The sequence below is a fragment of the Heliconius melpomene genome, chromosome 19, assembly GCF_056956725.1.
Source record: "Heliconius melpomene rosina isolate 202511_hmr_F chromosome 19, ASM5695672v1, whole genome shotgun sequence".
NCBI classification, from domain to species: Eukaryota; Metazoa; Arthropoda; class Insecta; order Lepidoptera; family Nymphalidae; genus Heliconius; species Heliconius melpomene.
The window spans coordinates 3545207-3617295 of record NC_140407.1 but is presented as its reverse complement, the minus strand read 5'-3'; the positions used below and the strand labels follow the sequence as shown (position 1 = coordinate 3617295).

Here is a 72089-nt window from a genome sequence, read left to right as displayed (position 1 = left end):
GAGCTTGTTAAAGGTCGTATACCTACTTGTGGTATTTAATGTGGTTTTGTGTACTTTGATATTTAATATTAATAATGTAGACGGCATTCTGGCTAGTTTTATGTTATTATTTTTTTATACGAGCTTTGTCAAATGATATAGACGAAATTAGTTTAAGTTCTTCTGTTGTCTGTAAATAATCATTTTAATACTAAAAATATAAAAAAATAAAAGGAAATTACAAACAAAATTTGCACTTGAAAAAGAAATTGTTAATATTTTTTCTATGTTATACTACTTGTGACCTGAATGTTTTTATTAGGTTAATCGGCAAGGTTGGGTATTACGAACATAAGATACAAGATAAGTTGGTAGCTCCTATAGCTTAGACACTGACCTTCTATTGACTTTACTTTCTTATCCTTACTTTATTATGTATTAAACATAGTATTCAAATAACGTTTCATTTTCAGCCTTTTCAGTTCATTTGGGAGTTTTTTATACGAAATAATATGAAAATTAGTGCGATCTAATCTAAATATCCTTAATTTTTTTTTTCATTTAAAAATGAACAACAACATTGGATTACTACTTTCTATTTAACAATTTTAGTTGCACATTTATTAAAATTTATATTGAGAGAGAAATATCACTAACTTCTTACCGTTTGTATAAAAAGAAAATATGGAAATTATAGTACCTAAATTTAAATTACAAATGCTATATGTAGACTGACACTGTCGCATCTGGTTACGTACAGTCTTGTCTGTCCGCTTACCATTATCCAATTGACATAGATTTACGATGGGAAACAGTTTACATTTCAATACACGAACTATGCAAATGTCTAAGATCGCGCACAAACGCTGAGATAGCCTTCGTTGAATTCAAAAGTTCAATTAGCATTGAAAGAAAATTGATATTTTGTGACCTAAATTTAAATATGGTTTGCTAAGTTTGGGACTGACTTTGAATTTTAATAATTCAATTCATATTTTTAAAATATTTTTTTATGTTATTACGCGTGTCGTGCAGGAAAGAGAGGGGTAGAGAAAACCCAGAAATATATTGAAACCACATTTTGCCTAAATGATAAACAAAAATGTTTTGATTAAAACCACCACAAATGGAAATTTTATCTGCGACTACCATGTTTTGCAATCAGATAGGTACGTAGGACCCAACTGCGCCATGTTCGCTGATGTTTATTGAAACATAACCGAAATATTTCTATACAAATATGTTATAATAACTTTTGGCGTAATTTATGTTTTATATATATTCTAAGCAATTCTGCTTGCGTTGGTTGAAGTATTTTTCAACTCCTACTAATAAAATAATTCACTTAAATTAATTATCTCATTTTCTTATGTTAATTCAATAAAAGAAGTAATAATTGAAATTTGCTTATACATTATTAATTACTATGTATTTTTTGTATTATAGTGACAATGACTTAGAATCAACAACGGAGCAAGTAATAAAGGAAGTCAACGCAGATATGGCGCTCAAAGCCAGTGTTTTCATTGGCATGGACACAAGGTAACATTAATAATACACATTGCCCTTATACAGTACAGTTGACGAGTAGTGGCCCCAGAGAAGTTTGCTGTAGAGCAGGGGTTCCCAAACTTTACTTGCTCAAGGAGCACTTTTATATCAATATTGCTAGCAGAGACCACTCTGTAGGTATAATCAATATAAACTGTGATAATTAATCGCGCTCAACGCCTCACCGCATTTAAATTTAAATTGTTCGCGGACCACTGGTTGGGAATCACTGCTGTAGAGATTGGATTTTTGGATTGTTTTTGCTTATGATTATTTTCTTCCCGAGTGAACAATACGCAAAAGTTCAGAAGACTTACTTCCGGACGGCCACGACTCGCAGACCATACTGTACATTTACAAAACAATGTATACAGCCCTAATATGCATATACATTTTATAATTATGCTAGTATGAAATTGTAAACTAGCGTGCCTTCATTCTCAACATTTAGTACAATATTCAATGAGATTTTTTAATTTGTGACCTTAAACTTGTTCAAGGACACAGATTTATCATTTTATACAGGTTTTAAGTTAGTATAAATGATGGCTTTTGATGTACAGACTGAAACTTAATTTTAAGTTGATGTGTCGAAGTCGAGTCGAGTATGCATCAAATTCGATGTAATTAAATTTTAAATTCATACTTTACTATTCATACACTTCATATACTTATTACTTTATAAACGAGTTGTATGTCAAGAAGCCTTTTTATGTATATATTTTTAGCAAAATGCATACTTATAGCAGTTAAGGCAAAGAAAACTTAATAAAAAACTTAATGAAAGAAGCCGAATTTATGAGACATTGTCTTGATGTCATTTTCTTGATTTGTTTTATTACAAGTGAGGTGATATGATAATAACAAGTAATTCATTCCACTGAGTGGTAATCAAATCTATAACCGTCATCTGCGCCACGACGGTCTTTTTATATTATAAAAGAAAATATCTATTATATTTTTCTTATCAGATATACAAGTCCCCGCTTAGCAGCAGCAGCGGTCCACGGGGTGATGGCGTTGAAGGGCACCGCCAAGGAGTTTGGTATTGTCACCACTCCCATATTACATTACTGTGTTAAATGTCGCAATGATAACACTTATGGAATACCCACTGAGGAAGGTAATTAATGGTTTCAATGTTTCTTAAAATTTTACTACACTCAACTTTTAATCTTTTATTTACTGTTTTATTGTTTGGTTAGATTTGAAAAAGTGAAGAATTCTAATTACTTTACTGTTAGTATTAGAATAATATTATAAACCCTATTTGTATTGTTCTAAATAATAATATATATGTTTTGTTTCTCTCTGTTGTTTCTCTCTATTTATTTATTAATAAAAGATCGTGTGTCGTACCCTCAAAATAAAAGTGACCTTTGTGAGAAATCATCAACCACCATTGAATCTTAGAATAGAGTTTTGTGACACTTTTTTAATGTTATATAAAAATACACAATATTTACAAATATATATTTTTATTTTAGGTTACTACGATAAAATCGTCGGTGCTTTCAAGAATATTCGTCAAAAATTACCAGTATATGGTAAATACAATACAACGTTATACGTGGACGGCGCGAATGGCGTTGGCGGGAAGAAATTGAATATTATCAAAAAAACTTTAGATGGCGAACTAGATTTAGTTCTATACAATTTGGGTGGTAATGGTGGAAAGTTAAATTTAAATGTAAGTGCCTTGCATAATAATTATAATTATTTGTGAATATTTTTTTAAGGAACATCTAGACGTATGATTCATATTAGTAATGTAGACTTAACACGAAGATTGTGGGCTCAATGACTACTCGAGGGAAAGTGGATTACGGAGTGACATAACACTAGGTTCCCTCCGCCTACACTGCTATATGCGGGATACAATGTGATACTGTGAATAAAAATAGTTGATGATTTTTACTTCTTTATGATGATAATAAAAAGTACAGACCATTACACTGAACTCGATAAATATTAATAACAATCATATTTAATTATACATTTTTGATGGTACAAATGGTGAACAAACACTACTACACTAGGAGTGGCATTCGGGCATTCTGTGTTGTCTATAGTCACAGTCATATAATTATAAAAGGGCTACTTTTAACAACGATTGTAGATTATTAAATATTTATTTTAGTGCGGAGCAGATTTCGTGAAGGTGTCGCAAAAACCACCAGTGGGCGTGGAACAGGTGCCTTTCCAAAGAGTGGCGTCGCTAGATGGCGATGGCGATCGTATTGTGTATTACTATTTGGATGATAAGTAAGTTTTATACATAACAATAAATTAATAATTAATAATCAAGAGGAACTTTACACATTTTCCTTATAGCAGGATAGGCAGAAGGAATTTAGTGTTGAAACACTTCATTACCTACTTTCGGATCTATTTCTGTTTGGAGTATCGGAACAGAAAAATAATGCATTCACTCAAGTGAAAATCGAACCCACAACCGGCGCCGTCTACTATCTGTCTATCTATAATACGCTGCGTCACGGTAGCCAGAAATAATAATTATAACAATTCATTACAGCAAAAAAATGAACCTCTTAGACGGTGATCGTATAGCGACTCTACTAGCCAGTTACATAACGCGAGAGTTACGCGCAACTGGCGCTGAGTTACGCGTCGGTCTAGTGCAGACCGCGTACGCCAATGGAGCTTCTACTAAATATATAACTGATCATTTGGTAAGTATTTATTTCTTATACTTATATGGTATTGTTGTTATAAAAAAAAAAACAATTTGGAACTATTTTTTTATATAGAAAATTAAAATGTAAAAGTAATCAATAAATAATAAAAAAATATATATTATAAAATAATGAATTTGAATTTCAACTTGTAAGTTACAGTTGTGTTCATATAATTTGGAGATATTGTGTTGAACAGCGAAACTCAACGCCGTACTTCATCGAACCAAATAAGCTAAAAACTTTTATTATAAATATAAAGAAGACATTAATATTTCAACTCATTTTAACGCTTATCTATATAATGAATGTTATTTTTCCAGAAAATTCCAGTGAGCTGCGTCAAAACAGGCGTTAAACATTTACATCACGCAGCTTTGGCCTACGATATCGGTATTTACTTTGAAGCTAACGGACACGGTACTGTAATATATAGTAAAGAAGCAAAGAATACTATTAGGAAAATTGCTCAAGAAGGGTAAGATATCATATTATTGTTTTAACTGTATCGCTCAGATAGCAGGGTCGGCACAGGGAACCTAGTGTTGTGTTAAAACACTCCGTTTTCGTATTTGATTTTTCGAGACATTGTGTGTTGAGTTGCGGAATTGAATGGCCAACTTTGTTTTACTATGAAAAGAAAATGAAAATATTAAATAATTCACGCTCTGGCACTGCGTCATGATGGTCACTAGATTTCATATTATTGCTTATGAAAACGATTGTAAGATGTAAAATTTATAGGATTTTATTATATTTGTTTGTGTAAACATGGTTCTTTTAATCTCTGCAGCGTTAAACATTGTGATGTTATAATTGTGTGTAATTTCACTTGGACTACCCTTAAATAAAAATTATAATAAAAAATTAAAACATTCATATCATATCATAAAATATATACGTCAATAGTGGTTTTTTAATCAATTTTGGGCAATTTTGTTATCATGGTTAAATTATTTTTGTGTTATAAACGACACTCGATATTTTTTTATACATACTTATTTTCGATAATGATAATTATTTTATGATAATATGTTTTTCTAAAAACAGAATACATAGGTACCGTAATTTATTTTTAAAAAAGTTAAAAAATTTATATGGATCATATAAAATCATCTCTTTGTTAGAGTTTCCAAGAAAGATTGTAATATAAAATTTTGCTTCTCAAAGATATTCATTTAAAAATTTTTAAATGTCAAACATTCATTTGACGATATTATATTTTAAATATTATATATATATATATATATTATAAAAATTTGAACTTAAGAAATTTGAACCCGCGTTGAAAACCGACCAAGTATTCTAATCACTGAGCCATACGTTCTCTTTAATATTTCAGCGAGGCAGAACAACGTAAATCCGCAGAACTGTTACTGAATTTCATAGACATGACAAATGAAACGGTCGGCGACGCCATTTCCGATTTATTCCTAGTGGAGACGGTGTTGTGTGCGCGCGGCGAAGACGTCACACAATGGATGACGTCATACAATGATCTACCTTGTCGACAACTTAAAGTAACCGTGCAGGTAATTCTTTTTTATGTTTATGTACTGGATAATCGAGAAATGATTAAGCGCAAAATGGCTTGGAAGTGGCACAGCGTGCGTTGCGTAAAAGCGATGGTTCTGTGTTCGATTCCCACTCAAATAAATAAGTGTTACAGTGAAGTCTCGATCCACGAGTTCCTGGTTTTGTGTCAACATAACGCACTAAACAACAAATGGAATTAATAAATAAAAAATAAATATATTTCCCATTCCAGGACCGCAACGCAATATCAACAGCTGACGCAGAACGTCAATGCACGGCCCCCGAAGGTCTTCAAACGAGGATCGACGAGCTGGTCTCCAAGTATACAAATGGCAGATCATTCGTCAGACCCTCGGGCACTGAAGACGTTATCAGGGTGTACGCTGAAGGAGATACTCAGGAGGTGAGGGATTGTTAAATTTTGATTTGATTCAACGTGAAGCTGATTTATTTATTTTATTTCTTACATTAATCAATGACTTAATAATAATATAACTTTTCGCTTTTTATTTTTTTTTTCTTATTCTTATTACAGGCGGCTGATACATTAGCAGCTGAAGTTGCACAGGCAGTGTTCGACCTAGCAGGTGGAGTCGGTGACAGACCTGAGTTGCCAGCATAAATAATTAAATAAATAAAGATCTGAAATAAAATATCCATTAATTATTATTGATTGGCAGTGTACTTTTTTGTTTTCATATGTATTTTTATTTAAAGACAGAATAGATTGTCAAAGCACAGAATAACCATAAAAAAAATTATATAATGTTTGTTTGTTAAGTATCAGTTAAATATCATTTTATTTATATGGTGCATGTGTTTATAATCTAATTTCTGAAAAGTATTTAGAAATGATTCTATTCTGTAATTCTTTTTAAGTAAAAAAAAACATATTAAAGCTACATTTATTAATACCTAATAATAATATAATAGTAATAAATATTCATTTTTATTAAAATAAAAGGTTATTTTCAGCGCAAATTATTTTGATATTCTGCATAGATTCGTTACAATTTTTTCTCAAAATGATGGTAAATGTAGCTTTATTTCCACCGTCCGTATCGAACCTAGTAAATTCTAGAGAGCACTAAAATGAATGAGAACACAAATAGAATTATAAATTATCATGAAAATTTATCAATCGTTAGTTATTAATTTAAAAAACAATCGTAAAAAATAAAAAAAAAACTTTGTTTTCATACATAATGATAATGGATAAAATACGTTAAATAATCTTTCAAAGATAAAATAATGACCGATAACGGTATATATAATAGATGGTAGCTCTAAGATTTACGAATTTGTAAGCATGTACAATTTTTTGATTTTTTATCATTTAGCTAAAAAAATACATAAATGACGGCAAATTAGCATGCATAAAAAATTGTCTTATTGAAATAATTTATAATTATATAGGTTTCTTAGCTTCTAGTAAAATATCTTTTTTTTTCACTATTATAACTTATTTATTTTTATTTACAATATTAGAAAAAAATATATAAATTATAAAATGCTTGTAAGTTGTAACAAACTTTTGGTATACAAATTATATTGTCTTTTAATTATTAATACTAGTTTTATGATATAATTGTTTTTTGTTTATTTTTATTTTTAATTTTGAACATTTTGTGTAGTTTGAAATTATTAGTTGTAAACACAAAACTAATTTAATAAATTTAAATGGCATCTCTAATTAGAGACTAGTCTTTAGATATTATAAACAGTACAACGCTAAACTAGTCGCTAAATTTTGCAAAATTAATGTTTTTATGTCCACTTTAAAAAACATCAAGTTTCATTTAGTTAATATGAAAATAAATATGTTCAAATATTACCTTCACTGCGTAAAGTTATAGCTCTCTAAAAATGATTAATTATTTTAAGTCAACTTCAGTAGTATAATATTTAAAACAACCAGTACAATTTCCGCCAATTTTAATAATTACTGCTTTTCTAGTTACAATCAACAAAATAACACAAATAAATTAAAAATAAGGTTATTTAGTTGGCCCAATTCATAAAAAATCTGCTTCACGTTGTATCCCGCACATAGCAGGGTAGGCGGAGGAAAAAATATTTAATTTCCTTGAGTGGGGATTAAACCCACTACCAATCGCGTTCACATGCACACTTTGTCCCCTGCGCCACGACTGGCCTCAAAAAATTAATAAATTACGTTTTTTACTGTTATATCTTAATTTGTACTGTACTGACTGGCTTATGTATAAATAGATTAAATTAAAATTATTGATTAATTGTGAATTTTAATAATAATTATTTAATGAATAATTAAGTCCATTATTTTATTAAAGATTACAGAAATTAAACAGTCAAAATAATATTTTATAAGGTTATTGGGAACATATCATTTTTCTGTTTAAAATTAGTAAAACATATTTTTAGGTGGTCATTAGTATGTTATTTTAATCTGTTAAAAATTTTGTGAAAGTTAGTTATTAAGTTTCAATTATTTATTTTATTTGATTTACACTGCCACATTTTAAAACGATTTTTTAATCATATAATAGTATTATCCAATTATTTGCTTTTAATCTTCCATTGTATAATTAATAAAATAATATATAATTTTAAGTTTAACTTTGTATATCATTTTGTTATATAAGAAGCTTAAATACACCAATGGCTACCAAAGGAAAAGAATGTCAGAATATTTGAAAATATTTTATATTGTTTTGATTTTTTTTAAATACAGATTTAAATGTTATTGTATTTTTTTACTTTAGATTTACTTCTAAATTGTATTATTGCAATGGATATGTCCTATAATTCCAAAATGCATTTATTTTGGTTAATATTAGTCATTTAGTTGTCATATAGTGTCAAGACACTCCGTTCTCTAAGCTTCGCCCACTTTCCGATATATTGCGTGTTGGGTGGTGGAACTTAATTTCACGCTGTGTCTATATTTTTTAGTAAAAATAGGGCATCGAACCCACAACTGTCACGTTTATAATCAATCGCTGCGTCACGACGGCCTCTACTGTCAAGATTAGAACTAAATATACTGATATCTAAATACTTAATCTTTTCACGTTTTCGTGTGAATCTTATCGAAAAAGATAAAATAGTTTTTAAAATAATAAATTTGTTTGTATGTAATACTTCTGCACATATTTCAATGTTTTATACGTTAAAATTACATTACAAAAAACGAAAAAGCATCAATATTTTTTATAATTCTCTCTGTATTATGTATAGGTGCTAAAAAGCCTTGTTGTTGTGAAAATTAAGCTATCGATATATTTTTGAAATTATATTTAATATTTACTTGTGTTGTCAAATATTGGTTAAATGTAGCTGTGTTCAAAGTAATTATTTTATGCTATTATGTTAATAAATCAAATTAATATAACTAAATCAGTTATTTTTATTTTCTTGAAATAATCCACATTAGTTACCTACTTTCTATGTGACTATTATTGAACATAAATCTTAGAAGAGTTAATTAATAGAATGTCTCAAATTTTAATTAAAAAGCAAAAGACTACAGTACTAAATTATCGTAATAACTTATATGGCCTTCAATTCTGTTTTTACCTTCACTAATTTTATTATTTTACGCTTCAAATATAGTTACATCACTTTATATTCCACTTTCCGCTCATTAGAAAATTAGTACTTATTGTAGAGGTGAAATCAACATTTTGCCCATTGGGACCACAACATTTTATCATATTGTCATACAAATTAAATGGCATCAACCGATTTAGTCTTTTACCATCAGACTGCTAATATTAAATAAGTTTTTATAAATAGAAATAAGGACTACTACTAATAAACAAAATTATTAATTAAGAGGTAAATCTCTTCTAACAAGTGTCAAATAACATAATATACAGGTAAATAATAAAAGCCAGCATTGGTAACAAATTTAAAGATTTTATTAACAAATTCAATAGGTACTACGCTTTTATACAAACTTAATACTATCAAAATATATCTTATTGTAGCAAAATACGAACATGCATAATTACAAATTTCAAAGATGACTGTAAAATTTTATATTTATTAATTATAGAGATCAGGCATTTTATAGCTTACCTAATAATATTGATAAAAGTGATTACAAGTTAAATTGTGAAGAATTTAGAAGTGAATTGGAATGTTGTCAATATAATTATAGAAGATATTTAAATTTTAAAAGTGAAGAATCATGACAAAACATGCTAAGTTAAAAATTACCAAAATGTTTAGAAGTTTAGCAGAAAATTTATTAAAGAAAATTCAAACATAAGAATATAGTAACAATTATAAACTATAGTCCATTACATTTTTTTTTCGAAAAGAAATAAATAAATTTGTAATGTTATTTGAAAACTTAAACTAAACTGTGATGGTTCATATAGTCTATATTTAAAATTTGATCAGAAGACAAACTTTGTTTTCTTCTTCACAAAAATATCGCTTGATTAGTTGTCATATTAACATTGTATGTTTTCATTTGGGTCACAATATATACCGCATAAGGGCAGAAATAGGCATTTATCATTTTCATGCATCGAGACATTGCGAAAATGGGAATAAAACTCATAACATATATAAATAATTAAAATCAAATGTTGCTGCTAGTTATATATAATTATAAATATACTATTGGAAGATATGAATAGCACTATTGGTTTATTAACAGCCCATTATAACTTACAAACAAACTATTTACAATAAAAGATTACAATACTTCATTGTTACTATGGTTTATATAAGGCTATGGTACAATTTGTTATCAATTATTTTGATATTACACCTAGGAAATATGTATATTTGGTTGTCTATATTAATTTGAATAAATATTTCAATTGATACTATAATAAAGAGTGTATATAAGGCAACTATTTTCATTGTGTCAAAGCTAATACTATATTCAATATTGCTTTTAAATGGAAATTTCTTGCTATATAACTTATTCAAATTTAAATTGGATTGTCTTGACATTTTTCATAATAATAATGATTGTTTTTACATTATTATTTTTTATAATATAGTTACCAATCAATTAAAATTTATTTAAGTCATAATTGATTAAAATTTAAAACAACAGCAGTGAACATAAAATTTGCCATATAAATAACTTATTGACAATAACATTTAAAAGGCACAAATTCATTTGCACTAGATGTTTCATTAGTTTCCAAGAGATCAACAAAATAGCTTTTTTTTTGTTAGTTTTAAAATTACATAATTACAAACCTATTATGCAAACTTTGATTTTCATTCCAGGGATGTTACAGAAGTAACTAATATAGATATAAAAAGAATATTAAATGATTTTCATGTTCAGTTATGAATATCAAATATTATTTTATACTATTTATTACTTTCAGATAAGTTCAGTTATGAATATTAGATATTTATGAAATTTATTTAGTGTTTTTTTTTTCAAATTGAAGTTAACCAAAACTTTTATATTAGTTTCAGCTATGGTTACAAATATTGGATATTCTGATATGATTAAAGAGCTCCATAACATCCCCACTCCATGTTATAAACAAATTCAAAGTGTGCAGACCTTTACACAATCCTAACCTATGCATTTGTAGCTTCTTCAAATTTGTGGTAACTACTACTATATTTAGTATTTTGTTTAAATTCCTTATGGTTACTTCTTGTTATACAAGTACTGGCCCTAAATATGGTGCTTGATCACAATAAAAACAGTCTGGCACATTGGTTTCTTGTAATTCAACAACATTAGTACTGATTTCATTAGCTACATAATAATAACTACACCTTCTTGGACCTATTTCTTTTATAAGTGTATCATAAGGTGGCGATAAGATATCAAAAAATGCTGCTGGCATTTCTAAAGCTTCTATTTCATGATAATTAGATAATACTGGTGTTAACATACAGGTATCAGAATTAGCTCTGCAAATGGTATCCTGTTCTATTTTAGCGAAAAATCTTCTACGTTTGTGAATACCGTGAGCAAGTCGCGCTGCTTCATGTTTCGCACGAACAGTAAAATCTAAAGTACTTACTATTTCGTTTAGAGGATACTCGGAGAAGCTTCTGATACGGACCGCCCCTGAAATTACTTTTAACAGTCCGTACATATGTGGGTGATCGTGTAAAGGCATGACAAATCCAGGTTTCAAAACGAATACGCTCATGTTAACTATGTGGTTTTGAAATACTTCTATGTATGTACAAGGCGCTTTGTTTGGTCGTCTCCACGTCGCTGGGTTACTCAGGTTTTGGTCAAAGCCTAAGTCGTCAGCTCTTAATCTATCCATTTTCTTTTTTAAGTCATACAAGTTGGCCGTGAAGTTGTTTTTGAATCTTTCGTCGAAAGTGTGTAGTGCTTGCCGGTAGGTCGATATGATTGGTGGGATGTTAACAATTTCCATGTTAGATTTGGCTACATTACGGTTATCCATATGAATGTTACTAGACCTAATCCACGATATGTTATTCTTTGATAAAACTATTGGAATCAATCGGCACGATAACAAAGCGAAACTGTCGACAAACGTCATTTTTCTTTTCTATAATCTTGTTGCTTTCATTTGATTCTGTCATATGTTCAGATACTCGTACTTACACGTTTTATTTGTCTTTTTTCCTATAAAAAATATTTTTACCTATTTTTTAAAGAACAACTTGCATATATGTATACATATATGTTTTTAAAATGATGTACTTTTTAAATATATTCCAGTACACAGAAACTAAACATTTTTGCATAAAATATTATTTTTCTAAACTCATCAATAGATGGCACTGGCTTCAATTATTTACAATAGATTTTATAAACCAAACAAAGATAAAATATAACAAAATTGGATTTGAAATAATTTTATCTTAATAATATATCAAAAATTCGAAATTTTAGATTGATTTAGTTTTATGTGAAACTCAAAACTACAAAATATACAATAATTACACAAATATTTGCACTTAATGAGTTAACAATAAAATTATAAAACCAGATTCCGAATACAATACACAGTAAAACAAACTCACGTTACGGTTAAGTTCGTTTCGAATGATAGAACACTAAATACGAAATAAAACAATTGTTTCTCTCGAGAATTGTTTAGAGTTTAAATCGATTAAACGCCCACAGAATCCAATAAAATCAATATAAAGGCGTTAAGTAGGCAGTTACAGTAAATATATTTGGAGGTCAGTTTTAACGTGTGGTCTATAAAAATAGTAGCCCACGGGTGGTGAGTTGTAAACCACTTAAATAAATAAGTTGCTCAACGTAACGGTTAAATTCCATTTTATTGTTGTAGACTGTAGAGTTACACTGTTTTATCGTAATGTTATAAACTTACAAATTAACTGTTCTAAACATAGATAAATTTATCAACAGGTACCTCCCGGCAACGAATAAGACAGCGAACTATTTTACATGGAAATCGATTTATATTGTTTCACTATAATCGATTTTTATTTATCTGTTGCTTAATTTTCTTGTATCTACCTACATTGGTGTTTTGTGGTGCTGTTTTTAATGAATTAAATGCAAATGAATTTTTGATATTAGGTCATGGTTTTTTTTTAATGTGACTTAAATTAAGTACTATAATTAATAATTTGGGGTGCGGGGGCATAATTTGTAAACATTAAGTAAGTATTATCGATTTAATTACTTAACATTTACTACTTTTAAAGATTCTTTAGATAGCCTCAGATGCAATGCCTAATCGAATGCTTTTATATGCATAGGTACATTCTGTTAATTATTTACTTCTCTTCTACGAAGTGCGCTAAGGGTGTACCGTGAAGCTACTGTGTTCTGGCGTTCGTCTGTTTGTTTGTCAGGTGCGTGGGTGGGCTTCGAGGAACCACTGGAAACGCTGTATTGCAGGTAGGTAAAGGATATATTAAATGGTTTATGAATATGTATACCTACTCATGGGCGTACGAAATTTTGTAAGCATGTTGAGTGGCGGAATTCAACGCCGCGCTCTGCCTCGACACCAGATCGAAGATATAAATATATATATATATTAAATAAAAATTTCATTGGGGATCGAACCCACAATCAGTGGATTTTGCAGTACACGACTGGCGAAAAGTAAAATAAAAAAAAACGTCCATTAAAATTTACACAAGAGAGAGCATAAGATAAGTATGTATCTATTTATAGAAATAGTAATAGGTATCCTGATATTGATTGGTCTATTATTGAAAAACAATTAATATTCACTCACATTAATTCTAAAGTCCCAGCACAATGTTTACAATAACGTGGGCTCGGCGCGTCATTTTTAAAAGCTATCATCAAACCATTTTCATCGGAGTTTATTTAAAATAAATTATTTTTGTTCGACACGACATGTGCAATTACATGTATTAGCTCAGGTTACGCGATGGTGGGGTTTATGCAACAAGAAACAATTATGGGAATATTAATAAAATAAACTCAACCTCCTCTCTTTCCTGCTGTAAGCGAGATACAGCGTGAAATGCGTGCAGAGTGATTTTGATTTATTTATTTACATACTCCTATCAAACGCACTTGACTATATTCTCTGCTTCGCTTACTATGCGAGTAATTACTGCTCTTATTATTTTATTACCTTCACATTCATCCCGCACATAGAAGCAGAAGGAATCTTCAATGTAGTGTTAAGACACTCCGTTACCCACTTTCCGCCTAATTCCGAGTGCATTTTTCACATACAGCTAGGAAATGAACCCACAGCCGTCTCATTTACAGTCAGGCGCTGTGCTTCTAAATACTATCAAAATTTTAAAATTCTTTATTAAAATCTATAATAATATTAAAGTCTTTCACCTCACTTATTACATAAAACTATTCTGTTAAGAATAGCGTTTAGAAAACGAGAGTCCTATTAATATTTAACATTAGTAAAGTTAATCTAAAATTTTTCAAGACGTTCTACTTTTCTGTGCGTTGGCTTACCAGCTGAAATTATGAAAGTATATAAAATTTCATAAGAAGGAGGTCAGACGATAGAAATAAATTTTCACAATATACTGAAGGAAGGAAAGTAAAAAAAATATTTTTCTATAATCAGTAGCCAATATATTTTCATTTCTTCGATCTGATTAGGACCTTTTCAGTGGGTTCCTCCATTTTATACACTGTCTTCTGCCAACTTAGTAGTAAGACCTTAGTTAGGTCAGGAGGTTAAAAAAAGTTTTTAAGTCCCTTTCATTTTCAAATATAATTACTGTTATTGCAAATAATATTTTCGATGAGCAGTGTGTCTTGCCGGTTCCTTTTTAGTAAAACTGAACAGAAAGCTAGTAGAAACTCCCTTGACTGTTATCTGCTACTGACATCTTTATGTAACTCGAACAATTAAATTATTATAGATTATTATGATAGAAGATTAATTAAAGAATATTTTGATTTTGATTTAAAATTATCTTTTCTCTTTTTTTAAAGGTAACTCAACAAGTCTTGTTCGTGACAGTCGGTTTCAAAAATAAATTAATCGTAAGTAGGTAACCTATTAATTTATAAAGAGAATATTCAAAATTTTACTCAACATGTTGTCTGAAGCTACTTGCTGGATGAGCCTCAATAGAGTTAGGTTTATTATCAGGAAGAAATACGCGAGTGTTATGTAAACGGCTTTATAGGGCTGTCACAATGCTATTTCAGTTTAAATAAAGTTAGATTTTAAACTCAACGCAGTTGATATAGTGGTTAATATGTCAACGTATGGCTAATTTTGTTCTTAAGCAGACCAATAAAGAGAAGGTACTTTTTTTGTCTGTTCGTCCGTTTGTCTTTGCGTTTGTTCACGCTAATCTCAGGAACGGCTTAACACATTTATTTGCGGTTTTCATTATTGAAATTTGGCATGCTTACATTTAGTGTTATTACAATTACATTAATTAGTAACTATTATGAAATTATAGCGGGCGCAGCCGCGAGCGGATTGCTAGTTTAGACAAAAACTTAAAAAATATTAAAAAAATAAGGTACGCAAATTCTTCAGAGACAACCCTAGCATCAATAGAAATAGTCGACTATTCGCGAATGGCATCAAACAGAGCGGCTATTATTCCGACTACAAAGACTAGAATGACTCGAAAATTGTATATCAAAGCATTCAAATAAACACAATGAAACCCAACATGTTAAAAGTTTGCCAGTTACAAGTACGTGGGCGTTTATACGTATCGCTATATGATTGCGTTTTGATAGGTTACTTTTAGTGTGGGTATCTCACGTTAAATATAAAAAAACCGGTCAAGTGCGTGTCGGATTTGCTCATAAGAGTTCCGTAGTAGCAAGCCTAGTCTAGCACTTAAAAATCGGTAGGCCTTAGGCCTTCAAGCCTAAATACCATAGTGATTTATAGAATAATATGGCCAACAATAGAGAGACAGACCTTAATCATCTATGAGAATTTATTTTTAACCATTTGCCTACGGAATCCTACAAAAAATTATAAACATATGTACTCGTATGCTATTTACGTAATGTTTTTAAACGTAGTGTAGGTCCAAGTCGAAAGAGAATCGCATAAATATTCTTCCATCTTTAGTGTACAGTTTAAAAAATAAAACGATTTAATAATCTAATGTTAACACATGAAGAAGAGAGATGAATAAATAAACATAAAAATCAGCAATCAAAATAATAAATCTATAAAATCATTATTAAAAAAAAAACATTCCAAACAACATTATTAAAATACCACAGACAGTTTATTGAACACAATCACACATTTCATTTGATTTCAAAGAAGAGAAGAAAAAAATATTAAATAATCATTTCTTCAAAAAAAATTTTAAGATCATAATATCAAAAGCAACAAAGCTAATTGATACGGATATTTCACAATACAACACTAGTGGCGACTACCTGACAGACGGACAGACATCAAGGCGTTTCCGCTTGTGTGTTTACCTTAGCCGTTTATACGCTTGCGCTACTAAGAACACTACATTACGCGATTGGGTTGTACCGAGTACGTAAAATGTAGTGTGCTGGAATAATAAAATATATATAGGTACCTGTGGTGCAATGTAATGTAATGACACTTTTAGTGTCTATATTTTGAACCTATGCAATTCTCTGAGTGAAATTCGAATTTCTTAATTAATTGTAGATAAAACTGTACATGCGGTGTGAAGTCCGCCACAGCGGAGAACGAAGTGTTTATATAATATATTTTCTAGGTATTTTTACCTCTACGCATACTAACAGTTAGTCACTTATGCTATAATAATATATTTTCTTATTCTCATATAATTTTGTTATAACAGAATAAAAAAATAAAGATACCTACTCATTCTCAATTTTATACCCGGAAGTTAAAAATTATAACTACCTCACTATGATCATTAAACAAGACCACGAAACCTTGTACACTTTTGAAAATTAAGACACTAACCTATTATTAGAATAGTTTCAATATTCTAAATATTTAATACTTGGTGTTGAGTCTTGAAATATTATATTTTAATTTTTTTGGTCTATGTCATACATAGATTTAAGTTTTAAAAAGTTTAAAAACATACTTTTATCGTAAACTAACGTTATTTTGTGTATTTTCTATATTTTCGTGTAATATTATACAAATTAATATTTATTTCTATTCAACCGGAAATGTTTAGATACATTGATTTTCACCATACACATCGAATTCGTTGCTCAGAATGGTAACTTTTGATAATTTTTGTTTATGCTCTACAACTATGATACGCAAAAAGTCACATAGCGCTTCTCATATTTGAAAATGATATTAAATATTAATTTAATAGATCTATGTGTTGTAAATATAACCGAGAAAATTTTTAATTTCCCTACTCAACATGCAATGCCTCTAGAATTCATCGGAAAGTGGGGAACGGAGAGTCTTAACACTAGGTTCCCTCTGCCTACCCTGCTATGCGAGGGATATACCGTGCAGCTGATTTAATTTAATTTTAATTTTAACTGTCGCGTCAAATACTAGCAATGATATCTATATCAGAATTTATATATAGGGCTCTAGCCCTATATATAAATTCTGAGCTCTCCAGTTCTCCACTCTAAATGTAAAAACTAATAAAATAGCCCAAACTACTCACGTGCATACCCGTAACATAAACATTGTCTTAGTTGGAGCGACAAAAAAATTTCAAAATAAAATTAATAGCGAACGTGGAGCTGCGGCGTTCTAGGAAACTAGTTAATTACGCGTTGTAAACTATAAACTAATAAAATGTAATATTACGCTCACTTGTTTATAATGCTTGGAGTTTGGTGAACGCGTCGCGGAAGGGGTTGGTCGTTCTACAAATTATGAGTATACAAATAGATAAAGATGGATATTTTAGTGTTTTTTAGGGTTTCTTATCTCAGTAGAAAGAAACGGAACCCTTTTGTTGTCCGTCTGTCTGTATGGCTGTCCAAATCTATATTATATTCACGGTTGACCTACAATTATGACATTTCCTAAGAAGTCAGAATTTACAGGAAAGGAAAAAATTCAAAAATTTAAATTTCTTTTTATCTTATGTGAAAAATCCGTAACAAGCCTATATTTGTTCAATTCATAGAAAATGAGTAGGTATATACCGACACTGATAAAATTAGGATTGTCAACTTTTACTTCTCGTTGATCTACGATCCTGAAATGATGCGAAACCCTCGGTAAGCGAGCGTGTGTTATTATGTAATCCTACCAGAGTAGTCATACGTACTTATTTATTTTACTGTCCCCCAAACGTTATTTGAATATGTACAACCATTGCTAAATAAACTATTTACAATTATTTACGATACTTAAACAGGGATATGTTCGAAACATCGATTACCATAAATATTTATCGCACTCAAAACAACAGCTATATAGAATTCCACAAACTACACATTTGAACGTGTTAACGTATTGCAGATAATAACGCGAGTTAATAAGTAAAATGAGGGTGATTAAAATAGTATTTGTTTTCATTGAGTCCAGTCATTCGCTGCCACATTTACATTCGGTAGCGTAAACTCTGCTTCCCTCACCTTACTGGCTCGGAAGTGTTGATGGTGTGTTTGAATGTGACAGTAGCTGTGTAGTGTTAGTAATGGTAGCTAGAAAATGGTTTTTAATTAAATTATTATTTAATTTATTAGACATTGTTGAAATACGACAGTACATACTGTAAACACCAGTGGTTGTAGGTTTGATCCCCACTCGAGCAAATGAAATATTTTTTAAATTTGTATTTTAATTTCTTCCTTCTGGTGTTGAGGCAAAACACGGCGTTAAGTTCCGCCACTCAACACGCAATGTTCCTAGAATTCGGCGGTAAATCGTGAACACTAGGTTCCCTTTACCTACCCTGCTCTGTGCAGGATATAACGTGAAGCTGAAAACAAAACTAAAATAATTAGATCGGCAAGTAAACTCGCATAACTTACCTAATCTAATCTAAAACGCACTCCTCATTTCAAGAAGCGAAGCGGTTCGTCTATGGGTAGTTTTATTTTTATTCGAACACGTGTGGAGTTGGCGGTTAAATCGGTACGCTTTGTGGTCATCTAATTGACTTCACCTCAGAACCGTGTATTGGAAGTGGTATACCAAAGGTACTAAATATTAGATTATATTTTTAGTAATAGTTATTTGTTGATTGGAGAATAGTCATTTAAGAATAAAGACAATACATATTAATCGAACACATATAAAAATTTATTATTTGGCATCTATTTATAATTTGTTACTAAATAAAATTGATTTTAAATGGTGAAACAACATATTTTCAAGATTTAGTATCAGTTATTAGTATTTTTTCTTAATGTACATACTAATTTAAAGATTAGTAGTAATTTTATACAATGATATTTCTGTACTTTTCTGTTCTGTGGACAGTACGTTATGAATGCATTGTTAGATATCTAATTGCCATCAGTTTGATTGAGTCATTGGAGTAAAATTAGACGATTGTTTCACAGCTTCCTGCGTTACTCTTTCAACCCAATTTTCGAGAAAAGATTTATTCTTCTTATTTAGCATAATATTGTATTGTCTAAATTTAATAATTAACTTCTTTTATCAGATCAGGACTTTCAGGGCTGTTATCCCACTGTTGGTATGGCGTAGGTTGAAAAGAACTTTCTGATCACTTTGCTATATGGGGAACAAGGACAAAGTATAATAAATTTAAAAATAGAAACTTTTGTTATAATTTTTTTAACTTAGTAAAGTTTATGGGTCTGAGTTTAAATTTTATCCGACTAATAGATATAATAAATGTGAAAATTTGCGAGGGTGGATAACATACATACATATGTGTTATTATTGTAAAGTAATTATACAAAATATTTACATAAGTTGTAGCCCATAGACTAATAAAAATGATAGAATCAAACGGGCGAAGCCGCGTTTCGATCGCCAGTAACCTATTAAATTTTAAAAAAAATTAAATCTAAAAATAACGTTAATTAAACGCACATAATACGCGGTATTCGACGCAATCTCCGCTGGTTTTATGAAATCACTTGCTAATAAAATCTAATCATCGCTATTTCTTGACTACAGTGGGTTTGTTCCTATTTGATCTGATTGTCAAAATATTATTTTAATCTGTATTTAATACAACAGAGTATATAAAATATCTAAGAGAGAAAAACAAATGTAAATACGTATGATACACATTAACAATCAAAGATAAATAAAAATAGTCGGAAGAAATTATTTTAATTATTATGAAAACTAACTTTGGGCAAAATAAGATAGTGTTTGACGTAAGCGAATTGATTTTCTTAAATGTTTTAATTATCTTTTGTTTTTATTATCTTTTATATATTGAGTATATATATAAATTTATCATAGTGATAATAGAAAAGTTTTAATTAGAATAGTTAATTTTTAGCGGGTAATTGCAGCACACAACGTAAGATTTGTTTACTTGTCTAGTACATCTGTGCTATCCCAATTTAATGGTGATTCCAGTTGACGTACGAGTATATCAACATTATAATCTACTAAGCTTGGGACTTCCTCGTTTAACTACAAATTCAGAAAAAATAATCTTGTTTTATGTCGTTTCTTTATCTTCATGATATATTTTAGAGGGAACCTAATTTTAAGACACTCTGTTCCACATGGAATGCTCAATTTACGAGTTGTAATTCGTAATTTTTATTTTCCTTGCTCTAGTAACGAAACAAACCACGGCGTTGAGCTCCGCCACTCAACACGCAATGCCTCTAGAATTCGGCAGAAAGTAGGGAACGGAGTGTCTTAGCACTAGGTTACTTACCTCTGCCTACCCTGCAGTGTGAGGAATACAGCGTGAAGCTGATTTTTTATTTTTTCGTAAAAGAAACAAAAAATAGTAATTCATTATTCTAGTTCATTATACGCAATCAAGAATTGCTCTGTTATTTTTTTATCACCGAAATAGTAACCTGAAGATCGTTTAAAATACAATTTGTTTTTTTCCCGTCCACATGCACACGTGTGCAATGTTTATTTGTGCGGGAATGTGTGTGTGTCACTAAAAAGTTTTTATTGTTTTACGACACATATACGTTCCCGCTGCGGCCGCTCATAATTGTTAGTAATTAAAATCTGTGTATTATCTGCTCTGGCTACGTTTATTTGTACATTAATCATCCAAAAAACTTCTGAATGCATTAACATGTTTTTCTGGATTTCGTATAGTTTATGTTGCTTTACGATTTTTCAAGTATAGCAGGGTAAAGAAATTATTATAAGGAATCTATTATCACAATTTTTCGAGAGTGGCAACTCGATGTCATTTTCTCTACCAGAGTGAGGAAATAAAAGAAATAAAAAAAAAACGAACCCTAAACCATAGATAGCATTCGTAGCCAGGATGCTGTATCTATACACCATATTTTTTTAATTACAAATAATTTTACTTGTCTTCCACAGTTTTGCAAAACATGTTGAACATTCAAGCTTGGTAATGAATTATTTCGTTATTCACGTCCCACTCATAGGAGTCACCTACAAACTTGCTGATAGCTTTGATTTCACTCAACATTTTACCAGATCCATGGAGATATTTCCCCCAGGAGAGATCCAACCCACTATCATCATTACAGTAGACTCTGTTCCAGTGTACCACGACGGCATCTATAACAAACACATTATAAGTAATTTAGGATAATTTAATTCGGTTTTCATTAACCTACTTCGTTGTAATATAAAAGCTAGCAGTTGATAGGCAAGTTTATAACGCAATGTTTATACGCGCTGTGAAAGTGAAATATTATTTGTTTTGTTTTTCGTTTATTGCGCTCACCGCTGCGCTGTCTTCCGTCGCTACTGAAGCATTGTTCGTGTTATTATAAGACGGTAATAGTTTAAATCTAATTATATATAGCTTTCTGTTTCTGTATATATAATAGTTTGTATTGTCACGGTTTTAGTTAAAGAATAAGTTCAAATATTTAAAAGTACATAAATATCTTAGAGTTCGAGAGGTGATACCTGAGTTACCGTAAGTTCGCATATTCTAGCACCTAAAAGAACCATTCACGGCTAATTCCAATACCATAAGGGAACTCAGGGTGTCTCCAACATATAACAACAGAAGTATATCTTCTGTTCCAATAGTCCGGAAACAGAAAAATTACAAGAGCCATCCAAGGCCATGTGCACCTTCAGTATAGTCTAAGAAAATATGTAGGTATACGAGTATTTGGCGGACAAGTTTTCAGTTCTGCAGTTGACAGAAAGGCGGCTCTGGAGGAGTTTACAAAGAGATCTGCAAAAGTCTCCAATCCGAAAGCTCGATAAAAAATTCTTTGTGTCTTTATTATTATTATTATAGAGTTAATTTTACATCCGTTGTAATTGTTTAACATTTCAAAATACACATAATTCAAGCATTTTCTAGAAACATACAATTTCAGTTTAGAATGAAATATCAAAAACTCAAAAAGAATAAACGTTCGGACATTGACACGCTAATGTTTTGTTTGTACAATTAAAAAAATAGATTTATTTAGAGCGTCGTGTCTAAAGTCTAACCAAGGTACTGGTGCTTATTACTATACTAGCGGCCCGCCCGCGGCTTCGCCTGCGTGAACTACGTTATTATTAATTTCTGTCTTCATGAGTACCTACATCCTATAGGTACGTGACGTCCATGCAAAATTTGAAACTCCTAGCATTTGTAGTAACGAAGTTTCATACAAACTTTCAACCCCAAAAACAACTCCTTAGAAGTCGAATATTACAAAATCCCGTCTTAGCGAGCACCTACGTCCTATAAGTAACTCCTATGCAAAATTTCAGATTCCTAGCATATGTAGTTTCTGAGATTTCGTGATGAGTGAGTGACCTTTCGATTTTATATATATAGATGAGATTTTTCGATATAATTACCCAATTTCTTGGTAGATACTTAATACTTATATTTATTTATATATAATCTATGATTTAACCGACTGCACATATACGGATTTCATATAGGTATTTGAATTCTACATGTAAAACATTTAAATTACAATCAAAAAGTGCATTTTTGGGGCCTTTTTTCCGATACTCGTGTATATTTATGATACGTACCCCTCATTTGTTTACAAAATTAAATAAATATTAAACGAATATTATCTAAATAGTAAATAAGGAACTTTTAACAAGAACTGTCAAAACAAAAATTTAAAAGGTGAAAAATCAAAACATTTTCCAAGCTACTTGAAGCCATCATTTCTTCTATTTGTTTATATTTATTTTCCTAAACGATCTTATTGTGTGGTCGGTACATTGACGGATAAATAACCAATGTGTCGATCATAGTTAAAAAATCCTGTAACACAATTATGCTATATTCTAGCCCATTTTACCTAAATCAGCTTCACGCTTAGGTAGGTTAGATAGGTAGGCAGAGGGAACCTACTGTTAAGATACTCCATTTTCCACTTTCCGCCGATTTTTTCGAGGCATTGCGTGTTGAGTGGCGGAACTCAGTACCGGGTTATTGCCACGGTGCCAGAGTGAAGAAATAAAAAGTTTAAGAAATAATAATTCATTCGCTTTCATTCAAGAGGGGCTTGAACCCACAACCGTCGCGCTTCAGTTGAACCCTTGTGCTCCTCCGCTACGACGCGACGGCCCCAATTTATGACCGCCTTTATTTTACTTATTAAAGTAAAAATATATCATAATTCTTTATATGTACCGATTATCAATAGTATAAAGTATTATTTATATATACTAATATTACAAAGCTGAAGATTTTCATGAAATCCTCCTCAGATAATCCAGCGCCCCTGTAGTTGCAAGTAACTCGTGCACTTTGAATGTGTCATGTGTTTATTTGATAATTCCATTTCGGCGAGGCCGGATGTAAATAACTAGTAATGCGTACTCTGCGTAATTAGGTATTTGTAATCTGGGAAGACATATTTAAAATATAGATTTCAATTTCAATTTGAAATTTAACTAACAAGAACTGATGCTATTTAAAGTCTAATATTAATATAAACTAGATTAAAAGCGCTTAAAATATCAACGCTATCCTAGCTATCCTCATTTACATATAGGTAATTTACTTCGTAAAATAAATAATTTGTACTAAGTAAATGAAAAACTTCTTCAATAGAATACATCTAGGTAGGTTCTTATACAAAGAAACATAATGTGAGTAGTTAGTCTTTGCGGTCACGTCGGCGTGCTCGATCGGAGGACCAAATAAAAAAGCTCAGCTAGAACATACTTCGTTTCAGCACTAACTCTAATATATGTTTTATACAGTGTGTTTTATTTTTTTAATTCGTATTTTTTCGTATAGTTTAGTTTATTTACATAATAATTATACTACGTATGTATAGCCGCGGCATAACGTGTGACTGTAAACGTGACGGTTATGGGTTCCCATTCAGGGAAATGAATTATTTTTATTTTCCGCTTTGTTAAAATGAATATAATTGTAATCTAAAAGGAAATTATTTAAATGAAAGTAAATAATTTTTATACTATTTATCAACGAAAACAAAAATTATTACTTTTATTAAATTGTAGCATTATTTTTTATAAAAATATATAATTACATAAAATAATACACACTGTATACAAAGCTTAGCCAATAGCCAATAAATCGTCCGGTCAGGTGTGAGGGGTCGCCCGGTGCCGGGAGGGGACTGGGGGGAGGACAATCGCGCCCTAATGAGTCTCTAATAATAATTATCCACCTACACTTTCTGCTTTGAAGCGACGATTTTTTTATAAGGGTTGTCATATATTTTAAATTGTGGATTTTTTTAAACATTTTTTTTACATTTTCTAGGTTAACGCTGTAACTCGCTTATAGTAGGATGAACCTAATGTTAAGACACTCCGTTCCCACTTTCAGTTCAATTTTCGGGACTCTTTTGTTGTCTTTTCCTGTACCAAAGAAAACAATGAATTCGCCCGAGTGAAAATAGAACTCACAACCGTCGCATTTACTGTCACACCCAGTCCAGCCGCGACCTCGAAATGTATATAAAAAAATAAAACAAATCACTATTCTTCATATATCACAAATATAAGAACATTATAAATCGACTGACATTATACAGCGATGTATCTCGTCACAACCCTATTCGCCAATAATAGGAAATTTGTTTTCCGGTTCGGTAGCGGGCTCCAATTACGGTATTAACGAATTATTTCCACTTTTTTTTTCTCTCCGCCCCGCCCGTGCCCGTAATGTCGGTTTCCGCCTATTGAATCTCTTTTGATTAGCCGTCTTTCCCGTTTGACTCCAAATTGATTTTATTCTGTCACGTCCGAAGCTTCTTTTAAGGCTTTCGCGCGTTCCTGAAATGGTCTTTTTTGTTAGATGATTTTCAACTAGGTATATTGTATTATTAGATTATATAGTATAAATGAAAATATTTTTCTTTAAGTTTTTTTTTTAATAATAAATTTAATTAAAAAGCAAAAAACGCTTTATTCCCCGCGTAGCAGAGTACGGGGAACCTAGTGTTAAGATATTCCGTTCCCCGCTTTTGATCCAGTATTTGAAGCGCAGGTGGCGAGTAAAGAATGTTTTTTTATAATAAAAAGTTTTTTTAAATAATTGTTTTTCCACAGATTATGTAACATTATGGTCTTAGCTAGCTGTACGTATGTTTCACCATTAACCCGAATGGAAACTAAATGTGCCTCTAAAAGACCACTTGAGTTTCGCTTGCCCAATTCAACGCCACTCTTATCGTACAGTTCTTTGTAAAAGTGTCTACGTTACGGTCTCTTTGTAAGTAAATGTTAAAAATCACCTTCACGCTGTATCCCGCACATCAGGGTAGGCGGTGGGAACATAGTGTTAAGACACTCGAGTGTTATTTATACTTGATTTCAAAAAAATATCATTAATTATATAAATTGCGCCATCATGGCGTAATGGGACAGCGTCTGACGGTAAACGCTACATTTGTTGTCTTGATTTCTCAGGGGAATGCTTTTTTTTACACATAGCACGGTAGGTGGAGGAAATTTGGGTACCGAGTGTTAAGACACTTCCGTTCCTCATTTTCCGCCGAAGTCTTGAGGCATTGCATGTTATGCCGCCCTTTGCCTAGCTACCAATGAGATAAAAATATTAAATATTTTATTCCCCTTGCTGAAAATTGAACCCACATACCTCTGTGCTACGACGGCCTTAAATGGTTATATTTAAATTTCCCGATCTGTTGAGGCAGAGCGCGGCGTTGAGCTCTGAACTCTTAAAATGTTGAATCCATAGGAAGGAGTGCCTGAAAGTTATGAGTGCTTGCACCATTTCTTATATAGTTTCTCGGCGGTTTCAAATTCAAATACCGAAAAGACATATCAGTTAAATTTCTATTCATCAATATAAAAAATCTTTTAACATTTAACCGAACGATTGTACATTGCTGATTCTTTTGGCAACAGCAGAGGAGCTCGTACTTATAAGTTTTTCCGCCGCACTCACGTTGTCGTTATCGTAAATCATTCAAAATCGGACCAGCCAACGATTACGCTCCATTTGGATCACTTGTTCCGACCAATAAAATGTAGAGTTTGTTTGTCTATACATATTATAATATAACCAATATTTAATTTATTTGTAATTTTAACTGGTCTTTCAAATATTCATATGATATGTCCTTATATTTATTGTAATTTTCAGTTAACGTATTTAACTATTTACAAACATAATTATAAATTTTATTCCGTTTTTCACGAGACCGTTTTAGAGAATTTTCTTGGTCATTACGTGGGAACCTAATGTGATGACGGAGAAAACAGAATTATAATTAAAATATTTCAGCATTACTTTTAATGGACATCAAACACACACATCATTATATTATAAATATATGTGTTTTTTTACATATAAAACATTTTCGTTTGGACATCTAGCACCTAAGGTGCATCTCTTCATAAACCTACAGAATAAAGTTAAATATGTAGATATCATAAAGCCGTTCATTTTTTTTTTATCAATATGAAAGTTAACATACTGTAGACAAAAAGATTATACTATATGGAATTATGGAATACTGGATTAAATAACGCTTGAAAATAGCTACCGAATTTTTTCCTTAAGAAAAATTAGGTTATGAAAGTCGAGCATATCATAGTGACATACAAACAACTGTATATTTGATAAGAGAAGCATCTATTTCGCCGACTCCTGCGCATCGTCACGCAGATAATGAAACATAAATAACAGGTAGAGTGGCTCTTCACGCAACTTATGACTGGAGTGCGTATTCTATTTGACAGGCGATAGGGATGGGAAATGTATAACTTTTATAATTATGTTCGTAAAAAGAGAAACTTAATTTATAAATTTTATTTAAAATATATTTACAAAATATTATTATTTTTATCTATAATGTATGCTATATATATTATATTCGCTTTCAGGAAAAAAAAAACAATATAAATGGAAAGAAATGTAGAATCAATCACATTCTGTTTTTCTTTCAAAGAAAACAAAGGTATCATAAATATCTTGCTTTACCTGGAAAGACAAGCGCATGCACTTATAAATATTGTATTTAAATTTATCGACATACTTGATATATTAATAACAATTTACAACACTAAAACAGTAACCCTTAAGTGGTGTGGTATAACCCATTGGTGGTTATCTGGTAGTGCTTGTTCCTTGTCTGTTTACATCTTAGTTGTAATAACTGGCTTCTTACATGACATGCTTCACTTATAGAGATTGTATGGAAAAGTGGAAGCAAAAATCATAAAAAATATTTCTGGATTTTGTCTTTTCTTCAGAGGCCGGCGTAGCGCACGGGTGCAAGCGTGTGCTGTAAGCGCGACTGGTTGTAGATTCGATTTCAACTCAAGGAAATGTTATATTGAATGTTTTAATTTCTTCGCTCTTTTAATTCCTGATAACATCCACCACTCAAGACTCCAGATTTCGGCGGAAAGTGAGAGCCGAAAGTAGGTACGATTTTTCTTGGCATTAGCCAATCCAATCCATGGATGACATCAATGATTATAATCGTGTGTAGGTCTTTAACTGCTATACGTACGGAAAAAGCGTGAAACTGAAAAAAAGGAAACCCCTAAAAACGCTCATCCCGTTCGACAGAACTAGTCTGACAAGACTAAAAAATATCTCGACGGTTTTCTTACAAAAATATTGTATAAATATTTAATTTATGTTATGACCTCTATATATTTACTAAATATTAGTTAATTATAACAAACAGCCATAATTATCTAAATGATGATATATCTAAAACGTATTTAACTAAAATATATTTTATAGAGGCGGCACGACTCACGAGTGTTCTGAAACCATCGCTATTAGAGTCCGGTTTTATAGCTCTTACCTATTTGCGTTACGCAAGTAATGCCAAATTATACAATTGTACTCGAGACCACTTGAGTGTTTCTTATCTTATGACATTTCATACTAGCGTTTTGGTATGGCACTAGGGGGAAATATTTCCTGGCTATCAGGCAAAACGCGGAGTTAAGTTCCGCCATTCAAGACTGAATGCCTCAAAATTCGACAGACTGTCGTGAACGGAAGTATCTTAATCCCAGGTTCCCACTACCTATTTAAAACAATAAATTTTTTTTGGTAATATAACACTTATAATTTAATTAAGTTAAGACCATTGTAGCGCAATGAGACACCGTCTACCTTTATACGCGATGGTCGTAGGATAGATGCGAAAGAAACAAAAATAATTTGAGTCACCAAGAAAAAAAATGTATGAATAAAATAAAAACATATAAATTAAATATTTATTGAGTGTGGCAATGCCTTAAGTCTAGACTCAAACAGTTAGTGATAGGAAATGGAAAATTGGCTGAACGTTCTCGTTAATGGATGCAAATTAGAGATCATCGAGTGAGAGCCAACTACATATACTATATGTATGTATTTAATATAGTTAATTGTATTTTATGATTAACTTTATTTTTTATATGAGAAATACAAACTTTTATATGCATATAAGTACATAAAGTAATTATACAATACGAATGTACAAATGATGACTGTCTGTAAATGCGACGAATGTGTGGGTTCGATACCCATTTGGGGCATTAAATTATTTTCATAGGGGACGGGGACCCCGTAAGACCATGAGAAAAAGTGGCGTTGAACTCCGTCACTCGACATGTAATGTTTTATATTCTGGCGGAAGCTGGACTAATGAAGCTGCATAAGACTGTTGATGTTAAATATCGTGGGGGACGGCCTGAGAGCATTTGATATACACTCGACTATATAGAAACAGAGAGTATTGACACTAGAATTTCTCTATCCACTTATAGTAATATTCAATAATTCTTTATTATATCATTGAAAATATATAAATATAAATTAATTGTAAGTACAGTCTTAGAACATGTTCTAAAACTCTTAATGTTAAATATCGTGGGAGACGTATTCAAAGCATCTTTGTTATACACTCGACTGTGAAGGAACTTCTTGAACTAGGCCCTTATCTGTCGATTTGAAATATAATACTTATAAGTAAGTGAAACTGTTAACGAACGTTTAAATGACCATTGAATCTGTAGGTCCAGAAAATATTCGATTATTTTTATTTTCGCTACATAAAATTGCCATTAAATTATTTTTCTTTAGCAGCAATTTATATATCGCAAATTAATGAAAATAGACAAATTAGATCAGTTGTTATTGAAATTGAACAAAACAGTACAGATCGAACGCTCGAAAAAACTCACTGTTCCCGAGATATTTGTAAATATAATATAGCCTTTTTAATAGTCTAATTTTGCGATATCTAGTGGAAAATATACTTCAATGGGTTAAATCAGTAATAAATATAATAATATATAATAACAGTAAAAGATGTTGTCCATTTATGAAATGGATTGACGTAATAGATATCAAGTGGTACAGATAACGTAAGATGAGTAAATTAGTCGTTCAGTATAGATGATGGGACTTGTGGAGATAGTGCCTGAGTGGTGTCAATATGTTTTAACTTCTGTCGTATATGCATCTGTAAAGGTTTTGTGGCATAATTCTAGTTCTAGTATTTATATACGAAAAGTGTAGAACGGAGTGTCTTGACACTAGGTTCTTAAATTTCCTCTCATAGATATAGCGTGAAATTAAAAAAAATATCCATTCTTCAATCGCATATGTATATGTATAGTATGGTGTAGTAGATGCATAGGAAAGATGTCTAAGATGACCTGAAAAATTTAAATGGGTCTCGGCTGTCTTTTCTATTTTACTAAGAATTTTTTATTTTGTGGATGTTGATCATAAAATTACTTCAATATATATAATAGAAGGAAATTCTTTTTTTAGTTTTTAGTCAGTCAAGGTAAAACCATGAAAAAGCCATGGAAAAAGTGTATAATAATGCTAAAATTATTAAAAATAAAATCAAAATTATTAATATTTTACAGGTGATTCTTACTTATAAATTAAAAATATAGAATATTCTAAATTGTACTTACAAAGTCGAACAATTCGTATATAAATAAAATAAATAATATAATAATAAATAAATATATTAAAATAAGAAAAGTTTAAAACATAAATCTTTTCAAATATTTACAATACATCCCCATAAAATGAATGTAACCGATACTATGGGCAAAATTTGACGTTAAATAGCTCTTAAAAGCACAACCGAGACCAAGTGATTGTCGAGACTTGTGGGGAGGCAAATCTGTGTACACAACTATAAAGTCATCCATCACAACGATTCATATAGACTAGGAGCATATTTAATATTTAACCATCTTTAAAGGATAAGAGGTTTTTTTTAGCTTGAATTCACGCTTTTACGGATCCTAGAAGTTTGCATATTCAGTATTGCTATAAGCATGTAGTGTACACTTTTACGCTAGAGACTTGTAGAGATTTCTCTATATGAGATTAATGATAATTATTGCCATATTTTGAAAAGTGTTAATTAAATAACGTAAGATACTTATTCTAGTAAGCTTGCAGTAAGCTTAAAGTAAATATATTTTAACTCCATGTATTAAATACTATATAATATTCAAATATATTCGCCTACAAGTTGTCTATCGATAAATGAAGTTTAAACACTTAAGTTTCTTGTTTAACATTATGAAATTCAGCCTTTTCCTAAAGAATACAAAAAAGAATGGTAGACTCCTAGACTATATCTATCAACTTTGTTGATTTGGCTCCCACTTTATTTTGCAATATAACACTTTAATGTGCTTACTCTCCTTTTATGTCTTTTAAATGCTTATTTTCATAATTTATATATATTTTTAATATTTAATAAATTCTTTAATTGTCAATGTATAAAATGATAGTAGAATCACGTTATATTCTTGTTGCTATTTTGAAATTTGTGGTATTTGTTTAGTCTATAGTGCATTTAATAATTAAACATTACGTAGGTTATAGCTTCTTGCTATATTCCACATGAACCAGGTTAGGCAGAGGGCGCCTAGTAATAAGACACCGCTCTCCACTCTCCGCTGAACTCTGGAGGCATTACGTGTTCAATGGTATAGTGTGAATGCTTGATTTATAAAATAATAAAAAATAAGAAAGTTTAATTATAAAAAGTTGTTTATTTTTTTTATTATTATTTTATACTAGCGGACGCGCGCAGCTTCGCTTGCGTATTTAGGGATGAATTCTAATAACCCATGAAACATGTATTCCATGAAATATTTTTAAGAGTCTAAATTTCCAATTTTATAAAAATCGATGGCGATTTAAGAATTTTTCCATACAAACTTTGAACCCCTATTTTACCCCTTTAGGGTTAAAATTTTTCAAAATCCCTTCTTAGTGGATGTCAGATTACAAAAGTAAACATGTGTCCAAATTCCACGTTTCTACGCACAGCGGTTACGGCTGTGCGTGCGTCTTACCTCAGTCAATGAGGACAAGTCCTTTTATATATATAGATTACTCTCTTTGCATAAAATAATAACATAAATATATTTTTTCTCTTTATACCATATTATTCGCCGATGTCAAAAAGCTTTTTTTAAATAGCTTTAGTTTAAATGGGTATAAAAAGTTTTAAAATGTTTTTTGCTTCTATATCATTGCATTTAACCCCATATGCGTGTTTATTGATCTTAACTTTAGTGTCAGGTTACTTGGTAGAAAAAATATGCGCGACATTGACAAAGCTGTGCTTCTCAAAGTGTTAATATTTAATTGATCTATTAAAAATTTTGGTTTATGAATAACATATAATCTTATAAAGTGTATATAAAAATGTTAATATAGATTTTTTCGTAATAAGGTTAAAGATTACCCATCCCCAAATATCTTTTTTTTTAATTGTTATGTTAATCTATAATATAATAAATTTTATATTTACTTACAAAAGATACCTTAGACTAATAAGAATTTTCGTTCATACTACGTCACTTATCCTCACACCAATAAGTTAGTTTTTTCCTAAATATTTGAATAACAGGAAAGAAAATAAAAATACTATTTTTTCCTTTAATAACCTTAATTTTTAATAACGCAAGAGTCTATTCTGTTCTACTTCCGCCATACACACCCCAATAAATTAATTAGAGCTGTAAACTCTTTAATCCCCAACACGTACATAAACTATTACCATCGTATAGCATCCTCTATATATCTAATTATAATTTAATAAACAATTTTCATCTATAATCTGCCGCCATCATTTTATTAGAAAATTCGGCACACCGTTTACGCGTTACACTAAAAATTAATGTAAACAAACAACTATTTTGGAACTTTTTAAAATATAAATGAGCCTCATTGAGGACGGTGCGTTCAATGAGATTGAAAAAAAAACTATGTAAAAATAGTGTTAATGGACTCACGGAACCATTTTACGAGGTATTACTCGGAGGAAGTGCCTTACAACCTTTTTATCTGGATGTTTTACGACTAAAGAGGTTTTATATCCATAATTACTCGTTTTTAATGTTAGTAAAGGAGAACGGACAATTCGATACAAGTGCATGTGTATGTGTTGAAAATAGTGAATTTAGTTGTTTGAATTTTTTACAACCCTCTGGTTTGTGGAATATTGGCTGAAGCGGTAAAATAGGATAATTAAAATTATATTTGCATAAAATTTAACAACTCAGTAAATGTCTTTTATAAGAATTAACACCTACGTGCTCTTTATTTTAGTGAAAAACAGTTTAATTACTAATAAAAGAAATTGAAAAATAAAACAAGGCAACTTTTTTAGTTGCTATAAAAGAATTAGTAGAGTGTGAAAAAAATTGCATCCTTCTCTGGTTGAAATTATAAGTTTTGATATAAAATAAAAACTGTTAGTGTAAGGCAATGCGAGTTTTTCAATTAATAAAATTATAATAAGGAGTACTTAGAACTAAAAACTATTTATTTTTTATATAATTAAATTAAATACAAAATATTAAGTTTGTTTTAAAAAACTACTTAGTTCTTAACCATTAATTTAAGTATTAATTTAAACATACCAAAGTCATATGAAATAACATGAATATTTCATTCATAATATTTCCGATTGTTACCGTTAAGACCACCAACCTACAAACTGAGACGCCACAGGGCGCTATAAGTGACCATGGGGTGGCCGACGCCGTCTCTCACTACCCGTACTATGTACACTTCCTTTTAGACTTTCACTTCACTTCACTTCACTTCACTTTCTTCAATCGAGAAGCTTGTGAGAATAAGAAAGAAATTAATATCATGTATAATAGCTAATTAATGTGGGATTTTAAAATGAATGTTTAAGTTTTGTTTAACTTAGAAATTACAGTATAAGTTTATGTTCTTCAAAATGCCTATTTTCAATTTTTACTATATTCCAATAGTCGATTTCGACAAGATTGTAAGCGGTGTTTCAAAGTTCTTCACTTCAATTTCTTCAATCGAGAAGCTTGTGAGAATATGAACGAAAAGTAATATCATGTTTAATAGCTAATTAATGTGGAATTTTAAAATTAATGTTTAAGTTTTCTTTAAGTTAGAAATTACAGTATAACTTTTTGTTTTTCAAAACGACTATTTTTATATATTTATATTCCAATAGTCGATTTCGACAAGAATCAATTATAAGCGATATTTCAATTTCGTAGTAGGGGTCAATCACTTGCGTAAATATGGTTTGATTTTTTTCACGTCGCGACTCCTTTTAAGCTGTTTTGCCTATTCGTTAAGTGGCGTGGCGAATTCTGTACTAATTTGTTTTTTCAGATGACTTTTTTTGTACTTTTTTTGTTTAAAGGGGTAAAGTTAAAAGGTTTGCTGATGATGACCAGACTCTATTAGCATGTATAGACGATTTATGGGTTTTAGATATCTTGGCTAGGCACTTCAAATTTGCTCAATTGAAAGGAGGCTTCAGAGAGTTGCAAATATTTATTTATATTAGTCTAGTGGGAAAGTATTGATAGTAAATTGGTATTCATTATTTTTGTATAATAAATATTATAATTTGCGAGAAATGTAAAGATTTTTAATGGGCAAGGAGTTATCGTTTTCGAAGATTTAATTATCTTTTCCCAGTGGCATAGCTCTAAGCTAGAAATTTACAATTATGTTCTATTCCCACTGAAAGGTCTTCTTTTTTTATTTTGGCTTATAAAAACAAAATAAAAAAAGTCCTCGGAGTTGGAACAGGACCCATATACCTACCTACCGTATGATTTTATATCTTCACGCTGTATCCCGCATGTAGCAGGGTAGCTATCTACCCTAGGAAACCTAGTGTCGTGACACTCCTCCCACTTTTTGTCCCTCACCGTATCTACTTTCCGCCTAATTTTCGAGACATTGGCAGAATTCAACTTGGTCTTGTCATCAAAACGAAGAAATAAAAACAATTGATGGCGCCAAATGATTACAAATAAAGAGAACACTCAATTAACAAAACCAAGAAAAAAAAATCGATTAGCATATTAATAATGAACACATTTGCAGTACATTAAAAATCGATGTGAACTGAGATATTAGTAACAAATGTGCATCGTAAAGTGAATGATGGGAAGCGCCATCACGACTTGCGAGAGTAATCTAGACCGTTGCAATTTGTATTATTAGCATATACAGTTGATGTATTGTTGTGGGGGGTTTTATTTTTTTATGTTAGACATGTTTAGGCTTTATTTCTAAGCACAGCTAACACAGATTATACATATTAAAAGCTCTACTATTGCTATTAAAATTAAATAATAAATTGTTTAATTAAATAACTTATTTTTTAATTACTTTTATATACCTAAATTAAATTAATAGAATATTGATATTCCATACTTGTTTTTTAATAACATTGTATACTGTCAAGTTATGATAGTTATCGACGTTTTTCTAACTAAGACTTAAAAAAATTGTAACGTTATTAAAACTAAAGGTGTTTTATGTAAAATAGACAAAAATTGTCAGATAAAAATAAGCTAGTTTTATTAAATAAATTAAGCTTTAGTTCCTGATTGAACCCATAACTCTATAGTGAGCTCAGCCAGGATAATTACAAAATTATTAAAAATATATTATTATAACATTATTTCGAATATATGTAGTACAATTTTTTATTTAGTTACCTATAAATGAGCATCTTACTAACTACTAACAGTAATTATTAACTAAATTAGTATTGTATTTAAACTAAGCACGAATGAGACAGTTAAACGCTGTTAACCCATCCCGTAGTGATGCGTATTTGTTTACCTGACGACATTTCCGGCGCACGTGCTTGTAACTTGATGCATTGGGTGCTAATGCAGTACTGGCGGTGAAGGGTTTTGTGGTTTGGTATATCGATATTGTATTGTAAAGATTTATTTGATATAATTAAGACTTTTTAAAATATTGTATTGTTTTTATTAGACATAATATGTATAAATGCATTATAATTGTAGTTTATAAAAATCAAAAAAATACCTCTAGCCAAGTTGTAGAATAAGATGGGTGCGAAAAGAAAGAGAAAGAAGAAAATAGGAGATAAAATACAAAAGAAGAGCAAGCATCATTAAAAATTATCAAGTCATCTTCTTTTTCTATCTTCTTATAACCTTAATAGAACATTTAAATAAAATCTCTAATTTCAAGAAAGTACATACTAGGTATGAACAATTTTCATGACTGTCGTATAAAGTGTGTTACCTATGTCTATTAAATAAAGATATAGATAAAGATATAGATAAAGATATAATATTTAGACAGTGCATAAAACCGTAAAATTCTGATGTAAATTTAATGGAAAATTAAGTACATTTAATTGAAAATGTAATTTTTAAAGTTTTAATTAATTTATATATATGCATCTATTTAAAAAAACATATTAAAAGCGAAACAAATTATTTACTACATAAAACAAATATATCGATATAAAACCATCGATATTCATTACCGTCCAACCCTAACAGCGAGAGGATGAGCGGTAATGCAGTTAACTGTTGACTGTAATGGGCCGATATCTGTAATTGTCGACTAATTCCTCCTCACGCGAGGAAGTCAACTTTGGTTACGTACTTTGATGACTGATTTCAATTATGTAATAGAGATTTGTTAATACGATTACTGAAAGTATTTTATTTAAATTAAAATGTTTTTTTTATTAAAATATATTATAATCACATTATTTGCATTTTGTACTAATTGTAGATGAGTTAAAATATATAAAAGTCAAGACTTAATAAAAAGAAAATACATAAAAAATATGTCATAATCTTTCTCAAATCATTAATACAGAATCATTATTACTTTTCTTTCTTCTCGCTGTACCCCGTACATAGCAGAGTAGGCAGAAGGAACCAGAGAACCACTCTATTCCCCAATAACACTTCCGTTCCAAACTTCATTCAAGTTTAGTCCCATAGACAAAAAATGAGCACAATCAAACAAAATAAAAATATAATTCAATAGAAAATGTTCCACCATAAAATATTAAAAGAAAATATAGCATTTTGAAGTAAAAGAGCAATTTGCAGTTGACACGCGTCCGCGTCGAGTGCAGGCGAAGCGTCACTCGGTCGGGTCTTAGGAAATTCTTCGCGCGGAAACGGCGCTCGACATTTTCATAATGTCGCCTTACGACGTATTCATATGATAATCAGCGAGAACACCGCTATTTTATATGGATGTCACTTTAATATATATTTTTTTCTTCTCGGCGTTGAGTTATACCACTCAACACGCAATGCCTCCAGAATTCGGCAGAAATTAGGAAACGGATTGTCTTAACACTAGGTTCCATCTGCCTACCCCCCTGTGTGCGGGATACAGTGTGAAGCTGATTTAATTTAATTTATTTTGTATTTTCTCAGTAACTTAAAAACATGTTATTATTGATTTTTATCTTAATTTCATTCGTAATCTTCGTTTAGTTTCATTCTTTAATCCTTAGAGACATTGAATAGCGGAATTGAACCCTGTATCATTACTTGATAATATATATCTACAGATTGGATAAATTAATATTAGTAAATTATTCAAATCCATTAAAAAAAGTCACCGATAACGGTATATAAGGTATTTTTTCAAAATCATTTTTAATATACAGGGTGGAATTGTCAGCGCCACTTTAAATGAAACCACAGTTTTAACTACTCTATAAAAGCCTAATATAATTCGGAAAAAAAATTATTCTCAAAAATGAAAAAGTTTTTTTTTCAAACAAAATAAATAATAAAATTATCGTTTTAAAATAAAACGCCATTTGTAAAGTATAACATAGGCACGCACACACTTACCTGTCAAAGCGGCAACGTCGCATACGTATGTGTGCGTGACACGAAATACAGGTATGGATAAAAATCGTGAAATGTAAAAAAAATCCTACTTCCAAACCGTTGAGGTACCTTGATTATTTTTTTTTATTCTGGGTTTGAAATATTTTACCCTATATGCAGTTTCAGTAAAAGAAGCGCTGCCTCTTCCACCCCCTGTATAAGTATATTGAGTTATTAAAATAAATATTATTTTTCATCTATATGATGTGACATTGTGATTTTTTTATTTTCGATATGGATGTAATTTTGAAAAAAAAGTAATTCCTGCTATAAAAGCTGCTTCCACAGTCGCCAACAGCCCGCACATGCAATTTGCAAGGCGGTGATTTCGCGAGCATTCTTCACTTTCCCGGACCGAGGTCGCAAATTACTGATCGACTCTTACGTCTCTGAGGGTGCAAAGTTTAATTTATTTAAAAAGCACCAACTTCTTATTCGAGTTCTTAGATTTGTGTCCAATTTTATGAAAATACAGTTAAAGTTTATTTGAATTACATATAAACTTTTTAAAAGATTTTAAGATTAAAAGTAAAAGACATTTTTATAACGGCGTATCTTAACACTAGGTTCCCTCTTCCTATCCTGCTACATGCGGGATACCTATAGCGTGAAGCGAAAAATAACATGTTTATATTGTTTGTATCCAATAAACAATATTAAAATTATTGTTTTACCTACAACGTTTACTTCGGAGACGTCGAATTCTAAAAATATTTATCTTAATTATTAAATTACAATATGTTTATACCTTGAAGAAAGACATTTTTCCTTATGTGAATATTATAAATGATAATCAATTATCCCCATAGTATCCCGCATGAAGCAGAGTAGGCGACACTTCCATTGCCTCCTTTCCGCCGAATTCTGGAGGCATTGCGTGTTAAGTGGCGGAACTTAACGCCGCGCTTTGCCTCGATACCACAGCGAAGAAATGGAAATATCAAATATTTCATTTCCCAGAGTAGGCATCGAACCCACACCTTGTCCTGTTTGGACTGGCTTCTGGCTTGTCCACTCGGTATATAATTGTACGGTAGGTCCCTATTAATGTTTCAGTGACAAAAATGTATTAATTACTCTACTATTAGACCATGCTATAGGTAAATAGTAGGAGGTATTATGGATATCGTGCGTCAGTTAACGTACACAAATTAACACTCATTTTTTATATATTTATTTATTAAATTTATTTATTAAATTTTCAATAGTTTACTTCTTTTTTTTTATTATCTTCACTTTGAATTAATTAAAACATTACTCTCTACCTACCTTTTGTGTTGTAAGTTTAAGTTTGTGAACACAGATAAAGGTAAAACCTTTATCTGTGTCGAACTTTTTTTTTTAATTATAGAATGAAATTGTACACAGCAAATATTGAATTTATAGGGAAGTTGAAAGTGGACTCAATTAGAATTTGATGAATAATATTATAAAGAAAACGAAAGTCACTAAAATGAAACAAAGAAATATCAACGGTATTGCACCTTTATTAAACTTCGAATTTTTTTTGTACTATTTACAAACGTGCCAACTACAAACATCTTAGAACAACGAAACATATTTACACACTAAAATTAATATTAAAATTAACAATTAATAAACGATTGGTAAAACTTGAAATATCTTTGGTTTATTTGATCTTTGGTAACGTACAGCTTTGGTTTTATTCAAACTTAAATTGAATTTCACTGAGAAAAACACTTTTTTATATAAGAAATTGTCGCTTTCGGCTTTGAATTCAAAATTGTCTTAAAAAGAAGTTTCTAAAACATTTTTTTATCTACACATCTACAAATCCCTAGCCCCCCACACTTATTTATCCAATTCACAACATTTTCTACTTCATTTATTTAATTTTTGTCGATTTTTTATTCATATTCGTTCCTTAATTTTCTATTTCAATATTGCTAGCCATACTTTCATTACTGTTTTCGTTTATATCGATATGCTTTGGTTTATCTGATTTGTCCTTCTTTATAGAGCTTTCACCGATTTCTCTAACATTTTCACTACTTTCTCCATGACTTCTATCTACTTCACACGGTACTGGTACTCCGAAGGTATGACCAGGATAATACATATACGGTAGGGGTATATTAGGGTAATTTACCCCTAAATGAGGTCCATATAAACTTTGCAACATAGCTTGGTTATACGATTCTTGTAACAGCGTCTTATATTCAGGATTCTTGGCAAAATCCACCCCATATACACCAGCAAAATGTTTCAGAATCGGAGATCCTTCCAGAATGTTCGGTGCAAAAGGATTCATTGTTTTACCCATGGCCTGATACTTGAAATCTGGAAGACTAGGTCCATTATTATTCACTAAAACTTTCACCGCGACTTTCCTCGCATTCGCCGCAGCAGCCGCCAACATACCACTTTCTTGCATTTGCAGCTGCTTCCGTTTAGTTTTATAGCGACGATTTTGGAACCATATTTTCACCTGAGTTTCTGTTAATTTTAAACTGACAGCTAAATCAGCTCGTTCGGGACCTGAAAGGTATCTTTGTTGGCTGAAACGTCTTTCCAGCTCGTATACTTGTGCGTGTGAGAAGGCAGCCCTCGATCTCTTCTTTCTACCATTAGTCTGTGAGTATTCTATGGGTGTGTAGTTCATAGTTCGGTCTGGGGGTGGGGTTGCGCATTTTCTGTCGTAATGCAAGTTAAAAGGTTTATAGCTTAATTCTGAGTTCGGAGAGGAGTTGCTTCGTCGTACTGGTGAACCGGTGTTTGATGATCGCGAGTCGTAGTCATCTGTAACAAATTTATATGATTATTATGAATGTCGGTTTTTATTAGGGTCGTTTTTCTCTTTCCACTACATAATAATTCTGAACAATAGTAAAAGGAGAACGTAGTGACTTATATATAGCTTAGTTCTTAAAATACTTAAATAATGTTCTAAATATATATGGATGTTATTATAAATACAACACAGTAGGTTTAATTTTTTCTATGTGATGTACTAAAATAAAATTGTAAATATGTAGTAGGTAGGCAGAGTGCCCTTTGTTTATTGAGTGGCGGAATGCAACGCCGAGCTTTTGCCTCGACAACAGAGCGAAGAAATTAAAAAAAAAAAAAAAAAATATCGTTTCTTAGGGTGGGAATGGAACCCACAACCTTTGACGTTTACAGTTATACGCTTGTACTGCGCCATGACCGGCCTCAAGTTATGATATACTAAAATAAAATGGTAATTAAAACTGCGTTGTTTTTATAAGAATGCTTGTTAAAAAATAAAAATATATTTAAAAGAAAACCTTTGAAGTCGGAAGTTTATTAATTATAAACTCTCAAAATATTCAGAGCCCACTGCGCTATTTTAATTACATTTTCTTTAGCAATATAAAATATTACACATACAAACATGTTTACATCACAAAAGAGCCTTTACAAGTTGTTAAAAAAGTATAATAACTTTTTTATTCCAAGACGCACAGGTTGAAATCCCGCTATGGTAATTCCTTTATAAGTTTACTAAAAAGTATTGTTTTCGCTAAATGCCATGGGAATCAGTCTTAATGGGAAGTGAATGGCTTTCACTAGGTTCCCAGGTTCCCTGTACCTACTCTACTATGTGCGGAGGCGTAAAGCTAAAAAAACGTATTACCATCATATTAATTTGAATATATAACGCGTCACGCCATCCGTCTATAAAGGAGCTTCCACAATGGATCCATTACGCAAATTGTCGCCGATCATTAGGATAAGTTGAATACATCTAACAGTATTTTTGCGTGATGTTAGCCTTTTGTTGGAAATTAGATTACTGTATTATTTTACAAAAGATTACAAAGGAATTTCAAATTTATGTGAAATTTATAGATAATGGAATGGTTTAATTTCATATTGAAAATATATTGAAAATGTCATAACGCTATTGATAATTTTGATGAATTCTATTTTGAAGAAAAAAAAAATATTATGAACGATTATTAAATTTAAAAAATATTGATTTTTCTTATAAAACATGTTATTGTTATATAATTATTATCACTTCACAAACTTTGTATCATGTAAGTACGTAAAAAGCTCATTATTGTCAAACAAATATGTTTATCTTCTCCAGTCCGTCAGTTTTATAATAAAACTTTAATAAATTAATTTTAAAAAATACACCACTATAGTACCTACCTACTAAATGGAATTTTAAATACTCTTTATGAAAAAGTGCGACAAAATAATCTTGTAAGGAAAGCTAAATAATGATTATCATTATTATTTTAAGTAAGCAAACGGAAATAACCTATATTAAAATTAACTTAATTTTTTAAATAAAAAATCCACCATTTATACAAAATAAATAATTCAAATATACCATTCTACGATAGTAAAAATCAATATTTAAACAATGGCCATAATAAAATCCAAAGTTAATTCATCCATACAGGCACGTGGCCTCTAATTACTTGATTGAACTGAAGCTAGGGTCTAGAGCTTTAAGCGTCACTTAATGTAATGAGGGATGAGCGCGTGACGTCGCGGGGTGACACCGATGTAGTGTTACTTATCTTTTGTTGGTCTAAATGTGGAATGGCCTTTTGTATTAGAATGAGCTTTTTTTTATTAATGTTTAGTGGTTATAAATAGGTATTAATTTGATGTACTGCTATTTGTCAATAAAAAATGTATTTTGATTTAAAATTTTGATATTTTGACTCCACCTTTTAAATATAAAAAGATTGATTAGGTGCAGGAAAATATTTTGAAAAAATATCACACATTCTTTTCTAAACACCTATATAGATACTATTTTTGACCTTTGACGCTTCTTCTTTATGTTACAGAGAAGATAGACCTTTTAGAAATATCTATTATCATTTCCTTGAATTGATAACGAAATTCCTTTCCGACCATAGTATTAAAAACTACCCCAAAAAGCCATAATGGCGTCATAATTGAATTGAAATTCATCCCTAAAGAAGGCATTAAAACACATTTAGTTGATAATTTAAAGGCCGCGTACAGGAAATTAAGTAAAATATTTAATATTATAATTTCTTCGCTTTAGTAACTAGGGCAATGCGCGGCGTTGAGTTTCGCAAATCAACACGCAATTACGAGCACTACCTACTAGTCTGAAAGTTTGAACATAATAATAAAATTATATTCTTAATTTGTACCCACTAATATAAATATTGTATATTAGTTAGAATTAAATAAATACTGAGGTAAAGCTTCTTAAGATTTTGTTAGGTATAGGTAGTAGGTACACGGTGATGAATCCAAATTTCATAAGTCGAAATTTTACTTAGGTATAATAAATAACCAATCTCTTTCCGGTTACATTGCGAAACGCATGAAAGAGTGATAATAAAATGAATATGCCAACTCTATCAAAATATGTTTAGAGTGTATTTTAAATATTGAAACATACTAAATTATAATTATTTAAACAACACCTACATACAGTTGGTTTATTTGATAAATGAACAAATAAATAGCTGCAATTAAAATAAAAAAATAATTTATAGCATGACTTTAAAAATAAAATCTCTACCATTATCCATTTTTACGAAAAAGTGCTAGTAGTAGCGGGTATTCAACAGTCAAAATGAATTAAAATATAGGATAGCAAGAAATAAACAGATATAGAGCACCTTTGCCTATTTCATATAGACTCAGTAAGAACATTTAAAATTTAACATAATAAAATTAATAATATGTATACGTATAATTAAAAATACAATAAAATAATGTAAGGCAATAACTCTACCACAATGAAGATATTTTTTTTGAATAATGGTAATACAAAAAAAATACAATATCATATGTTCGTAATAATTATACAATTAAAGCTTACCCGACAATTCTGTGACTGGAAAATTGTTTTTCCTGGACATATCCAAAGCACCGTCGTCCGAATAATCACGAAAATTACAATCGTCGTAATATTTCATACTTTTATCCAAAACCTCCTTCTTGTAGCCATCTTGCGTTGGTTTATTCAAAAAGTTAATTTTCCCGCCGAATTCCGGGAACATTCCATTTTCAAAACACTTCGATTCGTTTTCTTTTGTCAATATGTCGTTTATTGAGAACGGTGTTGTTAAATTCAGCGATGTTTTCTCACAGTCTTGTAAGCTGAGGGAATCTTTAAATTTATTTAATTTCGACTCCATTTTAGCGTTAGACACATTAAATTTTAAAAAGTTCCACAACGCGTTCAGACCGCAAAGCGATCCTCAAACGAATAAAGTTTAGGTGATGGATTACCCGCCTGCTTAACGAGAGAGCTTTAGAAAGGGACGGAGTTAGCATGCTTTTTATATTGAAACATAAGGTGATAGACAGAGACAGCAATATTTCGGGGCGGTCGTTTTTTTAAAATATTTTAAGTAGCGTAAGTAGTGGGGATCGTTGAGTTTTTCTTAAAGATGTTTACGTGAAATACATTTGATCGGTTTGGTCTTTAACATAATATGGTGATGTTGTGAAATGGTTGTTGGACATTTATTTATAAAAACATAATTTATTATTAATATTTTTTATAACAGTTCAAATATGAGTATAATATAATGTTGAAAAGAATTCAAAGAAAGAATTCTAAAATCAACTTTGCTATTATTTCGTAAAGTTTTAAATTAATTAATTAAAATAATTAGATTAAATTAGTAGATAGAACAGCGAATAAGTAGAACTGAGTTATATTATACTCATATTTGAAGTTGACATATTTATTATGTAAAATAAATACCTGTAATTGATATATTTCAAGGTTCAATTTTTTTTTAATATTTTTTTTATAGAACGCCGTGCAGCCATAATGTTAAGTAATTTGTCTTGTCGCTGCCTTGATATAGAACACAGTGATTTACAACTAAGTTTTATCTGTTTTACTTATTTGTTGAAGCTGTCGTGGCGCAGGGCCACGCAGCCCACTTGTGGGGTTCGATTTCCAGGGAGAATAAATTATTATTTTAATTTTTTCGCCCTGACACCAAGGCAAAAGCCCAAAGAATGGACTGGAATTAAAAACGCTGTAGATTTAATTCATTTGGCTAGGAACAGGACCAAGTATGCGAAGTTGACTGCCAACCTTCACTAGTTGGAGAGGCACTTTAAGAAGAAGAAGAAAAGCCCTTCGTTGAAATCTGCCTCTTAACACGCAATGCCTCGAAAAAATCGGTGGTAGATCGAGGTTGGAATGTCTTAACACTTTGCCTACGTTGCTATATTCGGGATTATTGTGTCTGTATATTTTTTCTATTTATATAGAATTTTAGAGATTGCTAAAAACTAGATAATTGAATTTAAAATTATGTTTTTTATGTTATTATAATCGAAAAAAAATCCGATACTAAAGCAACGTACCAATTCTCAACAATACCTATATCGTACCGGCACGTAGGAAGCATCTAACTTCGGGCGTCCTCCGTTAACACGTTGCGTTACCGTAAGTACTTGACAAGTGTCTATCTATCTCGCTCTAACATACAATAAAGAGCCTTAGCCCTTTATTTGCTGTCCCTTTTCATCGTTAGTTAGCCATTTAAATAGACCAATCAGGTGCATTTAGGGTACGCGGTCGGCCAATAAAAATTTCAGTAAATGGAAATGTCACAATAAATTTTCTTTTTAATACTTCAACGGGATAAAGATTTCGTTGTAACGGAACTTTTTGAGGATGTTTTTATTTATTTTTTTGGTTTTCATTAGAATTTGTAATAAGTAATTATTTTACAGGGCAGCAGGGTAGAGGGCATTTAGTGTTAAGACACTCCGCTCCCCACTTTTCGCCGAATTTTCCAGACATTGCATTTTGAGTGACATGGCTGAGAGGCGCTCTGCCTTATTTACCATTAAATAAAAATAATTCATTACTCCGAGTGAAAATTGAACCTGCAACTGCTGTACCACGATTCCCTCAAATTAATTATAAGTGAATAAACAATAAAATAATCATACCTAAGTAAAAATTAATGTTGATGTGTACCTAATAAGTACATGCGGGTTCATAACTCGTATTTTTTATTTTTGATTACATGGTATAAAAAATTCAAAGGTGAGGTGTAAACAGAAGGAGCCTAGTGTTAAGACACTCCGCTCTCCACTTTCCGCCGTATTCTAGCGTGGCGTTAAGTAGCTAAACTCAACGCCGCACCATATTTATATATTGATAATGTTCAATATCTTTAGATAATTTAAACTATGAAAAGTCACATTTTCAAAAATCTTGTTGTATTCTGATAAATTGAGACGAAAAAAAAATCGAATGTCGAAACCTAGCGTCGTTACCTACCTTAAAACATTTGGTTACACCGTTCATCTACCTACGTATTAAGTAATTAATTATTTTTCAGAGGGAACCTGGGGACCTAGTGTTAAGAGATTCCGTTCCCATTAAGACACTTTCGTTTCCCATATTCCGCCGAATCTTGGAAACATTGCGTGCTTAGCAGCGGTTTTGTAAGACGAGTTAATGTGATTACAATTTTTCTGAAACTAGGTATAGCACTAAGTTATCTGTGCCTATACCTACTGATTTACCTAAAATATCTATAACAGACCTAAAGCTAAATAAAATATCTATTCTCTTTTTCTAACTGTCTATCTGAAAAACAGGTTAACATACCGGCGGAAAGCGGAAATTAATATAAAGGTTTTTTAATATAGCTAGGAAATCAAATCGTTCTAAAAAATTATATAAGCACATTTGCGTATGCTTTTCTAGTTATTATATATACCTAGATTTTAATTAATTATAATTTCTCACCTTCTCCAACCTGCCACGATGCCACGATGAATTCAGTTATCATAACAAACTTTATAAATTGAAGTTAATTTTATTTCTTAGTTTAACACAGTTGACCCAGTCGTGACGCGAGAGGCAATGTTTAATATTTTCTTTGTTGTGGTGTCGAGACAAAGCGCGGCGTTGAGTTCCGTCACTCAACTCTACGTTCAAACCATTATAAGTTTCTTTCATAACTATAAGAATATAATATACCAAACATTTTTAAAGAATTATTAATTCCAATTAAATATTTAATTAATTTATAATTACCATTAAATAGGTATGTGTATTAAGGTTAAATCCCACTACTTAGTCTAATTATAATTACGAGTGTCCGCAATACAAAGAGCTTTATGTGCGTTTTATATTACGTTTAGATGTTCGTCCGAGATGAGTGGCTATCTGATGCCGGCAAGTGTTTTACTATAGACCTTAGATAATGATAGATATGATAAGAAATAAGATGATAATATTAATAGTATGGTATTGATTTATTATTGAAATTGTATCCAGTTTCTAAATAATAAAGTTTCTAAATAAGTAAATGGTGTCCAGTTGCGCCATTCAACACGAAATGTCTTAAGTGCAAAACGGAGAACAAACAAAGTCGAAAAATGATAACATCAGTTTGAGGCTTTTTTTACATCAGTCGCAATTCTTGTCGATAATGTCGTCAGTATCCAGTAAAAACTGTCAGTAAAAGTGTTACCTTAAAATCAAAATGTGCATATTTAAAAAAAATCTTTTAAAGATATTTTAAACCAGCTAACCGTTGACAAGAAACCAACAAGAAATCTTGTAATAAGTATGTAAAATAATTACTTAAAAAACATCTCTAAATCAAGATAAGCACCTACTACCTACCAATACCGAAGTAAAATGATCATATTTTTTGCACAATGCCCTTTCTCTCACGGCAGGCTTATAGGCAGAAAGAACTTAATTAAGTCACTGAGTCTCCTATCATTGTCATTTATAGTAGGTACTCTCTGTGACGTTGTCACGCTGCTCTTTAATAGTTTTTGGTTGATTTTGTAATAAAGCAGGTTGAAAATATATAAAAATATGCCATGTCTATTATAATTTTATAGCCTATGCATTTTGTAAGTGTTAGCCGAGTGGTCGTAAGCGGAGTGTTTGCGGTCGCCGCTCTGCCTCGTATCGGTATCGATTTCGTTTTATTGATTTCTATTAATTATGTTCATATATAGGTTATTTTTATCTGTAATCGATGGGAAATTTTCGCATGCGTTTATAGAATTTTCTCTCTAAATTCATTCCATTACTTGTCAAATTAATAATTTAACATTTAAAATTCATCCTTTTACGCACTAAATTTGCCATTTTAAACTTCAACTTCTTACTTTTTAACCTTAAATTCGCATTTTGACATGGTAGCGAAACTCAATTCCGCACTCTAGCTCGACTTCAGAAGAAATGAAAATATTAAATATTTCATTTCTTCGAGTGGAAATCGAACCCGCAACCTGTCGCGCATACAGTCACACAGTTGTGCCCATTCAACGCGAATAATAATGGGTATAATCATTTCTCGACGTGTAAATTAGGTGTAGTATACTTACATTACAAATTCAAATTATAAACCTATTAACTGAATCTTTGATCTACACTTAAATTCGTGTCTTCGTACATCAATCGTCTTCTGGAAACAATTTTCGATTATAAAGGATGATTATTAAAAATTTTAAAAAAAGCATTTTATATCGATTATTAGCGAATGATTACGAATATCAAAGAGTGTTCAACAAAGAGGTTTTAATTTTAATCGATCTGTTTGTTTGAACAACAAAGTACAATACTCTGTTATTGTGTTTTAATAAGCTTATTAGTCATCTGGGATAAAAATATGTACAATTCGTTTTTATTTTGTCATATTGTGGAAATACGATTTTTATAAAGTTTCAAGTTAATACTTATTTGTTTTTCATAAAAGTAAAATATTCAAAATTTTTAAAATAAAATATTAAAATATTTTTCGCAACGCCATCTGTTGTGTGAATTTAAGTTTGTTATATTATTTTACAGTAGATGGCGTTTGGATCAGTAGTTTAGCTACTTAGCATTAGATGTCGCTCTAAGATAAAATGATTAAAAACAGTATAAATATTTTTCTTAATTAAGTAATTTTAACATCAGTCAAGTAATAAAATGTTTTTTTTTTATTAAATATATTTGTAAAAACATCTTTAAAAAAGAAATATTGATACATATTTGATATTTTTGTGCTACCGACCAACAGATGGCGTAAATTAAAAAATCACTAGATTAAGGTTATAATGTTAGTCCAGAGTCCAGTCTTGAGAGGTTGATTGGATGGATGATTTCTTCATCATATACGTAATTGCCAAAGGCATTTCTAAAGGTATTTTATAAAATAGAAGAACCTGAAATTTAATAAGAATTTATGTAATTGAATTCAAGGTTAGTTACAGCTGAAACAAATTAAATATAAAACTATTTGTGATTATTCTAATCAAGATTTTATTTATCTTTATTTTATTTTTCTCTATTTGGACAGAACACACACATGGCGCGTGTCAATACCTCAAATTGCGCGGATAGTAGACACCGGCGTGTTTAAATTTAAACTGTAGGTTCCATTACCTATAATAAGGCGTAAATGTAAAAAGAAAAACATTTAGAGCATGCATAAGAAAATAAATTGCGTTTTATCTCCACTCTATGTCAATCAATGAAAAAAATACATTTAAAATCACAAACTTTACATAGAAAATATATATAATAAAATAACCAATAAAATCCACATGAATCTATCTATTCAAAAAAAAATTGAATCAACATACTAAAAAGTAATATTAGAATCAACAAAACAAATAAGATGCATCGATTAACTCCCTTGACTGGCCCGACACTAACCATGCGCCGCGTAACCGATACGATACGCATACGGTAATACGCGTTTTGTACTGATTTCATATATTGGGGTGACTTGGCTTGGATTTCTTGGGCTTACTATTTTTTTATTTATTATTTTCAATTTTAAATTGTGTTAGTAAAACTAAAAATATCACTACCTCATTGTAGTTATATTGCTTGTAAGTGCTTGTAGCACTAAACTTTAACTTAAACTACGAATCCGATTTTCGTAAAACGAGGAAAAAGTGTTTCGATTATCAAAAACCGCACTCAAATCTGTTCATTCAGCGCTACAGACAGACAACCTTTTGCGTTGGGGTCCAAAAAGTATCAATTTTACACTGTCTCTCGCATTGCAAAGTAAGCAAAGAGAACTTAGTGAAAAATACTCCATTCTCCACTTATAATGCAGTAGTACTCTAGTTTTACCTGCTGCTTGGTCTAAAAAATAAAACACACTAAGACAGAAATAACTAAGAGTGATGGTGGTGGTGGGTATTTTACTAAACTAAGGAAGAAAATAATTTCCTAAACAAAAATAATTTTAACTTTAATTAATTATTTGTTCGCTACAAAGCTTCTACCATTTAATACTGATAAAATGATAGTCTTTAAAATGATAATTATTAGATAATATGAAAATAATATAATGCATTTATAAAAATAATTAGGTACTTAATAAGTTATTTCTTTTCCAGTTCCTTACAATAATTGAGATGTTGATATTTAATATAAACATTTTTAATATTTCCATCGTCTGTCGGCTCGTGACGGCTTTGTGACGTCATTCCTCTAAATAAATACGTCATGTAAATCGTCGGCCACTTGAAATGCCTTGTCGGTACGAAAATGTGTATAGATGAAGAACTTTCGTTCGCCACTTTACGCTTACGCTTTACTTGTACGCAAAGTTTTAATATAAAAGACAAAAATATTATTCGCCAATCTTATATTTTATTTTTTCTGAAAACGAAACGATCAATGTTGATTTCAAACTTTACAAAAAATAAAATAATAAATAATCAAGAAGCCAAAAAGAAATCCAAAAAAATGCTTAGAGTTTTGCTCAGTTATTGTAAGGAAAAATGTATTAAAGGTAGTATAAAAATCTATATTAGATTTAGATTTTTATAGTTGTTAAACGAAATACGTCGACGTGTGTTAACAATTACATAATGCAATATAAGCATTAATAGCTTAAGAGATTGAAGTGAAACAAATAAAGAGAAAATTTTATGAAAAAAATATAGAAGAATTCAATAACATTTGCCAAAGGCACAATTATTAATATATTTAAAGAAAATTAAGTTGAATTTTGTTAAGTTAACTTAAAAGACACAAATGTTGACGATAATCAAAAAGTATATCAAAAAATTTTAAAAAGTTAATGTATAAACTAATATAGATATATATTTTCCATTACAAAAAGCAAAACGTTCTTATATTTTTTTCTTATAGCTATAGAAATTAGGAACCATAGAGACCATTGCGGTGCAGTGGAACAACGACCGTACACGATTGTAACCAACGAATTCATTTCCTACAAATGGATTATCTCTGTATAAGGTGCGGCGTTGAATTCCGCCATTGTTTTAAACGATACGTAGGCGAAATTTATGAAAACATTGGCGTTTATGTCTTTATTTATTGACCTATTACCTACTATCTCTAACAGTATATACAAATATAATTTCTAGAAGTTAACTGTATTTTAAAAGGTTAAAAAAAAGGTTTAAAAAACGAAAGTGACATCTTATCAGCTGACAAACCTCGGGTCACGTCCCTCAGTGCGATTCCGCAAAAAATGGAGTTCAGCGCCGGCGCCGCGCCTCCAATAAATTATATAGTTGTCAATACGACGCCCACGCCTGCCTTCCTTTTGAAAAAAACTATTTTAAGTGCTATACTAATTTCTAGAGATCATTTATAATATCATATGATTGTTATATTTCTTTTCTTTAATGTTTATAAATAAAAAATAAAAAAAATAATAAATCAGCTTCAGGGTAGGCAGAGGGAACCTAGTGTTGAGACACTCCGTTCCCCACTTTCTGCCGAATTCTGGAGGCATTGCGTGTTGAGTGGCAGAACTCAATCCGCTGTTTGCCTCGACACCAGAGCGAAGAAATGGAAATATAAACGTAAATAAATATTCCACTTCCTCGAGTGGGGATCGAACGCACAACCATCGCATAACAGTCACCATGATAGCCTCCAACGTTTTTAATTGATAAAGTTAATTCAGCTAAAATTATAAATTTCATGTTTCTTTTCCATTATTAAAGTAAATATACAATATTCCGTATTGTTTATCTCAAAAAAAATTTGGGTTATCTCTACACTAAAGAATTATTCCGTACTCTCTTTGTATTAAAATCATTGCGAATCAAGACGAATGCAGAACACCCTTGTGGCCTCTTTTCCCGCAGAACAGCGTGAAGCAAAAAAAATGTGAAATTTAAAAATTTAATGGACCTCTCTTGTTACACAAAGATTTCACAATGAAGGGTCAAATGTCGTGTTAAAATAAAAAGCCTGGGTCAGTGTCGACGGGTGTCCCGGGCCGCGTCGTGGGAGCTGTCATTGAGTTATTGCTGCCACTTGGGTTTTGCGACACTGGCGCCAGGAGGAAGGTAGCTTGAATGTAAGTTTGTTTATAAAAAAAAAGTGTCATTTTTTTAGTTTTAGGTATTTTACAACAATGATTTTACTGGGGTAATTAAAAATAAAAATATGTAAAATGTATATATTTTTTTTGCTGATATTGTAAGAAGATTTTCGTCACTGAAATTATAATAACTTTTCACTTTTACGTGTTAACCTGTGACTAGAATTACAACACATTCTTTTAAAATATAAAAGAGTAATTTTGATTTAAATTGAATGAATTTGGCATTTCAAATCTGTACATTTATTTATTTTAGCTTCACACTGTAGGCCCCATATACCGGAGTAGGCAGAGGGAACCTCGGTACCTTATATTAAAAAGATTGTGTTCTCTTCTAATCTTAATGGTAAAATACTTCCAATTCCCACTTTCAGCCGTATTATGGGGGCTTTGCATACTGATTGTCAAAAGTCAACGCCGAGCTTTGCCTTGCACTAGAGCGAAGAAATGAAAATATTACGCCTAATAATACGCCTCCTCTACGTAGGTACTTATATTTTTTAAATAATATATATAAACTTTCAATTAAATACTGTAAAGGGTTTCCATGAGTTATGTGCTCGCACAAGGGTCGCAGGCGCAGTCAAAATTATACGCTCTATTTGTAAAGGACCTGCCCGTGACATCTGTTACGTTTTGCACTTTGATTTATTGACAGAAAAAAGATCTTATTTGTTGAGGTTAAATTTTAGAACATAATTGGAAGTTATTCAACACATTATGTAGGTATTGGAATAAGTATGTTGAGTAAATTCCAATTTATTACTTTAACATCAATTTACCGATCGATCGTGTATCTTGTTCAAAAGTCTAAATTTCGTACACAATCTTCTTTATTACATAAATAATTAAAATAAATGATTTTAATTAAAAAAAACTGATAACCTCACAAAAATTTCACCAAACTATCCTTGAAGAATCACCGGAATCGGTTGGCGTGATATTGAATGATTATGATTTTCTGTTTTGGTCCATTTCTAACAATGGTATCTTTAATATCATATTTATAAATGGACCAAATTAGACCAAGTCAAAATCGGTTCACCCAGTCAACGTTGGGTTTCTTGTCGGCTCTTCTAAGCAGAACTGCCTTCCGGTTCGGAAGGTGGTAGCTTTTTGTTTATATTTTCATTCGACGATTAAAAAAAAGAAGAATATTTTGAATTTTGAATGAATTTGAAATGTTCTTTAGTAAAAAACATAAAAAACAAAAAAATACAGTTGAATTGATAACCCCCCTTTTACAGAAGTTGGTTAAAAAAATAATCACGTCGAGCATTAAACGAACGAATTATATAGATTGTTGCCAATGCGTAACTACGATTAAAATAATATAACAAGAATATAATGATTTATCTAATTTATTATAAGGAAATCAAAGGAGATGAAACACAAATAACATGCAAAAGAGAGGAGCACTAATTGATTTCCGTCCCGTAATATCCGGTGGGACGAGTCACTCTTTCTTAGTATACTTCTTATTCATCATAATAGAGTGAGTAACTTGGAGATACACTTGTGTTTTAAGCCTAATTGATTATAAATTGGTACATATAATAGAATTTGTATTTGGATTGACGACCCATTCAGATTAATGCAAAAAAGCTTTAAAAAATCGATTTTCTCACAAAGCAATGTAGGCAGAGAGAACTTAACACTGTGTGCCGAGTGGTAGAGTGGTAGAGCTTAACACCGCGAATTGTCTTCGTTCTCTCGTAAATGGAAATCACAAACGCGCGTTACCATCAGACAGCGTAGTACTACGCCACGATGGCCTCTATAAAGGTATATGAAAACTTAACAAAAACACAAGTATTAAGTTGTTTTGCTTCAATTTATACATTTATTGTGTTGCTGATGATTACATTTTAAACCCACCATTACCAAAACAATCGTAGAGACTGAAATCTCCTTCACAATTTACTCTTTTCATTACTCTCTCCTCCTCTCTCCTTTAGAGCCACTGTCATTGCTCAATGGAACAGTTTTTTACAGTTCATGCGTGTTGGTTTCGATTACTACTAGGGGAAAATAGCTTTTAAAAACATTTCGATTTCCTCAATCAGTTATATCAAAGCTCGATGTAAAGTTCCACCATACAAAGCCAACTCACATATTTGCTCGAAAAGTAGAGAGAAATATCTTAACACTCTTTCTCTATATTACTTACTATATGAAGATATATTTCTATATGCTAAAGGTGAACAATATTTAACTTCAAATTATACCATCAACGGCTTGACCTTCTCGACTTCAGTAATAACCGATAGGTATTACATCAATAAATTAATATAATAAATAAAATAGTAGTCATTTCATGTCCGCCGGCGCTGGCGCAGCATCAGCAATTAATCCTGGAGCAGAATGAGAACATTAGCTGAGCACATGTATTGAACACTGATAACACTGAGAAAGATCTTCTGTACACTGCAGGCCGTGATTGGGGTATATTTGAATTAATTATTGTTTTATGTTCGAATTTTGAAAAAAAAAATAGATGCTAACATAGTATTGTAAATAAATAATGAACGTAGATTTGTAATTATAATATTTTTAACATAAATTATAGTTATAGATTTTGATTGAAGTAAGTATTTATAATATTTGATACGTTTCAAAAGATTATTATTAGACCAATGGCGAATATGTGTATTAAAACAATAATATGTGTTTTAAAAAATACAACTAAATTGTTATTTAAAATAATATGGGTGTAATAAAGTATAAATAGCCAGCAGGCAAAAAATTTATTTGGCGTTCGATTGGGTGACAATGTTTTCGTATGTTTCCAAAATATATTATAATATATAAGTAAAATGTACTTTATAAGAATATTAGTTATATACTTTTTCGTTTTACACAAACAGTGTATAAACACAGTTTATATATATTATACATTAAATTATATTCAAATAGTAATACGAGTATAATAGCTTTCAGTAATTCATGGCCTGCAGTGTAACTGGAACAGGAGTCCGGCGTCCAAATAAAAGCTAACGAGCGCTGTACGGGGGCTTAGTAATGGAGTACAGGCGAACGTGAATATATGTAAAAGTATTATATTTTATTATAATTAATTATTTTACTAAATAATATTAGATATAGTATATAAAAGATAAATGGTACTTGTCGATATTTATAACATCATTAAATCTACGAACAATTAATCTGTTTCGTTAGTTATATGTTTTGAATAACAACTCCATTACAATACAAAGTTTTGAGGCTTGGTGCCTCAAGGATATTTTTTAAATAGTTAAAATATTTCTTTCTCTGGTGTAGGCTTAACTTATCAGAAAATACACACAAACATTCAAAATATTTACAAACTTTACAATTGACAATAAAACAAGAAAGAGAAAAAGAGAATAACCAACAAAAACTATAACAAGTCTTTCTTTGCCCCTGCGTCTGTACTCCCGGGTGGCATGGCATCGGTCTATCGGGCCAGATCACCTTCCACACAGCGATAACCTTAAAAGCACTACGATATTAATACATCAAACACCCACGTGCGCAACAGTGATTCAATCATGGAATATGAAACTTTTGGCTCGGGAAATTAGTAAAAGAAATCAGATTCAATAGAATATAAAGGCTTATAAAAGATTTTATAACAAAAAAAGCAGTTTTTACCGCGTAGCAGTGTAGAAAACAGATAGTGTTAAGACACTTCATTTCTCACTTTCTTCTAATTTTCCAGATATTGTTTGAGAAGTAGAGCTGAACATCACGCTTTGTCTACCTGAGCGAGGAAATTTAAAATATATATATACAAACTTTAATCAAATCATTTTTCCGCTCGTTGATTGTATTCGCATTGTATGTAACAGTCGCATTTTACATTCAATCGCCTACTATGCCATTAGGTGTTAAGAAAAATCCGGATATCAAAAAATACCATAATATTTCAAATCATAGGTGTTGGTAATATTGTATATTTTGCCCTTATTATACTCGTATATATATTTTCCCCTTGCCATTATTAAAACCATTTACTATATAATTTATTTATTTAAATTTACATTGCCATTTCTTCGCCAATGAGAGCGGAGTGTGTTGACAATAAGCTCAATCTACCCTATTTAGGATAAATACATTAGACTTACCATAAAATACCTTTACTTTTTGAGTAATAACCGAATATTTATGTCTAAACTATCATATCATACACACTAAGTTACAAGTACCACAAAAAAGATCTTTAAACATTTATTGCTTAAAGCTCGCACGCTTACCTCGTAAAGCTTTTAAGCACAGGTGCTGTGGTGAGGTTCCCATAGTGCAGCGCAGGTTGGGTACATCAGTGGGTATCTTGGCGCCGGCGCTTGCTAGGGATGGGCGGCGCATACGGGCGGGTTGCGTGTGAAACGCGACGTTTTTCCGAGTATGTATTTTACTATAGACGATTTTACTGTGTTCGCTAGTAACAGTATGAATATTTAGTAATTGATTGAAATTGATTGAACGCTGATACAATTTTTAAGTTTACTTGTAAATTTTAACTTCTTGTTTAATATTTTCAAATAATTTGGGCTAATAAAAGTCGATTTTTAGTGATGTCGTTATATTAATTATTGTTATAATAAAGATTTACTTCTTTATCTTCCTCGTAGAAATGTCTTCGAAAACTAACTGGCATAATCTAATAATAATCGCAGTAGTTTCTATTCATAACCAAAAAAATCTCCAAAGCAGACAACAAAATGATCACTACTAAATGCAAGAGAAAAAAAATAATTGACCTAGCTAAAAGACGCTCGTCTGTTACTTACAACCCTCAATCGGTGTGGTATGGTAGCAATTCAGATAAGAGCAATCTTTACAAATTGAACCAAAAAAGTAAAGCAGAGCGACAAGTCGTATGTGAATTTCTCTTTTTTATGTTTTACAAGTGTAAAAGATAGTTTCTAGAAAATCTTATTTAAGATTAGATAAAATTAATGAAATATTATCAAAATAATAATTTTAGTTTTGATTTAGTTAAGTGGAATAATGAGATTCCTAAGTATATTTTTATTTGTTGAAAGTTTTGTAAATACTATTTTTGTTTTAGTTTCAAAATTGGTCAGATTTAGTTTTACTATAGGTTTTTTTTTAATTTCTATTAAAAAGGTAGCGAATTGACTTTAAATATTTATATATAAACTCGATGACTTTTCGATGAAAATATTTGAAAGATATGTTTTGTTTTACCATTTTACTTCTAACTTGACAGGATTTATTCATACACAAAATAAAAATTTACTCAGTCTTTTCCATTTATTTAAAAAAACATTAAAAATTATAACTAATAATTTGGCGTAAGTACAGCAATTTACAAAATAGTAATTTATAAGTGCACATACATGCACACAAAAATAAATTTACAAATATAACAAAATAAAACTCTTTGGCAGTCAGTCTAATATGGCGTGGGTTCTTAAAATTAAAAAAAAAAACATAAATGTCAATCAACAAACGTAAGTAACCGGGAAATACTTTTTAGTTTCCGTTTCCTTATACAAATCTTCTCTTACAGTTGTGTCTCCGTATATATCTGGCATACTAGACGTATCTACGGGTTGATCTAGATTTTTCGGAAAATATTTATCGTGTTCGTTTTCATCGTAAGTCAAATTTTCGTTAAAATAATTAATAGTCGTCGACATATTCTCTGTATCAGCAATACTGTCAACTTTATAAGCATCGTAAGGAGGTGGTAAGTCTTTACTTTCTGTCCGATACAATTTTCTACCAAAGCTTTTTATGGGTTTTACGTCAGTCGATGTGGAGACTTCCGGTGATTTGATCCGTTTACTTTTGTACCGTCGGTTCTGAAACCAGATTTTGACTTGTGTTGGCGATAAATTAAGTGTTTTTGCAAGCTGCTCTCTCTCCGGCGCTGTTAGATATCGCTGTGCTCTGAAACGCACTTCCAGGGCGTGTACTTGAGTCTGTGAAAATAGTATTCTTGGTTTCCTTTTAATGTTTTTCTCTTTTCTATCAGATTTGCTGGTGCATGGAGATGATTCTGTGAAAAATAAAAAAAAATGTTAGCGTCAAGTTACAAAATGATGAGGTTAAAACTAATTTTTCGTTATATCTTGGGAAAATTATTATTTGTTTTGTACGAGCTGTTTTTTTAATTGCTAGAAATTCAATAGCTTAGATTTATACTTACTAGGAGATTTTTTAATCATTGTGGGAAATTTTTGTAAAGCTTCCGAGTAAGGAGTGGGCTCTGGACCTAAGTGCTGAACAGTTTTTTCTATCGCCTTGACCCCTAATGGCGCTTGATGCATGACATCACTGCTACTTTCCAATTTTACTGTTATATTCATATTATAGGGAGGTAAATCAGAATACTCATGATTCTGTTGATATAAATTATGATTATAGTGATTATAGCCGTAGTAATCTTCAATTTTGGCTTCTTGATACACATCCGGGTTCCAATAGGGGTCATTGTGTACGGGAATGTTTGAGTACACTTGGCTGAAGTATTCTGGGCAATATTGGCTTTGATGGTATAAGGTTTCATATTCTGAGTTTCGTCTTTCGTTCGGCTTCCATACATCGTTCCTTTCATAATAAGGGGCCTGGTTTATGTTCAGAATATCCTTGACGGAAAAAGGAGTGTTCAAATTCGCTTGGTTCACTTGTTCGTCCAGTTTCAATCTATAGTTCTTCTCATAATATTCCTTTTCAAATTTTTGTTTTGCGTCGTAATCATAAAAATCATTTTTGCATTCGTTAAAATTGTGTTTTACATTGTTATTGTACGACGTAGAGACCTCGTTGTGTTGTTCGTAATTATCCATTTTTAACCGACTTCAAAAAGAAGGAGGTTATCAATTCGACTGTATTTTCACAAAATCACTTTCATAACTCACTGTGACTAATTGTTAGCTTAATTAAGTTGTGGCTCTAATGACTTGCAATGGAAGACTGATGGTGTCAGAGATTGGGGCCTGAAGCCAATCCACGATGCTCACAGCTTTTGGGGAGGAGCCATGGTGTTTATACCCATCCTTGTTCCTCTTATACCCAATTTGTCTGTCTGTCTCTGTCAGGTGATAGGACTGCAGTGTAAATAGTTAAATAAACGGATGATTTCATCCTGTCAGTTTGATCTCTTTATCGCTAATGAGTTTTGTATTGACGCAAATTATTTTTTTTCATGGTGCTGGGTGAAAGTGATTTGTTTTTATTTATTATGTAGGAATATGTATTATTATTTATTTTTTTGTGCTGGGATATTTATAGCATAATTTGTAGACTTGGAATTGAGTTTTTATTATCTTCTTATATCTATATAGTCTTCTAAGTCTTCTTAAAATAATATGTGCTAATAGGATTTTTAACACATATTATACACGTAGGTACATATGTACTTTCTTAGTATCATTTCATTTCATAGTATCATTAGATTCTTCTTCCATATTTATCATGAAAGTAAAATATAAGATTTTTATTTCTTTACATGTTTGAGGCCGTCGAGGCACAAGTGTGTGTCTGGAAAGGCAACGATTGAGAACTGAACTAATTATTTATTATTTGCATTTCCTCTCTGTGGTAACAAAGCTTACTGCGGCGTCGAGTGCTGCTAATCAAAACGCAATGTTTGGAAATTCGGCTGCAAGTGAAGAACGGAGTGTTTTAACACTAAAACCTAGTACCTCAAGCTTATATTATACAGTATAGAGCTTGAAGCTAATAATAAAAAATCTTTACCTACTAAGTTTTGTAGGGAAAAATGTAACTTTTTTTTTAAACATCTCTAATTTGAAAACCTGACAAATACTATGCAGTATAGTTTAATGGACAATAAAACTGGTATTTTATGGCAACAAGTCCACGTCATACGAGTGTTTTAACAGATCGTTAATAGTTATTTACGACAAAGTGTTTAAGTGGTTATAATTAAGTAGGTTTTGGAAATTCTTTAAATATTTTGCCTAAAAACGATTCAAGCTGTTCCAAGTTACTGGAACAGTACATTTTTTATTGAATTCTAGTTGGAAACCTAGCGTTATAGCTCTCCGTCATAAATGTTATCGTTAATGATTTTTCCGAGTAGGCATTTAACCCAGACTTTTACTCGAATATTCAAACAATTCAATTCTAGAAATTTACAATTCATTAATGGTCTCAATTTTACAATTCATGGATATAACCAATACAATATCTTAAACATATTGATGTAAAATTTAAATATTTTGAAGCGTAAGTTTTCTTAAAAGTTATACCTATCTTATTCTATAAAAGTTATACCTATTTATCTTTTCATGAGCTCAACCATTTGAACGGGCATTTTTCAAGTCAAAATTGCAAATTTTTTTTGGTTATTTTGTTTTGTATTTTTTTTTCTACTTTATGACATGTCCAAGTAAATGTTAAGCATTTTTATGGAATAAAGATATTTTGACTTTGACTTTTTGACTTAAAGAGTACTTTTTTTGTTTCGAAGCTTAACAAAGGTATGCTTGGTTCTAAAACTTTTTGCTTCATAGGATATGGAGATAGATCGCTCCAGTTCCGGGCTGGTAGCGCGTGTCGGGTTACGGAAACATGAAAAAAATTACGAGATCATAAAATTTACGTTAGTGGACTTAGTCTATTTTATTACTCTTTGAATGATTTTTGGGTTATGTCAAAACATTTTTTACTTCCACTACATTAAAAAGATAAGCTTCACGCCAATCCCGTATACTAGATTGGGCAGAGGGAACCTACTGTTAAGACACTCTGTTTTCCACTTTCAGCCGAACTTTTCGAAACTCAACGTCGCAGCGTAGAGCCTCCAATGCCGCCGGCGGCCCGGCGCTCCTTGATTTCGCCTTAGTGCCAATGCAAAGAAATAAAAATAATAATAATTATGTTCTTCGAGGAAGTTCTTTGCAGATCAAACCTACAACTAGTAATTATATCTAAATATTGGGTGGCGAAACTCAACACCGCGCATTGCCTTATTATTATAGCGAAGAAAGAAAAATATTCATTAATAATATGTATTATGATTTATTTCGAGTGGAAATCGAAACAACGATCGTTTCATAGACTTGTGTCACTGCGCCAAGACGGCTTCAGATGTGTTACAAATAAAATGTTGTATATAAATAAATATTTATTAAACAATAAACTTACAATAAAAGTTATAGCCAAATACAAAAGTTAAGAAATAAGTTGTAAAGCAATTTTAGTTTAGATTAAGACCCCCTTGTGTTGAGTAGTTGAATTATAATGTACTCAGTATCACTTTTAGTTATAGTTTAGCATACTTCCAATAGATGGCAGTACTAACTCACTTCAGAATTTAGCTAAATTTTATAGATGGCAGCTTCAATTATTTTATATAGTTTCTTTCCGTTAGGTAGATGTCGCTGCAAAATATATAAAGATTTCCACTAGAGGGTAAAAGTAATTATGTTATAAAATTATATAAATATAAGTAAATATTGTTACTTTATTGCTTTAAATGTAAAAAAATAGTTTTTATATTGGTACAATTGGTGATTTCGTATTTATCTACTTCCGTAACTTAACACTAGATGGCGCCATAAACGTCGAATGAAAATATATTTATCTTTCTACATAAGTGTCATTTTATTTAAAAAAACCTGCAAATATAAAACTATGTAATCTATATATATAAAAGGACTTGTCCTCACTGACTGAGGTAAGACGCACGCACAGCTGTAACCGCTGATGGTAGGAACCTGAAATTTGGACAGATGTTTACTTTTGTAATCTGGACATCCACTAAGAAGGGATTTTGAAAAATTTTAACCCTAAAGGGGTGAAATAGGGGTTCAAAGTTTGTATGGAAAAAAATTTAAATAGGCACCGATTTTTATAAAATTTTAAATTTAGATTTTTAAAAGTATTTAATTGAATACGTGTTTCATCGTTTTCTAGAATTCTCCCCCTAAGGGTGAAAATAAGGGGTTGAAAGTTTGTATGGAAAAATCTTTAAATCGCCACCGATTTTTATAAAATTTGAAATTTAGACTCTTAAAAATATTTCATTGAACACATGTTTCGTGGTTTATTAGAATTCACCCCTAAATAAGTAAGCGAAGCTGCGCGCGTCCGCTAGTCTAATATAATGTAAAACTATGTTTTTCTATTTTGTCTGTCAAATTTGAGGATGAGGAAGGTAATTAATGAGCATGAGCAGAGGGAGTACAAAGACATTCTGTTCTCTATTTTCCGTCCAAATTTTGGAGGCATTGCGTGTTGAGTGGCGGAACTTTGCGCCGCGCTTTGCCTAGACACCAGAAATAAATTATTATAATTATTTACTTTTCAGGGAGTAATGCTTCATAATAGATAAGTCTAAAAGAATTATCTTCCTCTAGTTCTTTCACTTAATTATTAATAGATAGTTGTATCTAAAATGAAGAAAGAACTTCCTTCTGCCCACCTCATAAAATGGATCAAAAGATAAATTATAACAAAAAAAAAACATATCTTTCTAAAGAAAAAAAATACAATTTTTTCTTTCATTAGGTACGCGTGTTAATGATATCGATATCTCCTCTCGATTACTGAGATACATTAAGATCTATTAAGAGAAATATTTTGTCTTCGCTATATCACAAATAAATCAGCTACAAATTGCTATCTGATAAATTGTAAGATAGTTCATTGACTAATCATGGCCGCTAGCATTATTATTTTGTTTGTAAAAAATTAAAGAAAAAACTCACAGGAAACTGACTTTTTTAGGTTTTTATAATATGTATAAGTATATTTAAATTTGATTAATAATGTCAATTATTTTACAACTTTGTACTGTAATTAAATTTTATCTATTGCCATTTACAATTAGTTAAGCACTTGTGTAATTGAAACGTAATGTTTAAATACGAAATCTATTTCTAGTCTACACTGCTTTTTGCAAGAAAGTAAGTAATAATAAATTTATACTTACGCACATTATCATCAGAAATATCTTAAACTAGCACTTGCTAATTTTAAAACAGTCCGTTCCACACTTTTCATCAATTTTTTGTGAAAAGTGAAAATCGAACCCACAGCTGACGAATTTGTAGTCAGATGTTGTGCCTCTGCGCTACGACACCCTTAAGTAAATAATGGTCAAAAAGAAATTAATGTCAAGATAGTCGGCCCTCCACTTTCTGTTCAAAATTTCCTTATCTAAAATATATAATATAGCATGACCAATGCCCATATATAGCTACCAGACATATTCCATTATATTAGAAGGTAAAACAAGTAAAGTCGCGTCACTAAGCCATTATAGAATAAATGCTTTGTCATCACTCCGTATCGCAAAGTCGGATCAGAATCCCAATAAGATAATCAAATATATCGATTGTTCTAAGTGACCGTCTCTCTGTGTGGCCTCCGCGGAGAGTAGGTACTTCAACATAATTAGTGTCACGTTTTTCTCATAATTGTAGATAGCACGCTCTAAAAGACACCTAATTTTCTTTATAGGTATTTTTTTATTAAACATAGTGTTTTCGATCAGTATTTTTGCAATACGTAGAGATTTACTGAAAAAGAAATTAAATAGATAATTAAGAATATATCGATCTATTTAAAAAAATATTGGTAAAGCAATGACCAATGCCATTCATTCATTCTTTAAATACTATTTAATCTACCAAAAGATCTCATATAATAAAACGTCTCTACATACAACATCCATATGTCATTCTGTCAAAAATTCCAAAATGACAATACTAACTAAAGTTCATCATCTAAAAACTCACTTCCCTCTCGTCCGCGGCATGATATCTTATGCCATAATTTGGCCGACATGCAGCGTAGTTCAGGAGTACATGGAGTACGGGACCATGGAAACTATTAACTGGCCTAGGGCCGCCCGTTTCGGCATTTTCGGCACATTTTTCATGGCCCCCGTATTCTACGGCTGGATGAAATATACGAGCAGATTTTTCAAGAAAAAAGATTTGAAAAGTGCTGTAACTCGAGCTTTAATAGAGCAAGTTTCTTATTCGCCGACAGCGATGGCGTATTTCTTCTTTGGCATGAGCCTTCTCGAAATGAAACCGTTGAAGTCATGTGTAAACGAAGTAAAGGAGAAGTTTTGGCCGACATACAAAGTGGGCGTGGTCTTTTGGCCGACAGCTCAGACTGTGAACTTTTATTTTGTAGCTGAAAAGAATAGAGTGGTGTTTGTTAGTCTGGCTAGTTTTGTGTGGACGATATTCATGGCGCATATGAAGGGGAAGAAGAATCATTTGAATGAAAAAAATAAAACAGGAAAAACTAAATAATTTATTTACAATTAAATTAACAATTTAATTACTGAATTTATTTTATTAATAAATCTATAATCAACTTATAAGGTTGGCGATGATATGGCGAAACTAAGTTTCGCCAATCAACACGCAGTGCCTCCTGAAATCGGCGGAAAATGGCAAACGGAAGTGCTTTAATGGAAACGGAGTGACTTAACACTTGATTTCCAGATTTCCTCTGCCTACTCTGCTATGAGTGGGATACATCGTGAAGCTAAAAGCTATAAGGACTACACTTGTTAACAACTACTTGCGGTCTATCGATTTTTTATTTATTGTGCATAATTATGTAGTTCAAAACAAGATGTCTGAGTGGCGTAACTCAACGCAGCGCTTTGCCACGACACCAGAGCGAAGAAATTAAAATATTAAATATAATAATAATATCAAATATAATCTCTACGAGTGATGATCGAACCTATAACCTGTCACATATGTGGCCCTGCGCTACAACTGGCAGCTAAAATTATTAAATTTAAAAATATCCTTTTAAGTCGCATACCTACTCTTTCTATAAAGATTTCCATTCAGGGACAAAAGTTGAATAATATAATCGACGAGCGTGCCCAAGCATTTTATTTAAAGGAATCTAATATTAACAAAAAAGTCAAACATTCTTCATTTTTTACATACAAATATTAATAATGGGAATGAATTTTTATGAAGTATATTTTTATTTGGTCATTTATCATGTTTTGTCAACGCGTCTCTAATGTGTTTCGGTTCGATTTCAATTCGACTCGATGTTTTTTATGGGCATTAAATCGATTCCTGTTTTGTTATTGATATATTTGACGTTTTTTTGGTGTTCTGATCGATTTTAGTAAATTTTATTAAAATTATTAAATACTTCTTTATTATTTTTTTTCTAATCTTTAGTATAATATTGGAAGTAATTTTTTTGTTAATATCGATTCGTATGTTCGAGTGCTTAAAAATTAAATATAAAACCATAGATTATAAAAAGTTTTTCCTAAATACAAAAAAAAAGTGATAGTAAATGAAAAAAGCCAGTCAAATAAATAATTAAATATCAACATCAATTGTAACTTAAGAAAACTTTAAAGCCACATACCACAGCGCGGTATGTGGCTTTCACCCATTTTATATTGTCTCTAGAAAAGGCAGAATGTAGAGAAAACTGTTATATTTCAACGAGTTTAGTTTTCTTAAAACAGGATAATGAGAATAATTTAAATTTTATCCTTTTGATGACTGAGAATCGAACCCACATCCGTAAATTTTACAGACAGACGCTGCCATGACAGAAGAAAATAATAATACGAACAATTAAGTCATTACAATAAATAGACAACACTGTATTTTTTACAAACTATCAACTAAAAAACCATTTCAGCTCCTCTAAAACATAAAAAAGGTCAATCACGACGGATTCCGAATATAATTCCCAGAAATAAATACGAAAAAAGGTTGCCACCATACCATATTTTACACTAATTATAAAATGTCAGAAATTAAATCAATTACTTTTCGACGGGTATCGGCGTTTTTACCTTTTTGTTATCAAATAATAATAAATAATGTAGCACAGCAGGTGAGGATGGGGAGTTTTGTACGTTTGTGCCTAAGTTTTAATAAAAAAAACTTTTTTTATGTCTTGTGATCTGGTCAGTGTTATCTGTGAACAAAATATAGTCTACGGAGCTGCGTGAAACAGTTCGTTGGAGTGAAAACTGGAGATGATATTACAACCTTATGGAATTATTACTGGCTGACGTTCTAATTCCATTAGAGATCTGTGATACTTTAGTGACTCTTTAGTAGGTGTAAAATGAGTAAAATTACTTGCCGTTTTTCCTAGGTTAAAACAAATAAATGAAATACAAATTGGTCCTAACATTTTGACCATCCTCCTAAAAGTAGTGAAAAGTACAAAAATAAGATTTTTTAATAACTATTAAATGACCAAACGACAACACCAAATAATTAACGCGAATCTAAATTAAATAATACAAATCAGTCTCCAAAATATTTCGTAATAACCTCTCGCAACTTATACCGCCAGGGGTCAGGTAAAGGAGGATTTTTACCGATTTTTTTGGTAGCGACGAGTGGAGATCGTTAAGTGAAAAAGGACCAGTTTCGGTCCTTTTGTAGGCCAAATGTTTAAATCCGGGCTGACGGTAGCGGCAACTACATATTATCGAGCTAATTAATCGATGTGTTTTCACAAACCGATTCTCGATTCGAACTTCTTAATCGTCTATTCTTTTTACAATTTATTATTATATGGACTTGCATAATTTACAGAGAAATAAGAGTGCACGTAAATATTTTTTTGTACATAATATAAAAACCAAATCACCTTTGTAAGTTACTTCTCCATGTCTAATAGTTTTTTCTAGACTAATATCACTAATACTACTATCGTTACGACGACCTATCTCACAGTCTTTATTCTAAATTCTCTATTCTCTCTATTCGCTCTATTTTATTGTCTAAGCTCTACGATTTCTCTGTTAAGACAGTATCCCAAAAAAGTTATAATAATACGTATATATTTAAACAAGTCATTTTGCTGTTTTATGTTCAATTTAGAAAATTCACCATTTTAAGGCTTGAACTCTGCAAACAAACAAATTATAATTTAACGACCTTAACCTTAAGGCGATGATAGTATCTCTTCAAATTATATCTATTTATGAAATAAAGTTTTTTTAAAGTAAATGTCTGATAGTAAATGCCGCGGTTGTGGGCTCGATCTCCACTTGGGGGAAACAACGGTGTTCCACTAGGCACTCATATAGTGTCTCCATTTAAGCGAAAAGCACCTAAAACTGACATTAATTCATTTCTGCGTAGGTACATACTATTTGTCAGGTAAAACGAGAAGATACAAAAATAAAACATAATATACTCATTTATTTTATTTTAACATCAATTTTATTTTTAATTTCGTAAATCAGAATTTATAACATAACATCGATAACAATTTAAGAAAATTACGTATCCTTGCTAATAAATAATTGATAATCAGGCGAAAAACCAGTTTTTTTTTATTTGTTTATATTTTTAATGAATTTGATATACAAACTACTAATAATTAATCTGGAAAATAAAAGATATCGATTTACACCAACAAAAAATAAAATTTGTTATTACACTATGATTACAAGGTTGTCATACGTACATAAAGGTAAGAAATAATAAAAATATCGAGTTTTTATCGATTTTTAATTACAGAAGAAGGTTTCTCAAAGTAAAATCGATAAAAACTCGATTGACAAATTAAGAAATTAAAAATAGGTTTTCTCCTTAAGATCACTACCTAAGGCTACTGTCGGCTCACACCAGAACAAAGGCGTTCATTTTTCAAGATAAAACCAAAATATCTTAATTAACCTTATTGATATCTCAATTACAGATAGTAGCAGTGTACAATTAAGTTTATGTTTCTTTTTTAATTGCTTTTATGATATTACATGGCGAGCCAATTTTACTTAAATAAATGATTTTACTAACAAATTAAGAGATCGTTGTAACGCAATTGGGTATTCTGACTTTAAACACGACGGTTATGGGTTCAATATCCACTCGCTGGAATAAGTTATTATCATTTTCCTACTACAAGAGAGAGGGTGAATGCGTTGAGTTCCTATACTCAACAAATAATGTCTCGTAATTGGGGGGTAAAGCGGAGAGAAGAGAGTAAGTTGGCTATAAGCGGGAACCAGCCTAGTATAATTAACGATTGCTGGATTGCATTGATAGAAAATATTCAGAAAAGAAATTGAAAAGTAACAAAATTTTAAATAGCTGATTATGTAAAATAAAAATATTCTGTAAGTAATTTGTTTAATTTTACCATAAAATTTCAAATGTGGTATATAAGCAATCCAGTAAAATACTGAAAAAAAAGCCTAAGATAAAATTCCTAAAATGGGAATTTTATCATATTTTTTCATATATAAAATGTATATTGTAGAACTATATAATAATTAAATAACAATAAAGCAGAGAGGCAAGCATGTATTTAATATCTCAATAATCAACCGCGGGATCAGGTAATAAAACGAAATGTCTCAATTAAGTTTTTAATGTCAGTTGCAAATAATTGAACTTTGATTGTTTTGAGATTTAAATCATCATTTAATGATCCGTTTTTTAAAGTATAAATATAAAACACAGCCTATATTTAAAAGATTTTTTGCATGAATTTTATACGTTGATGCTCGCGTTATTTTTAATGAGTAGAGTTTTTGTTTTTCATGCTTTATCCCGCATATACCAGGGAGACATAACATTCTCCGCTTTGTACTTTTTGGGGCATTACGTGTTGAGGTGGGGGAAATCGACGCTTTGATTGGCTAGGGCGGGAAAATAATTAATCAATTACATGACTGAGGGTCCATTATCATCGCGTTTTAATAAGATACTGTCCGACTGCGCCGTAATATATTTTACTATTTGTTTGACTATTATTGTTATAAAAATATATTGAGACCATCACGGCGCAAGGGCACAGCCCTAAACGCGACGGTTGTGGGTTCGATTGCCACTCGAACTCGAAATATGAAATGATGTCATTTCCTCGCTCTAGTAACGAGGCAAAGCGCGACGTTAAGTTTCGCCTCTCAACACGCCATGCCTCTAATATTCGGCGGGAAGTGCGAAACTGAAGTGTTTTAGGGAATAGAGTTAGAGGTTTCAGTTCTCTCTGCCTGCGTATTTATTTCAGACGAAATAAAAGGAAAAAAAAATCCTAAAAAATCCAAAAAAAAATCGGCATTCGATGTTTTTCTAATACAGAATAAAAATATAGATAACCATAAAAATCTTTCATTTCATTATAAAAACGTTAATATTAACATGTTTCGTGTGGGTGGGTCTAACCATTATTACCTGACAAATAACCTGATTGTCTTAAACATCGATAAATATGATCAGAGAAAAGATAATGGCAGACGAATTTAGACACTATTTTAATACATTTTAAGAGTTATGAAATATAAATTTGACAGCAAATATAATTTGCAGCTACCAAATGGCATTGTTATAAGTTATTTTTTTAATCTCAAACTTTTCAAATTGACGTAAGCCTTAATTAAAAATAAAATTATTGTGATTGGTTTTAGCAAATTGCAAATTGGATTTTGAAAGAAAAAAAAAACGGGATACGCTATTTATGAATGTATTATTAAATTTTATTGTATTGATTGTGTTTTTGTGGAAAATTAGGTGAAATACGACCGTGACTTTTGATGAAATACTTATTTTCGGTTTTAAAAATAATTAAAAACGTTTTCCATATTTATTACTGTTATTATTTCTCGTAGTTACATTTTTTTCGATTCCTTACGTGTTGTTACGTCGCTTGTCACAGAGAACTACGTAATTAAAATAATTCATTCCTTCAAGTACGAATCGAACCTACAACCACTACGTTAACATTTAGACAATGTCCCATTACGCTACCATGGTCTCAATTTTATATAATTTTATGAAATTTCTTTCTTGTAATGATTATAATCAAGTATTTACTTTGCCGTTAGTAATCTAATTAGACGATGTAAAATATAAGTCGTCATTTGTATTTCTTGAATGTTAAACGACCATCTTTTAATTTCATATTAATAGAAATCTAAATACACAATGTCTTGAAAATTGGAGAAAATTGGTGAAAAGTGGAGAACGGAGTGTCTTAGCCTTAGATTCTGCTTATGTTTTTGTATAAGGGATACAGGATGAAGCTGAGAAAAAAATCCCTATTACATTAAATTATAAGTTGGTTATAATTTAGTCCAAGTAGACTCTAATTAGCTTAGAAATGTCAAATTAAATATACAAAACAATTACATTTTATTTTTACCATATGCGACAAAACATAGTGACTTAGTAGTTAATTACCCAAAATATTTCTAAAACATTAATCATTTATATTAGAATATTAGATCAGTCATCGACATATCCCAACAAGTCGTTAGGGACAGGCGCCGGAGAAAACAAGGAGAGTGTTTACGTGACATGAACTATGACGTGACAGCGTGACGACAAACACGAGTTTACGAGCAACGGCGTCGAAAAGCGATAAAGTGACGTTTATGGCGAAAATTATGTCTAAATCATGGAAATTAGGGGTTAATATATTTTATATGCGATATTAATAGTCATATAATGTATATTTAGGTACCCATAAAATATTAAAAATTAAATGTAATAAAATAATTCGATCAAATATTAATACAAATAAGCTCTAAATAATTTTATAATAATACTTTTAGATTGAGATCCCAGGGCCCCCAGACCAGCAAAGCTGAAATTTTGAAGGTTAATAGTCTAATATGTAATTGAAACTACTATATGTACTTTCTAACTTGAAAGTGGGGACCTATACGTCGAAAATTTGGCGGAAAATGGGGAACGGAGTGTCTTATCATTAGGTTCCCTTTGCCTACACTGATATACCTATGCATACAGCGTGAAATTGAAAAATAATGTTTAATACTTAAACTGCAGTTATTTCTAAATTATTGTTTTAAAAAGCAATTAAAACCGTTAAAACACATTAAAACTTTCTGAATAAAGCTCGTACTATCATTGCGGGAAACCAAAAAGTATCACAATAAGTCGTTAAAAAGATCATTAAACAGGTTTTAAAGTGTTAAACATATAAAACACGTACAAAGTAGTATTAATGTTTGAGAGTATTATAAATATAACACTGGTTAGTGGTTAGTGTCTCTCACCAAAGCCATAAAGAAGGGTGCATTTATATTTTGAGAAACCAAAGATTGGAATAAAAAAATTAAAAGTTTAATCTAATGTAGTAATTAATACTAACTATTTATAGTCAATAGCTATAGGTACGTATAATAAAATTGTAACTGATTTCCATGGTATTTCCATTGTACAAAGAAGATACTCGTATATGAAAAAAATCTATTATTGGGAGTATTTATTAATGTTATAGAATCTGCGATCAACTCTATATGCCTGTGTATACAGAAATGGCTTAACTGATTTAATTGTTAGTAAATAAATAATGGTGTAGGTCAAGCGGGCGGAGCCTCGAGCACCCAGTAATATAATATATCTTTGTACGTCTGTGATATTCAATAAAAAATAATATGCAGGTTTGATCCCCACTCGGAGGAACATATAAGATATATAAAATATATAAAATGTAACAATAAGCGTTCACCACGTTCACTCTGGTACAGACAGGAAAAAAGTAAAGATAAGAAAAAACTGTTCGAAAGTCTAGACATTATCACATTAAGTAAGATGTGAAATGGCGGTTGATAGATTACTTAGATATAATCTACAAAAGACAAAAGAAAAACATTTTTCTGATTTAAATATGAAAAAATTAAAACTATTGTCGATGTCATTCCCTCGCATCGCTCACAGTACGCATGCCGCATATGCCGTACATCACCTAATATAGGCGTTAAAGAGGCGCCACTTCGCTTTTTGTCGCAACGGAAGACTATTTTGAGATGTTTCACTAATGCTCTCAACGCTTCTTAATAGATACAAGAAATATATTATTGCTCGATCATACACTGAGTTGAGTCAACTAAAAATAGGATAGTATTCATATATGTTTTTTTAATTTATTTAAAAAAAAAAAGAATAAATAAATGAGAATAAAATAATTTTCATATA

The 72089-nt window shown here is 30.9% G+C and overlaps 5 protein-coding genes across 5 annotated transcripts in view; 2 read left to right on the top strand and 3 right to left on the bottom strand.

Moving 5' to 3' along the window:
* nst (phosphoglucomutase 3-like protein nst) overlaps positions 1 to 9140 on the top strand; it is a 14919-nt gene extending 5779 nt beyond the window's left edge. Inside the window, exons 4-12 of the mRNA XM_085202931.1 lie at positions 1426 to 1521; positions 2502 to 2653; positions 3018 to 3220; positions 3671 to 3795; positions 4067 to 4223; positions 4550 to 4704; positions 5569 to 5758; positions 5995 to 6165; positions 6298 to 9140. Coding sequence (XP_085059057.1) covers positions 1426 to 1521; positions 2502 to 2653; positions 3018 to 3220; positions 3671 to 3795; positions 4067 to 4223; positions 4550 to 4704; positions 5569 to 5758; positions 5995 to 6165; positions 6298 to 6384 — 1336 coding nt within the window. The 3' untranslated portion in view covers positions 6385 to 9140. The remainder of the gene's footprint in view (positions 1 to 1425; positions 1522 to 2501; positions 2654 to 3017; positions 3221 to 3670; positions 3796 to 4066; positions 4224 to 4549; positions 4705 to 5568; positions 5759 to 5994; positions 6166 to 6297) is intronic.
* LOC146528374 (2-aminoethanethiol dioxygenase) lies at positions 6296 to 12286 on the bottom strand. The gene has a single exon (XM_085202932.1). It carries the CDS (start codon positions 12257 to 12259, stop codon positions 11390 to 11392), a length of 870 nt encoding a protein of 289 aa, XP_085059058.1. The 5' UTR covers positions 12260 to 12286; the 3' UTR covers positions 6296 to 11389.
* A 27060-nt stretch (positions 12287 to 39346) lies between these two features.
* Positions 39347 to 44058, bottom strand: LOC146528373 (uncharacterized). The gene is made up of 2 exons (XM_085203244.1): positions 43683 to 44058; positions 39347 to 40630 (listed from the first exon to the last, which is right to left on the bottom strand). Exons 1-2 carry the CDS (start codon positions 43999 to 44001, stop codon positions 39756 to 39758), a joined length of 1194 nt encoding a protein of 397 aa, XP_085059370.1. The 5' UTR covers positions 44002 to 44058; the 3' UTR covers positions 39347 to 39755.
* A 13429-nt stretch (positions 44059 to 57487) lies between these two features.
* LOC146528372 (uncharacterized) lies at positions 57488 to 59094 on the bottom strand. Its single transcript, XM_085203345.1, has 2 exons — positions 58346 to 59094; positions 57488 to 58195 (listed from the first exon to the last, which is right to left on the bottom strand). The coding sequence occupies exons 1-2, from the start codon at positions 58983 to 58985 to the stop codon at positions 57636 to 57638; spliced, it is 1200 nt and encodes a 399-aa protein (XP_085059471.1). The 5' UTR covers positions 58986 to 59094; the 3' UTR covers positions 57488 to 57635.
* Positions 59095 to 63863: 4769 nt separating this feature from the next.
* LOC146528371 (mpv17-like protein) lies at positions 63864 to 64436 on the top strand. The gene has a single exon (XM_085202816.1). It carries the CDS (start codon positions 63870 to 63872, stop codon positions 64434 to 64436), a length of 567 nt encoding a protein of 188 aa, XP_085058942.1. The 5' UTR covers positions 63864 to 63869.
* The last annotated feature ends 7653 nt before the right edge of the window (positions 64437 to 72089 follow it).

What these genes read in the sequence shown, in the direction of transcription:
- LOC146528373 (XM_085203244.1), bottom strand. Translation starts at nt 44,001, where the DNA reads ATGGAGTCGAAATTAAATAAATTTAAAGATTCCCTCAGCTTACAAGAC. An exon ending in TCCAGTCACAGAATTGTCGG is followed by an intron (nt 40,631 to 43,682) that starts GTAAGCTTTAAT and finishes AATTTGTTACAG; the next exon opens with ATGACTACGACTCGCGATCA.
- LOC146528374 (XM_085202932.1), bottom strand. Translation starts at nt 12,259, where the DNA reads ATGACGTTTGTCGACAGTTTCGCTTTGTTATCGTGCCGATTGATTCCA.
- LOC146528372 (XM_085203345.1), bottom strand. Translation starts at nt 58,985, where the DNA reads ATGGATAATTACGAACAACACAACGAGGTCTCTACGTCGTACAATAAC. An exon ending in AATGATTAAAAAATCTCCTA is followed by an intron (nt 58,196 to 58,345) that starts GTAAGTATAAAT and finishes TATTTTTCACAG; the next exon opens with AATCATCTCCATGCACCAGC.
- LOC146528371 (XM_085202816.1), top strand. Translation starts at nt 63,870, where the DNA reads ATGACAATACTAACTAAAGTTCATCATCTAAAAACTCACTTCCCTCTC.